This window comes from Podarcis tiliguerta (genome assembly GCF_965153285.1).
Source record: "Podarcis tiliguerta genome assembly, chromosome: 11".
NCBI lineage: Eukaryota > Metazoa > Chordata > Lepidosauria > Squamata > Lacertidae > Podarcis > Podarcis tiliguerta.
The window spans coordinates 27,284,380-27,356,468 of record NC_139544.1 but is presented as its reverse complement, the minus strand read 5'-3'; the positions used below and the strand labels follow the sequence as shown (position 1 = coordinate 27,356,468).

The window sequence follows — 72,089 nt, the reverse complement described above, 5'->3', positions numbered from 1 at the left end:
TTAATTTTTGTCATTATAGAACAAATACAAATTCTCTAAGGAGAAAGAGAAGAAAGTCTTAAAATGACCTTTTAATGTACCGGTAAGTAGAACCAGACCTCAAGGAACAGAAGAAAACTGCGGCGACTGCCTTAGGATAATCAGAAAACGCAGGAAGCTTAAATCACTTTTGAACCTTTTTATTTTTATTTTTTATATTAACATCTTGGTTTCTTTTTCATGCAGAGAAAAGAGAAAGGCGAGGCATTTGTAAAGTAAATGAGAACTCTGGCCAGTGTTTATATTCGCGTTACGAATCTAACTGAAGCAAAAACCACTTTAAGCATCATGCGTGACAAAATAGTTTTGTAAGCCATTGGCAAAAGTTTGTCTTAAGTGGCCCAGTGATGAGAGTTTGTGCAACATTTGGCAATTTGTATTGCAATAGTGCGTCGGCACTTTAGCGACCCTAAAAATTAAACATGCACAGGTGCCCTGTCACATCTAGTTGCATCCTCAGTATGGAGCAGGGGAGGGGCTGGGGTGTTTTTTGGGTGTGTGTGTGTGTGTGTGTGTGCGAGCAACACTACCCTAAGCACATCGCACCAGCAGCAAAATATCAGTCACATCTGCACTGCACACTTAAAGCACTCCCATTCCACTTTAAGAGTCGTGGCTGCCTTTCCCAAAGAATCCTGGGAATCCTAGTTAATTAATTTCACGAAAGTTAGTTAGAAAACCCCTAACCAACCACAGCTCCTGGGATTTGGAGCAAGGGGAGCCAGGACTCTTAAAGAAGAATAAAAGTGCTTTAAATGCATAGTGGCTTCAAAATGGCCACAACTTTATTAGTAAAGATTTTGGTCATATGCACAGTATTAGCGCTAAGTGTTATTCAGAGGTTAGTGAAATGGCTACAACCTCATATAACTGGGAGGAAACCCTATTGAATATATCAAAGGCCTTACATAGGAATGGACTGCAATGTGATGTGTTGCTGTGCTTTCTCTTCCTTTTATTTGGATTTTAATGACTCTGTGAAGTCACAGCACAAAATGACAGGAAAAGGTAACCAAGCTGGGTTTATTTTTTAAATTCCGAGATAGTTTCAACTCTCCTTTTCGGTTTAGGAGCTTCCTGTTATCTGAGCAGTGTTCCTCATGTCACTTGCAGATGACTGCCTTGGTCTGTGTCTGTTTCAGTTGCTCTGTACCACACCCAGCTGCAACCATCAGATAGATGCTACCAGGAGCTTTAAGAAAAAAAGAGATTTCAGACTTTTTAAAATACCAAGTATTTCATTTAAAAAAAACAAGCAAGTAAACCTCAAAAGGCAGGTACGGTGAGCAAAACAGGAACCACTTCATTATCTGAAACTTTGCTCTTTCCAGAAATTCACCGTGTCACACTTGACCTATGTCACTGAAAAAATGTCATGTCATGTTTGAGTTTGCTGTTTTGCTTCACTGATCTTCAAAAGACAAGTATATTTCAGTATATATTACGGTAAGCAGGAACTGTAATGAACCATTATTGAAATGTATGCAAAGGAAGATACTTGTAGCCTTAACACTGCTTGGGAATTCTTACTTCTCAGTGTATTTAAAGATGGCATGCTGCTCTTATGGCTCCATATCATTCAGGGTGGCAGAAAGGTTTGGAGGAAACCTTTAATGGTATATTTAGAGGAGAGTACCTACTTTTGTCTTATTTTAAGCTGATGTGCCATTTAATCTGATTTAAGATACCAAACGAGGCACTTTAGCAGACACTGCTTTCCATGGCATAAATGCTTGTGGTTGAGTCAAGGCTTTCATTTACAACGTAACCTTGCTTTTAAGACTTTCTCTTTTTTTACTGAAATACCCAACAGCTTTAATTATATCAGTGCGGGAGTAGGGATGTTCTTCATGCTCCTTTTTGAGACAACCAACCCATTTCTGATAGCAAAGACCTGTTGTGACAAGGCAGTGTTTAACAGATTGGGATTTCAACCTAGTCATAGAAATGAAAGGGGATTTATGGCAGAACGGAAGAAGAAGTGTCCTATAATTACAAGCATGGATAGAAAAACTGTGGGCCTCCAGATGTTGCTGGGCTCCAACTCCCATCATCACATGCCATTTGCCATGCTGGCAGGGGCTGATGGGAGTTGGAGTCCAGCAATATCTGGAGGGTGTCAGGTTCCCCACTGCTGATTAAGGGGCAACACATGAATTTTTATGGAAACACCCAGGTGCAAAACGTTAATGGCTGTTTAACAGCAGCCATTTTGAATTGAGAAGTGCTGTTGTGTTTATGGATAATTATTTTCCTGCTGGTCTTCTTTCTACTCCAACCTCCCACCCGATCATCTCCCCCACTACATGCCAGATTCAATACATGTGTTTACTTATATATGCTTGCAAAATCATGTCTAGAACCCTACATGTAAGGAGAAGGGGTCAAGCTTGGAGTGGGGGTCAGTTTGGAACAAAAAATGGTTGGTGCGCCATTTTAAAAATAGAGATGTGAGACTGGGGCAGAGGTGGGTAGGGAATAATACAACAACAACAACAACAACAACAACAACAACAACAACACATATGCTACCCGTCTGACTGGGTTTCTCCAGCTACTGTGGGCATCTTCCAGCAAATTATAAAGCCACAGTAAAACATTGTACATTAAAAACTTCCCTATTCAGGGCTGCCTTCAGATGTCTTCTATAAGTCAGATAGTTGTTTATTTCCTTGACATCTGATGGGAGGATGTTCCACAGGGCGGGCGCCACTACCGAGAATGCCCTCTGCCTGGTTCCCTGTAACCTCACAGTGAGGAAACTGTGAGAAGGCCCCCAATAGGTGTATCTCAGTGTCCAGGCTGAACGATGGAGATGGAGACACTCCTTCAGGTAAGCACAGTTAGTTGACAAAAGGTAGGATGTAAATCCAGGTCTTCATAATTGAAGCCCTATTGACTATGCATGGGCCCATTTTGATGCCCCTAGTATTGCCTCTGGAGCTCACCTTATCATCTGACAATTGTAAATCAATATACTTCTAAATCTTCTGCAAAAAAAGAATTGTAGTTTGAAAATGAAATTCCACATGGGAGTTGAGCCCGTTGCGATTCAGTGGGACTCGTTTTCCATGTAACGTAGGGCTGCACTTGCCTGCTGCTGCTTTCCTTCTTAGTCAGGGATGGGAACGCCTTTCAGCCTACGGGGCCACATTCCCTTGTGAGGAACCTCCCAGGGGCCACTTCACAGCAGTGGGCAGGGTCAGAGTCAAAAGTGGTCTGAGCAAGAGATGTGACACTCACCTTTGGGCAGTTGACTAGCCACACAAGTCAGAGGTTTCTACATCCTCCCCTCTTATTTTCCCAACGCTCATTCAGGAAACAAGAGGCATCAATCCTGTTCAAGAGCAGCTTCCAGCCAACCAAAAGCATTCAAGGATGGTGCGGAGCGGAGCAGGGCAAGTAAAGGATATGATCTGGGGAGAAAGGGCCTGGCTGGAGAGACAGAGGGCCAGCTAGAAAGCCTTGGAGGTCCACATTTAACCCACAGCTCTGATATTCCCTATCACTCTTCCAAGACATTCTTTAGCTTCCACTTTGATACATATTAATCTAAAAGAATGGATTTCTGCTATATGTCAGAGAGTACCATGGTTAATACCAGACCCAGTTAATACTGGGAACTACAGGGGAGCCATTAAAATGAGAGGGGTGGCCATGCGAGCTTTAAAGTGCCTTAGTAGGTTCCTAGATAAGGGAATGCAAAGAAAACTAGAGCAGGATTATAACGGCTGGCAAATGCGACAGAATATATTTGCTGGGAGTGGGATAGGGAATGTGCCTAGTGCTCTGTTTTTTTGTTTTTGTTTTGAAGAGGATTCTGTTGAGACAACCCAGGCAGAGGCTGGAAATAACAATGCTTTTGCATGCAGAACAATTCAAGGCACAGGCTTGTCATCACTTTGCAACGTCCTGCTGGCATCTGCTCAAAAACACACTGGAAATTCCTGAAAGGTGATCCGCGAAGCTGGTGGTGAGAAAGAGCCAAACATGGCCGAGTGCCTTTTAAAAACACACCACTAAGAAACATAATAATTAGGAGTGTTGTCTAAAGTTTTTTGAGCTGAGGAAATGTGTCTGCTTTATCCAATCCGTCAATTAATCCTTTAAAAACTCACTTAATTGTTGTATCTATCTTCCAACGGTCTTATAAATACTTGAATCTCCAGGCACCAGAGAGCTTGCTGCGGTTGTGGAGCTAGAAACTTTCCCTCTAATGTGCTCATGCTTTGCACACGTAGGAAAATTCAAGAAAGGGAGTCATTCAGTCATGCAATTCTCCACATGCATTTTGGAAGTTACCAGAGTCTCATTCAGGACTACACCACATGTACTACTGAATTCTGGGTAACCCCTTGGGTCTGGACCCAACAACAAAAAATGTAAACCTCATTGGCAAACTTTGAAATCTCACAAAACTCACTCGTTCTCTTTTCCTCATCCTGGAGCAGAGATGGAGAACCTGTGACCATCCAGATATGGTTGGAATCCAACTTCCATCTGTTCCAGCCAGTATGGTCAGTGATGAGGGTGATGGCAGCCATAGTCCAACAAAATATGGAGCGCCACATCTTCCTCATCGTCATCACAGAGCCAACTGGCAGCATGTAGAGCCAGAAAATTAGATAAGCCTAATTCATGGGTAAGAAATAGACACTTAGGTCTTAGGGTCCTTCCGCATGGGGGCTTAATATTGCAAATGAGTCACTGTGAAATTGCAAGTGTGTTGTTGGCACATTATAATTTTCGGAACATCAGATTTCAATGGAAAGAGTAAATCCAGATTAAATGAGGAAAAAATATAGGTTGGCATTTTGATCACCATGTTATCTTGTGGATGCTGTGAAAAAAGAGTTACCGGTACATGAATGAGATGCACTATCCCACAAGAAGCACCAGTCTGGAAGCACCCCTAGAATTCAAGGAATGGCAGAGAGACCTGACAGGTGACACTGGTCATGCCATTTCAATGATCCAGCAAGGGATTTTTCCCCCCAGCCCAAGGTCCAGATGGAGAATCAGCTCACACCTCCACGGGCCATTTTTTATAGGTGAGCTGAGCCATGCACCTGTCCATCACCAGAAATCGTTCTTCAAAGGGGCTCGATGATGGTGAGCTGGTTTTGCCTGTTTGCAGGCTCAGTGTGGATTCAAAGGTAGGCAAAACTGTTTGCAAGGGAAAACATGCCTCTTTGAATTCAAACCACACCTGAAAGTGGACTGCTTCAAAGGGGCTTGCTATCAGTGCCCACCAGCCAATCAGTGCTGTCAGCAAAACTTACTTGCCAAGGAGTCACTGGGAGTGGACTTCAAGCACCTGATTGTTCTTTTGCAGCTGAGTCTTTATCTGCCCTACATTTGATGTCACTTATGAGGTCTGCTTTGGAAAAAATGGCCTTGCAGACCCCTGGCAGGCCTAATTAGGCTGGAGATTCCTCACCTCTGACATCTAGGTTTGGAGTTACATCATGTAGTGAAAAAGATCAGGGAACATTCAGATTGGAGGAATGCCAAGTAGCACTGTGATGAATATATCTGAGCTGAAGCTGGAGGCTGTGCAGCAAACAGATACAAGCAGTTCGGAGAGAAGCACAAACTGGATCCATTGATGCAACCTGCAATTTTAATCTGTTGCACAGAGAATAGAGCTCAGCATGATCATGATGCTTCAAGCACAGAAAAGCAGCCCAGTTATGTTTCCTGGAGTTAAGGAACAACTGTAGATGTTCTTGGGGCTGATAAGTTGTTACCCGGCCCAGTGAGTCCTCAGAATAATTCTGTAAGTGGTTTTTCACCATGACTAACTGTCAAAGAGTGCTTAAGAAGTGTGGAAACATTTTGTCTCTATCTTCTTACCTCCACATGCTGCATCTGAACCACTCCTGAAGATCCTTGAAGTTTCAGAAGTCTACTGGGTGTTGTGTAGACCTGCTTTCAAGAAGAGGTTTTCAGAAGTTCTTGCTTCTGTGTAGGGTTTATCATGCTCCTCTTTGGATCATGGACCTTGTCATCATGCCTGCACTTACGATGATTCAAAAGCAGTGAAAATGCACAGGGGTAATCTTCCTCCCAGGATTTTACTGCTCCAGACTTCAAACAGGAACATAGGAAGCTGTCGCTGCCCCCAACAAAAATCCTGGCTAACACTCATGGTTGGAGGGTATGGAATAGGATGTCCCTATTTTCATCAGAGAAATGTTGGAGGATGTGGGATTTTCTTTGAAAATGAAAGCATCTAAACATGGGATTCCCAAAAATCAATGCAAGGTAATACAGTCATAGGCAGGTTATACTGTAAGGGTTTTGTGGCCAGAATCAGCAGAACTCGTGATCAAAACAAGGACATCTACCCAGCACGTTTAGTTTGAGGTACCAGTAGAACATCAAGAAAGAAATGTTTGTGGTATAGGATAAATGTGGAAAATCAGATTTGGGAGTCAGCAAGGAAAGATAGTAAATGAAGCCATGAAAAGAGGAGAATTTGTCTCTATTATACATTCCTTCTAGGGAACATTCCGTTTTCAGCATAATCGTATTATATGGATTTAGAAAAGCATTGTAGTAACTTGTATATTGTGAATGATGTCAGCTAGCAGGTATGCGCCTTAATGTGAGGACATTCTCATTTTAGTTGTTAGCTCCTTTGTACATGTTAAAAATGTTCGGCTCGTTTGTTATATATGTGTGCTCCTTTCCCTGTTCTTCTGGAGCCATCCCTCCCCCCCCCCCTTTTTTAAGGCCTCAAAAGAAAAGCCCTGGGATGTCATGAGAAATGGAGAGTGTCAGTGAGCACGAGACGGACAATGGTGACGTACATTTTCCTCTGCCCAAACATTTCCTCGTCTTTCCAAAGCCACGTCCGACATCCTCTGTTTGCTTGCTGTGACCTGGCTGAGATGCTTTGTGCCCAATACTTTGGCAGCAGCGACGATGCACATTGCGCTGTGAGGATGAGGAGGAGATGATGACTAGCTTCTGAAGTCTGTCAACAAACAGCTGATGGCTAGAACAGATGCTGCTGCTGCCCAGAAAATGTTCTGATCCTTGATATATTTTTTTATATTGAAACTGAATTATTCAGCTTACTGGGAATTTGGCAAGAGATAATTCACAGGATAATGGAAGCAACTGATGACAGCACCGAGATCATTAAGCCCCTTTCATTTGCAACACCACCAGCAAGGTTTTGGCTCCTTTTCAGATGTGTAAAGCCTGCTCCTTGACACACTGAGTCATTAATTGCCTCCAAAGTTTCATTAAAAGCAGATGCATTGCTAAAGAGCAAGTATTAGTCACACGCCGTTCAGAGTACAAGTAGATTTTCTGAGCATGGACAGATTGCCTGTCTAACAATACGAAAAGCAGTCACTAATGAAGTGACTGTATTCTTCATTGTACACACCTAATTAATACGAGCAAAACTGAAAAGCCTGTTGGGAACATGTTATAGTGATTGGATAAAAGGAGACTAGGGGAAAAGACGACGACTTTGTAATAAGATAAAATGCCATGTCTGAGCATGAATCCTGAGCAGAGTGCATTTGCGTTTCTTTCCCTCTTTTTAAGAAGTAATGGTGACCATGATCATGTAGCAGTGAATGTTTACGCTCATGGCAGATGGACGTACTATAAACATTTGATTGATAACTTAAAGCCAATCCATTTTGTTGTTGCTGTTTAGTCGTTTAGTCGTGTCCGACTCTTCGTGACCCCATGGACCCGAACACGCCAGGCACTTCTGTCTTCCACTGCCTCCCGCAGTTTGGTCAGACTCATGCTGGTAGCTTCGAGAACACTGTCCAACCATCTGGTCCTCTGTCGTCCCCTTCTCCTTGTGCCCTCCATCTTTCCCAACATCAGGGTCTTTTCCAGGGAGTCTTCTCTTCTCATGAGGTGGCCAAAGTATTGGAGCCTCAGCTTCAGGATCTGTCCTCCCAGTGAGCACTCAGGGCTGATATTACATGGACAAATTGGGAACTCCTGGCCATCTTTTGCCTAGTCTGTTGTCTCATCTGGCTCCCTTCATGTCTATCTAGCACTCTGCTTACCAAATGAGCCACTTCTAATGTCACTATGATTAAGTGACACCCTTCCTGAAATCCCTACACTGATTTCCTGCCTGCTCCTGGATTCAGCATAATTTCTTTGTCCTTACCTTCAAAGTCCTTCATGGCTTTTCCTGCCCTCCAGCCTGTTATCTCTTTGCTCCTTTATCTCTCTGCCCATGTTCTTTGACCTTCCAGTTCCATCACCTTCAGCTGTCCAAAGGTGTTTTGCTTCCTCAAAAGATGGCACCCCTTCTCCCTTATTACACCATTTGCTTTGATCTGCTTCTTAGAGCATCTCTGTGAACCTTTCCCTCTTAGGAGCCACCCACGCTATACATTTAGAACAGTATCATACCACTTTAAGCAGTCATTGGTTCCCCCAGAGAATTCTGGGAACTGCGACCAGTTCAGGGTGCTGAGAGCTGTTCGGAGACCCCCTTTCCCCCCTCACAGAGCTACAATTCCCTGGGAACAAATTCCACAGTTTAAGAAGAAATGCCACGGCGTACCTGTAGCAGCACAACCAGACGGCTCCATCTGCCCCAGCTGCAACAAAACATGCCTCTTCCATATCAGTCCCCACAGCCAAAGCAGGTGCTGTAACCTTCCAACAGTTTGACTTCACCCCAAGAGGCACTTCTCCATTGTTTCCCAAGACAGTCAGATGCCAATAGCTTCCGTGAGAAGCAGTCTTTCTTTTTGTCTAGACTGAATCGCTAAGCAATATAACTTAAACAAACACAGCATCCTTCCCTTTTCTACCCTTGCCTTCATCTTTCTACCCATCTACTTGTTTCTGTTTGTTTGCTTGCTTGCTTGCTTTGTGTCTATTTTCAGATTGCATGCTTCTCAGGGCAGAGATTTGTCCTATAATGTGTAAAATGCTATGCACACCAGTGACATTACAACTACTACTATAATAATGATAACAAAGGAACAAAGAAGCAAAACAGCAGAATAAGAAGGAATGGCAATTTGAGTAGAAATGTGTACGTTGATATCCTAGTTGATACGGCATCTTATAGAATGAAGCCACGTTAGTATTTCCTTTTCTTCTGAATTTCTTCTATTTGTTTCTGGTCCACTTTTCAGTGATGCTACTGATTCGTATCTGGTGAGCCGAACATGAAAGCAGATCAGTCATAAAAGTTAACAAGTGCATAGCAGGTTCAGCTGGTTAGATGCCCCAAACTGGTTTTCAGAAATATATGCAACGTAGTGAAGTATATATTCTTTCTCTTACTTTTTAAATAGCTGCTCCTTTAGCTGAGTTGGCCCCATCTGTTGGTCCTAGGGAAATGGATTGTGGATGTGGCCATTATTTATCATCTCCTTTAGCAGAAGCCACAGACTGTTGGCCTGTAGAGATCCATCATCACTGCATTAATCTAAGACAAATTGTGCAGTTATAGCACCACTTGACCTGAAGCATCGAGCTGGGCACTACTTGTGCAAGTGCTTACTGGCGAATTTGAGATGCATAGATTTATCACTGGGATTGACATGTGACAAGCTGGTGTGCAGTTGTAAATAATAGTCTGTTTTGTGAGTTTATGGGGGGGGGAGGAGTTGAGAGCGTGTGGCGCAAAAGCAGTTACAAAGACTAGAATATTATCAGTCTCCTGCCACAGAAAGTTGAGAAATTATGGTTACATGAGAAAAAAAATGCTTAAAATGTCTAGGTTTGATATTTTCTTGTGCCCTAAGGCCCCAGTGTTGCTTCCTGCCACACTTCCTCTCCCTCCCTCCCCCCCCTCTCTTCTTCTCTGACTGTGCAGTCAGAATTGAGTTTGGTTCATGTGGCGGTGAGGTTAGAACACTGCATGTGTACAAGCAGAAGTGCTGGGTTGGCTCTGGCAGTGTACCAGGGCTGCCCCAACCTCACCACCTTCCTGTCTTTCCCCATCCTGATAAGCAACAACAGGGCCGGTCCACACATGAGGCAAGGTGAGGCAATTGCCTCGGACAGCGGGATGCACAGGGGCAGCAAATCCCAAGGTAGATCTTTTTCCCGCCTTGTTCCCAATCTACTTCCTGCTTTATCCCAACCCTTCCTATGGCTATCTTAAGAGCAGAAAAAAGGAGCTAGTGCTTTTGTAACCCAACAATACAAAACATTTATCTCTACCAAAAGAATAATAAAATAATAATAAAAATGTTTAAGTTCATGCTATTATAGTAATTTTCTTTTTAAAAAATAATAATGGAATGATACCATACAGGAGCATAGATAACAATCCTTAATAAATGACTCCGTCTGTTAACAAATTAAATTTGTAAGCATGGAAAGAAGATTGACATTATATTACCGTATTTTTCGTCCCATAGGACGCTCCGTCCCATAGGACGCACCTACTTTTTTGGGGGGGAAATAAAGGAAAAAATTTTTTCCCTTTATTTCCCCCCCAAAACCAGGTCAGGGAGGAGCGGGATGGCGGCGCTGCGCCTCCCCGCTGTCCCCCGAGCTTGTGGGGCTGGCCGATGTCTGCCCGGCGCGAGGGCGCTCTGCTTCAGGGCGCCCCATGCGCCGGGCGGCAGGCTGCCGCCCGCAAGCCTTGCGCGCAGGGGGGAGTTCTCCCCCGGCGCGCAAGGCTTGCTGACACTTGCGCGGAGCACGGGGCGTCCTCCGAAGGGCGCCCCGTGTTCCGCGCTGCAGGCTGCCGCCCGCAAGCCTTGCGCGCGGGGGGGAGTTCTCCCCCGGCGCGCAAGGCTTGCTGACGCTTGCGCGGAGCACGGGGCGTCCTCCGAAGGGCGCCCCGTGTTCCGCGCTGCAGGCTGCCGCCCGCAAGCCTTGCGCGCGGGGGGGAGTTCTCCCCCGGCGCGCAAGGCTTGCTGACGCTTGCGCGGAGCACGGGGCGTCCTCCGAAGGGCGCCCCGTGTTCCGCGCTGCAGGCTGCCGCCGGCAAGCCTTGCGCGCGGGGGGGAGTTCTCCCCCGGCGCGCAAGGCTTGCTGACGCTTGCGCGGAGCACGGGGCGTCCTCCGAAGGGCGCCCCGTGTTCCGCGCTGCAGGCTGCCGCCGGCAAGCCTTGCGCGCGGGGGGGAGTTCTCCCCCGGTGCGCAAGGCTTGCTGACACTTGCGCGGAGCACGGGGCGTCCTCCGAAGGGCGCCCCGTGTTCCGTGCTGCAGGCTGCCGCCGGCAAGCCTTGCGCGCGGGGGGGAGTTCTCCCCCGGCGCGCAAGGCTTGCTGACGCTTGCGCGGAGCACGGGGCGTCCTCCGAAGGGCGCCCCGTGTTCCGCGCTGCAGGCTGCCGCCGGCAAGCCTTGCGTGCGGGGGGGAGTTCTCCCCCGGCGCGCAAGGCTTGCTGACGCTTGCGCGGAGCACGGGGCGTCCTCCGAAGGGCGCCCCGTGTTCCGCGCTGCAGGCTGCCGCCCGCAAGCCTTGCGCGCGGGGGGGAGTTCTCCCCCGGCGCGCAAGGCTTGCTGACGCTTGCGCGGAGCACGGGGCGTCCTCCGAAGGGCGCCCCGTGTTCCGCGCTGCAGGCTGCCGCCGGCAAGCCTTGCGCGCCGGGGGGAGTTCTCCCCCGGCGCGCAAGGCTTGCTGATGCTTGCGCGGAGCACGGGGCGTCCTCCGAAGGGCGCCCCGTGTTCCGCGCTGCAGGCTACCGCCCGCAAGCCTTGCGCGCGGGGGGGGGGAGTTCTCCCCCGGCGCGCAAGGCTTGCTGACGCTTGCGCGGAGCACGGGGCGTCCTCCGAAGGGCGCCCCGTGTTCCGCGCTGCAGGCTGCCGCCGGCAAGCCTTGCGCGCCGGGGGGAGTTCTCCCCCGGCGCGCAAGGCTTGCTGACACTTGCGCGGAGCACGGGGCGTCCTCCGAAGGGCGCCCCGTGTTCCGCGCTGTAGGCTGCCGCCGGCAAGCCTTGCGCGCGGGGGGAGTTCTCCCCCGGCGCGCAAGGCTTGCTGACGCTTGCGCGGAGCACGGGGCGTCCTCCGAAGGGCGCCCCGTGTTCCGCGCTGCAGGCTACCGCCCGCAAGCCTTGCGCGCGGGGGGGGAGTTCTCCCCCGGTGCGCAAGGCTTGCTGACGCTTGCGCGGAGCACGGGGCGTCCTCCGAAGGGCGCCCCGTGCTCCGCGCTGCAGGCTGCCGCCCGCAAGCCTTGCGCGCCCAGGGGAACTCCCCCCAGGTGCGCAAGGCTTGCGGATAGCTTCCTGGAGCCTGGAGAGCAAGAGGTGTCGGTGCGCACCGACGCCTCTCACTCTCCAGGCTTCCGCGAAAACCTGCATTCGCCCCATAGGACGCACACACATTTCCCCTTCATTTTTGGAGGGGAAAAAGTGCGTCTTATAGGGCGAAAAATACGGTACCTAATCTGCTTCTCCACCGAGAGACTGTAATACTATTTTTGTTTCATCAGGAATATGAATGCTGCTTGTGAAAATAATAATAATGATAATAATGATGATGATGATACCCCGCCCACCTGACTGGGTGGCCCTCATCACTCTGGGCAGCTTCCAGCATATATAAAAACATAATAAAACATTAAACATTAAAACTTCCCTATACAAGGCTGCCTTCAGATATCTTCTAAAAGTCAGATGGTTGTTTATTTCCTTGACATCTGATGGGAGGGTGTTCCACAGGGCAGGTATGACTACCAAGAAGGCTCTTTGCCTGGTTCCCTGTAACTTTGGGGCCCTCAGGGTGGAGATGCTCCTTCAGGTATACAGGGTCCAAGGCTATTTAGGGCTTTAAAGGTCAGCACCAATGCTTCAAATTGTGCTTGGAAATGTACTGGGAGCTAATGTAGGTCTTTCAGGATATGGTCCCAGCGGCAGCTCCCAGTCACCAGTTTAGCTGCTGCATTCTGGATTAGTCACTTTCAAAGGCAGCCCCCGGCAGAGTGCATTGCAGTAGTCCAAGTGGGAGATAACTAGAGCATGCACCACTCTGGTGAGACAGTGTGCAGGCAGGTAGGGTATCAGCCAATATATCAGATGGAGCTGGTGGACAGCTGCCCTGGACACAGAATTAACCTGTGCCTCCATGGACAGCTGTGAGTCCAAAATGACCCCAAGGCTGCGCACTGTGTGAGGTTTAAGGTGTCTGGTACAAGAAGGCCACAAAGTGTTTAATCAATGCATATACCTCATTAGACACTGTCTAAAAGCCAGTTTTGTTTTCTGGGTTTCATCTTAACTAAAGGTGTAATTAAATAAGAGATTGTTTTTACAGGCACAGGCACATATTTTAACCTAAACCTTTAATCATTATCCATATTGGAAATAATTTTGATTCCAGGTGGGAATTGCTTATTGCAGAAAAAACCCTTTTGATAGAGCCTCACAAGAAATAGCCTTGCACTCAACATGATGAAGCATCTCTGCTTGGGAATACAGATGCTTAGTAATGTTCCATAAAGGCTTCCAGCCTGTAACAATAAAGGCTTCCAATAAATGAGACAGCATTGCCTGATTTCCTATGAACTTAAAAAACATCTATAAGGGATTAGTAGTCTGTAAAGCACTTACAATTAACTTGTCCAAGGAACAAAACAAAAATAGAAAAGTGAGAGTCTTCTAGCTGAATCCTAAGAGATCAGAGCTATGCAGCATGCTATAAGCAGCTCGGTGGTATGACTGCTTACTTATGCCTTGCTGCCTCAGTTTCCCTTATTGAGTAATGCAAACTTCTGAAATGATGACGGGGAATACTTTTGGGGCATTGTAGTCTGCTTTTGCAATGTCTAATGCGAAGTAGATTACTAGATCATTTGGTCAATTATTGAGTAACAGATTGAAATGCCTTGGGGAAAACAAAGAGGGTTTTCCTCTTGGATAAACGTAAAGGTAAAGGGACCCCTGACCATTAGGTCCAGTCGTGGCCGACTCTGGGGTTGCGGCACTCATCTCGCTTTATTGGCCGAGGGAGCCAGCATACAGCTTCCGGGTCATGTGGCCAGCATGACTAAGCTGCTTCTGGCGAACCAGAGCAGTGCACAGAAACACCATTTACCTTCCCGCTGGAGCAGTACATATTTATCTATTTGCACTTTGACGTGCTTTCGAACTGCTAGGTTGGCAGGAGCAAGGACCGAACAACGGGAGCTCACCCCGTCGTGGGGATTCGAACCGCCGACCTTCTGATCAGCAAGTCCTATGCTCTGTGGTTTAACCCACAGTGCCACCCGCATCCCTCTTGGATAGAACTGGCTACAGTCAACTGAAGACTGGTGAGGGACCACTGTAAGAGCCCATTGTGCTATCCTGGAATAACTATGAAGATATGCCCATAGAAGAGCAGTTGTCAGCCCTCTGTGGTGAATTGTGGAGATCGCTAAACTGAGGGCGTGCTCAGACAGGAGCTTCCCATATTCATGACAGGGTTTAGTTCAGGGGTCAGCAAAGTTTTTGAGGTTTGGGTCAGTTTATTGTCCCGCAGATGCTGGGGTGGGCCGGAGTGCGTTTGTGCGTACATGCGCACACATGTGCAAATGCTATTTCTGGCACTCCTTCTGGCGCGCAGGAAGCGTGCGCAGCTTCCCATTGACTGCAGGAACTTGAAGCTGCTTCCACCAATGCCCTTCCTGTGTTCTCTCAGCTTGAATCTCCTGTTCCTGCGCTAGTCTGACAAATGAAATTGTTACACAATACCTGTATACCTCACAGTTTTGTTGCACAAAGTTGGGCAATTCATATCAATAGGCACAATGGAAAGTGTATGGAATGGTTAAGCGGTGAGGCCCATAAATGAGAAAAGAGCTATCCTATGTAGCAGAATGGATTGTGCACTGATAGTCCTTCTTGAAAACCATGCTAGAAATAGAAACAGCTAATTTGTTAACCCTCAAAAAATGTGAAGTAGCTGGATTTCATCTTATAGAACGTACATTGTTTCCTTCCTCTGCTTTATATAGGGAAATGTGTCCAACAATAGAATAATTGTGCTTGATACACGCCCCCTGCCCCGGACTGAAGTGCTTGTTAACGGAGGGGTTACAATAGTACATGGTTTTAATTATTATTCATTCATTATTATTCATTCAGCTGCATAGTCCAGCCCTGCCATCTCAAAGGAAAGCAACAATCAAACAACTACAAATAAGATAGCCAGTTAGCTTTAGGGAAACAAGAAAAATAAAACTTCAGTCTTTATTAAAAGCCAACCGAAACAGAATGATTTCACCTTGTTTTTAAAACTCCAGGTTTTGTGAGACTCCAGATGAAGGAAATGTAACAGTTGCTGAGCTGCTACAGAGGATACTTTTGTGTTTCACCTGGAAGTGCACACAAAAGAGATGCACAAATGATTTGTACAGCTCCTAAATTTGCTTCTAGGTTGTGTGTGAAGCAGGAAATAACAGGTGTTCCTTGTTGCAGACTTGCATGTTCCTCCAGAAGCACTGTGTGTGTGTCCCCCTTTTGCAGGACATGTAGGGAAGTGTGTTTAATTAAGTGTACAGCACCTGAAGATTTCTGCATTCTTTGAGGGGCTTGGGCAAAACCATAATATTTTTCATGGTTGGACTAGCTCATCATGAAGGAGAAGAGGTGGCACAGGATGGCTGCATTTTTATTTATTTTTATTTTGCGGGGGGCGGGGAAATGTCACCACTTTAAGCAGTGACAGAGCTGCAATAGCAACCCAGCGGTGTTTCTCGCTGAATCACAAACAGAATGGCCAAATGGGAGGGATACTATTCTGAGGAAAGCACCTATGAGAATACTTGGGAGGAGGGGGAAGTCTGTGCAGGTGCCTGCCTGGATCAGGGCTCAGCTGAGAGCCAGGAAGTGGAGGACCTCTGCCTCCCATTTAGCCTCTTGTCCTGAGTCAGATCATCACTGGAGCAACAGCTCCCTTGGGACTCTAAGCTCCTGTTTATTGCCGGCCAGCTGCCTGTCTCTCCAGAACCGGGCAAATGCATACTGACTAGGTCATTCCATGCTCTGAGCCCCTAAGCAGCAAGGGCCTTTCATCCCTGCTAAATGAATGTCTGTCAGCATGCGGGCCGCAGGAAAGATAACCTCTAGGAGCACAAAAATGCGATTTATTAGGCCCAACACATTTCGGTCAAGTTCTTCAACCTTGACACTATAAAATATATTAAAAAAATACATTGCCATTTGAATAGTTTTATTGATAAAACGTAGGTAAAATACTGCCAAGTATTACAAAGACAATGGTTGTCAATGGGATTTACCTCTTAAGATTCTGCAGCAAGATGGAATCTAGGATTTCCTGATTTCCTCATGAATTGCACATAACTTGAGCTGTGACTGATACTTCTATAACTGCAAGGCTTTAATCTTCGCATGGTTCTCCAACTTGCCAACATTCATTTTGTGCAGAGTTAGTGTTGCTCGCCTCCCGAAATGCTCCAGATGTCAGTGTGGAAAATTAGTTTCAGGGTCTCTTTGTTTTCTTGCTACAGGACCCATTGATCCTGCTCTCTAGTTGAGATGGACTTCGCTTCTTACAAAGCGAACACAACCACTTCACCACACCCCAGATTCTGTGAGACAACACGTAACAATCTGAGCCTAAACAACAATGCAACAGAGTACTGAGAAACAAAAATAATTATTTTTGAATCCAGTTGAACTGTGTGTTGAATTGGTTTGGGTGTTAATTAAATTCAAAAAACACCCAAAGGCATCATAACTAATTTACATTAAAGGCTCTTTTATATCAATGGAGTAAACACAGGCAGCTTGGTCTACACACCCAGAGGTGCATTTTAAAACAAATGTTCTTTAATCACTTCAGACGCCTCCAAGGACTCACTTGGTGCTTAAAACTGGCTCATTCAGGTCAAAACTTTAAACCAGCAATGCTTTGCAAGTATCACTGCTCTAATGCACACCTGGAGCTCCTCTGGTACATTTATTTATATCTCTGTGTATTTATCTAATTAAGGTCTATACCATTGTTTGTAATAAATAATTTCAAGGCAGTTTACGCATGTAATGTTGTTAAAATTAAAACTATTATAAAATTATTAAATATAATAAAAAGGTGAACCATCTACCGACAGCACTTCAATTCCTCCCCCCCTAGATTCAGTCTTAGGTTTATTGCCCATGAACTTGCACACCTTCTTTTTTGAGCTTCTGAGCAACAGCTGAAGCTCCCCATAGTTATTGTTCTTTCTGCATATTGAAATTTGCGTGTGCAGAAAAGTGAAAATGGTTTTAGGGCCTCCCGGTTTATGGCATCATGATTTTCCAGCATAAATGCCGTTGAAGGTCTGGTTCAATGAGGCCAGCAAGCAACCTTAAAATATTCTTAGTGCAAAACCATTAGAGAGTCTCTTCTGCTCTGCCTGCACAGTCAGATGCACAATGCAAAAGGTTTTCCAGCATGTGTGCATTAGTATTCTTCATGCTCATACGCAGCATGATATTCCGCACTCGGTCTGCTGTTCTGTGAAAGCACATTTCAAGTCACACAGACCGCACTACGGATCCAAAAACTAACTGCCAGGAACATATGAGCTTACAACTTTAGGTGGTCAAATCTGTCCATTTTAATGCTAATTTTAGGCACAATCCACACCCCCTTGGAATACCCCTTTCTCCTCAGTCCCTATCACTATCTGTCTCACAGTTGGTAACAAGTATAGCTGAGCAAAAAACCTCCCACACCTCCCATACAGAGATCATTAGCTGACAGTGTGGTCAGGCTCACCTTACATCTCTCTGGTTGCATTTGTTGCATATTGAGATGGACAGGGGGCGGTAAGAGGAGGTGATGAGGTTGATACAGTGCAAATGCACCAGCAGAGCCAATACAGCGCACCTGCTGGCATGTTTGTACCTCACCACCCTCACCACCCCCTCCCACTCTCCATCCTGGTATGCAGCAGCGACTTAGCCCAAAGGAGGTCAGGTAAGCAGTGTGGCTCCACCACACCACCCACTACTGACATGCAGATTCAGTGGTTTGACTGTTCTCCAGGACTATGCATGCAGGCTACTGTACTTAACGGTGTGAGCGTGTCTAGGTTGTATGAATGGCCCCAGGAAGGAGCAAGATAGTAGAATCTGCATATGGGTGGTGTGCATGGTCCTTCCTGTCCCAGGAAATGGTCAGGTGCATTGCAATGTGTATGGCAGGAAGTGATGTCAACAAAGGAGGAAGAGTTAGAGCCACATGAGGATCCTGTGCATTTTGCTGCATGAGCTGCTTACATGAGAGAATCTGGATTGTGGCCTTTCTCTGGGGATAATTTCGTTTTAGTCCCTGTGGAGAAGTCATATTTTAAAATGTGTCTAATGAGAAAGGGTATGCGTTATATACGCAATGTCTAGGAGTTCACTATGTGTGTGTAGTTATGTGACGGATTAAGTTTAAAATACAAAGGATCCACTGGTGGCTGGCAGTTAGTTGGTACTGAGTTATATTCTTTCTTTCTTTGGCGATCACTCATAGCTGAGTAAGATTGTCTTCCATGAACACAGTCTTAACAGTGAGTCGTAAGTGACTGTGGAGGCCAATTCTTGATCTACACTTCCTTCCACAGTGGGGACATAGGTTTCCAGGCAGGAGTTAATCACAGTGAGGGTTTGCCAAAAGTGCCTTCCTCTTAGCTCATTTCTCCTTTTCACCGTAAGTTCGTGCCTCTTCATAGTCCATGACACCTTTGGAAAAGGCTGTTCTCCAGTTGGAGCACTTGAAGGCCAGTGTTTCCCAGTTATCAGTGCTTATGTTACTTTTTATTTTTATTTTATTTGCCTTGAGACCGTCTTTAAATCTCTTTTGTTATCCATTGCTATTTCGCTTTACATTCTTGAGTTGGGAATAGAGTAGTTGCTTTGGAAGATGATAATCAGGCATCTGAACAACATGACCAGTCCAACGAAGTTGATGTTGAAGAATCATTGCTTTGACACTGGTGATCTTTGCTTCTTCCTGTACATTAGCATTGGTTCACCTGTCTTCCCAAGTGATGTATATTTTTTTCCGGAGACACCATTGATGGAATCTTTTGAGGAGTTGGAGATGGCATTTATAAGTGGTCCGTGTTTCACAAGCATACAGTAAAGTTGGTAGGACGATAGCTTTGTAAACGAGCATTTTGGTTGCAAATCTTTACTGAGTTATATAAGACTGGTCTGGGAACAGCAAGGCTCTTTTTATATTGAGTTAGAGAATGGTAAAATTGCACTTCTGATTGGCTCGCTGGATTGAAATTCTTGGTCACTCATAGGACAGGATTCTCTGCCACTGAGATCTGATTGGTCGAAGGGTAGGCTGGCTGGAATATAAATAGGCTAGTTCTCCCACAGCTCAGGGAAGGAGTATGACAGATTGAGACTGCTGACAAAAAGTGGAAGCAGAGGAAGAACCTGGAAGAGATGGCTGAAGGCAGGAATCTTACATCTGCTGCTGGAGCTGAAAGAAGACAGGCAAGAGGCTATTGAGATTAGGAAAAGCCTGGTAATATTGCCTGTCCCCCCAGATGCTAAATCATTGACTTAAGCCAAATATTGGCAGAGAGGCCATCTAAGGGCGGTGAGCAGTGAGGAAGAATTTTGCAAGGACCTTCTGGAGCAGACCAGAGAAAAGAACTGCCTGCAAGACTGAATTATAAGACAACCAGCAGAAATCCTTAGTACTAAGAGGGACTAAGGGTAATTGGCATATACATTAACTTTGGGCTAAGAACGGAGCTTTGCAAATCCGTCTCATGTAGGTGTCTGTATTTGAAAGCAGCTATCATTTAAAATATCAACCTCCTTTTAAAAGCCAGTATAAGCCTTAAAGAGACAGCAACCAATTAAGTATAGTATTTACATTATCTTATAGCTAATAATAAAGAAAGAACATCTCTTTTTTAAAAAACTTATGAAGTGTGTCTGACTGGTTTTGCACCATATCTAAAGTACCACAGCTACTGGGTTATACATTAAATGCACAGTATAACTATTTGATGGCAGTGCTTTGAAGATGAATCAGCAGCAGTAAATAAAAGCTGATTCTCCACACATTAAAGAAAGCTAAATTTCTACAGTCCCAAGGTGCATATTACAATCCATGTGTGCCTAACTCTAGGGATGGGTGGATCTGTCAGTTTTGGTTTCTCTCAGCTTCTCATTTCCTTTACGTTCAGTTCTCCACGATTCTGCATCACTTTGCTATTTTTGTTGTTGATGCATTTGCTCTTCAGGTAGAGCTACAACATACATTTAAACCATATGAGTCTTGGAAAGAATAATGGAATAATGGGAACTATAGTTGCTGCCTCATGGAGCTACAATTCCCAGCATCCTTAAACTACAGGTCCCAAAATTCCTTGAGAAATCATATGCTTTGGATGTGCTTTCTGTTGTGTAAGTGGTCTCCTCCTCCTCCTCCTCCTTCACAATCCATAAGCAACCACTTTAAAGACTTCTCTTGAAATTCAAATAGTTCCAGAGAGGTGTGGCTAGTTTGGCCCATGTAGCCACTGCAACTCAAAAAGAAAGCAATTATAAAATATGTTTTTATTATCATTTCCACCATCGGCCCCCACCTGCAGCTACTGTGCCCAGTCATTTCTGCCTTTCATCACTTGCATTGTTGATGCCTATAGGATCTCGATGCCAAACACCAAGTAAGTCTCTATATATTCGAAGTTAACTTTGCTCTATATTTAGAGAGAAGCTTATGTTTCACTCACACCACAACTCCTAAGAAAGGATACTGTCTGGATTGGACCCAAATGGAACATAGCATGCCCTCAGTCAGGTATCTCATTGTCTCCTAAAATAAAGTTGACTACCCCTTCAACTTGATATCGTTCTCCGCTAAGGTGAGTCACAAACTGGGATATCTGGAATAAAAATGAAGCCTCCCTGAAACAGATATTTATATACTGTTCTATACTTCCTAAATTTTGGGAGAAAGTGCTGGATTGTATAACTATGACTGTTCAGAAAAAAATTTAAAATTTTCAGCAGAGAATATTCTTCTGAACCATATACCTACTATATGGAAGTTAACGACGGGACAAAAAAAATTGGATTTTATGTGCTCTAATGGTAGCCAAGAGGTTGTTATTGATGAACTGGAAGAATTAAGACATGATCTCCTTCAATCAGTGGATTGATAATATGAAAACACTTGCAACCTACAAACAGACTGCTTACAGACATAGACTCTGCTTGGATAAATACGACAATATTTGGAATGAATTTATGCATAATGTAGTAGGCTATGAATATTTATATTAGTTTAGGAGAATAATACCAACTTTATAAAATAATGTATGGGTTAGGGTATTTTTATATATATTCATATAATTTTCCCCCTTTACACGGTTGTATGTTTTGTTCTTTTGTTCTTTTTTCCTTTTTGTATTGCTTTATTGCTTTATTATTGAAAAATATTCAATAAAGTATCATTTTTTTAAAAAAAAAAGATGGATCCGGGAAACAAACAAACAAACAAAAAATCCACAATCCAGCTGTTTCGTGTTTTTAATATTCAGTCACCCCTAAAACAAATGCCAAGTTCTCCGGAGTTGAGTCAGGCCGCTGAAATTAGAACTAAGCAAAAGTTATGCTTACATAATCAGGCAATGTGCAAAGAATATGACCTAGCATGCTGAGAATCTGTAGCATTCAAAGCTGCCAATGAGATGAAGCTCAGGGGAAACACAGCATTTGGGGACACCGTCTATTTTTACTGGTTGTGTTTTGAGAATAAAAGGGAGTTTTTAGCCACGGGAATGTATGCCTTTAAGAAGATTGTCCCAGAACTGAAGGCAGGAGTTTGCATCCTTTCACATCCCCCTAATACTTTTTATCCCCATTCCCAACACAGTAGCTAATCTTACAGCCTCTTTAGAGAGGCCTTTCCTAGTAAACTCCCTGTTCTCATCCCTCAGTGTCCCAAACCACGGAAATAGGATTATTCTATCTTCTAGACATGCCAACTCTGGGAGGAAGTGGAGAGTGGGTGAATTAAAAACAGCCTTTGATGTCGCTGCCAGTGCAAAATGTAGTAGCCCATCTTTCAACAGGAGCAGAGAGTATAAAACTCCGGTCTTGGCACGACTTCGCTGCCTGCCTGTTATGGGCACAGCTCAAAAGTGCTGCTTTTTGACAGCTTCAAGGGCTCTAAGCAGCCAGGGACCTGCATGCTGGCTCCCATATGTTCTTCCCTGACCTTCAGTGAGGATGCCTGTGTAAAATAACCTTTCTTAAATCAGCTTACTTTGGCCAGAACATGGTGTCCCAGGACAGAAGCCAGACATAGTTGTTTGCTGAATTTGGCAACTAGTAATCATCATGATCTTGCAAGAAGGGAAGAATGGGTGTGTGGTTAAGGCATAGGACAGGGTATCTGGGTTTGCATCTTCGCTCTCCAGCAGATTGTATGTCTGGTTTCAGGCCTCGGTTGCCCCACATGCAATTATTATGATTAACAAACAGACAGATCACTTGATCATATCAAGATCCAATATATTCATATTAGGTTGCATAGCAGATAGTCATAAAATGTAAAATAGTAGTAGCGCATGAAAACTTTTGCAGAAGCAACTTTCCCCTGCATCGAGACTAAACTGCCTTCTAACTGCTCCAATTAAAAAGGATATATGCCGATTTCCTGAACTTCTGTTTCAGAAAACTCTTGAGCAAATGAAAACATGACTAGTGCCATCTAGTGTATCTGATGTTAGACACAATTCCAGCCTTTATTGTTAAAGTGAACGTCTGTAATTTGAGGAATGTCACTGTCATCTTATTGTTGTTAGCATTAGTTAGTCACTTGATCAAAATAAAAAGTCTCAAAGTGAGGGGGCAACAAGATAAAATACAAACAGATAAAGAAAACAATGTGCACATAAAGCACAACAATGCAAGGGGTGTAAGTCCTACATCTCCCCACTAAAAAATGAGTGCCATGGTAGAATTTAGCTTAGCCACCAAAAGTCTAAGTAAAAAAGAATGTCTGAGGCTGGTGTCTAAATAATGACAATGACAAGGCCAAGCACATTTTCCTGAGGAGAGCAGAAACAGGGAGGACACCACTGAGAAAGTTTGTTCAATGTGCTTATTGTGAGCATTGGCACCAGCTTGTGCCCACGATTGTGGAGGCCGACATCCCTCATGTGACGTCCTGCAGCGTGATGTCGTGCAATGTTGCCTGATGTTGTGCTGTTTCCGCTGGATATTGAGGGGGTTCAGACTCTCCTTAAAAACCTGAGAGGGAGGGGGGGGGTGCCTTCCTGCCAGGAGCTGGCGCCCCTGATTGTGAAAACAGTATTTTGAGAGAAAGACAAAAACCTCTCTCTGCCCTTTTTCTTTACACCGATATTGGATTTATAACTTACATTTTCCACAGGTGGCAAATCGTGGTTTTATGTGACCTGCTTCTGTAAACAGAATGTAATACCTGTATGAACTAGATAGTGTATTTGAGTTACAGTGGTACCTCGGGTTAAGAACTTAATTCGATCTGGAGGTCTGTTCTTAACCTGAAACTGTTCTTAACCTGAGGTACCACTTTAGCTAATGGGGCATCCCACTGCCACCGCGCTGCTGCTGTGGCACGATTTCTGTTCTCATCCTGAAGCAAAGTTCTTAATCTGAGGTACTATTTCTGGGTTAGTGGAGTCTGTAATATGAAGCATCTGTAACCTGAAGCATCTGTAACCCAAGGTACCACTGCAATACATCTCAGGTTCTGTTCTACATTGAATGGATGCATTCAAATTGAGGAAGACATTTTGGCACTTTTAAAATACAGATTAGGCTTATTAAATGTATTGTTGTGAGGTTGGGGTTTTTGGGGGGTGGGTGGGGAGTAGGTTGTATGCCTGAGTCCCTTCTAATTCCTGGATCCACCAATGATTCAATTGTTGGAATAGCCCGGCCAGCTTCTTGGTAATGCGCCCCCCCCCCCAAGTATGGGTTGTTAAGGTGACAAAGGAAGTGGCTCTGTGCCAGAGGAAAAATGGGTGGGCCCCTTTCCTTAAATGGCTGGGCGTTAGATGGACAAAAGTCAGAGTATTGTGGGAGAGCTGGGCGAGAAGCAGGCTGCAGGCAGAAGTCTGAGAGGGAGAGACATGCATGAATCCAAGGCTGTGGCTCTGGGAGAAGCAAGAGCTTCTTAGTGTGTTAATACTGTGAGCCCCTCCACCATAGGTTCAGATTGTATATGTGTGTAAATAAACCATATATCATAAAGACACCACAGTCTCCACTGTCCCTCATTCCAAGGTAACCTGAAACCTTGCACCACTCGGATGTTGGGGTGGCATGCAACTGTATGAATTGCTTCCAACTAAAAGAAGTCCTGAAGCAATTTACTAGCTTGTTAAAGAAAAAACCCAACAATAATAAAATAACATAAACATATTAAACATAGATTCAACAATATAATATCGCTGATGCCAAACCATTGACAAGGTTGGTGCAAGGCAGGCCTTTCTGAGGAGAGAATCTCATAAATCCCATGGGTAGTGTATAAATAAATTACGACTACTACAAAAATAAAATAAAATACCCATTGTCTTGTGGCCACCCTTGGACTCGGCATGCAGAGCAGGGCCTTAGGGGATGATTTCAGGAATTTCAAACTATAAAAAGGGCCTTCTTGATGGTGGCATCCGCCCTGTGGAATGCCCTCCCATCAGATGTCAAGGAAATAAACAACTACCCGACTTTTAGAAGACATCTGAAGGCAGCCCTGTTTAGGGAAGTTTTTAATGTTTGATGTTTTATTGTGTTTTTAATATTCTGTTGGGAGCCACCTAGAGTGGCTGGGGAAACCCAGCCAGATGGGTAGGGTATAAATAATGAATTATTCTTAAATTTTTTAATTATTATTATAAAGTGTTAAAACTAGCCCTTTGAACTGGGCCTGTACTGCCTGTGTAGTCAAGGCAGAACCGGTGTTATGTGTTCATGTTTTTTCTTGTTCCAGTTGACAATCGGCATTCTGCACTTTCTGTAGTTTCTGAACCATCTTCAAAGGCAACCCCACATAAAACACATTGTAGTTGTCCGACCTGGACTTTACCAGAGTACAGCCAAGACAACATAGGCTATACGCAGGCTAAAGTAGAAGAAAATGTTCATTTCTGTTTTGATGTAATTTTTGTTGTAAAAACGTTGTAAGATGAAAAATTGGAAAAATAAAATATTAATATATATATAAAAAGACAACACAGGCCATCTCTAGATAGACAGTCACAAAGATATTCCGTCACCCTACTTGTAGCCAATGCCCCATCTCTGAACCTGCTTTCATGCATCTGCTCACACAAGCAGGTTTAAGTCAGAGCAGAAAACTCATGTGAGATTGTGACTTCTCTCCTGTGTATAGGGGGGAGGGGATGCAATTTGCTTAGTGTGAGCTGTAGACAGGCATTTAGGTAATATAAAACACTGATGTGTTGGTTTTTCTAAAATACAGTAATTATTATTATTATTATTATTATTAATAGTAATAGTAATAATAATAAATCTAAGCATACAGTGCCCTCTAGAGTTGATTTTTGGAGAACACTGTTATTTCACCACAGTTAAAATTTAATTATTGCTATCCGTACTTTTCTGCATTGCATTTCACTGATGATAATTCCCACCCCCAAATGTGTACATGTTCCTGGAACTCAGGATATCACTTCATGCATCTGCTGAAGTGGTCTGAGCTTATGGCATAATACATTTCTTAGTCTCTAAGGCTCTTTGCTCTTTTTACTGCAATGGACTACACAGCTACCAGCCTGCCCCCAAATTGCTAAAAAACATATTACTGCTTCCCAATCAATATAAATTGTTTGAAACGCTTTATCACACGATCATCTTATTCATCCCCTCAGTTCCTGCTTCCTCCATCCTTTTCTCAGCTGTTGTCCTTTCACTTTCAGCACTTTGTAATATTTATGAAATGAACTTTATAATCCCTGTTAATGTATGTGTTGCCTATGATAGTGTAGACGGAAACCTTTGCGCCCATTCATCAGGTGAATTTTTGCCTTATATCCTGTTCTCAAGTCCCCCTAGAGATACATGGATGTGGAGGATGCCTTCTATGAACCAGAATCAGTTCTGGCATTTGACTTGCCATTTTGGTGAATGGATGTGACAACATATTTTATGGCATCTTTTCCTACTGATGTCCAAAGCCAGCAGGAAGCAGTGGATACAAAGACTGTTTAGATCGCATCACATCACACTTCTAAGGACAGATGAATGCAACTGATCATTTGGGTGTTTAATTAATTAATTAATTAATTAATATTTTATTAAGTCCGCTCACCTCTCTTGGTGAGGCGGCATTGCTGGACGGAAGGGGCTTCACTGGGGCCCCGACAGTGGAATTCAAATGGCAGTGCCCTTCCTGATAGGCGGCAGGGGCATATGCCCTTCCCTTCCCTTCCATTTACCTGCACCCTGCATTGGCGAATAGGGATGCAGGCTGGGACATGGGCTGTCTGTGCCAGGGGGCAGAGCCAATGGAGCTGACAGTGGGCTTCCCTCGGATCCGCCTCCTGCCCATTTAAGCAGCCCATACCTGGGGCATGGCCTGTTTGTGCCTGCACTGGGTTTCCCACCCACCAACAGTTTACACTGATAGACAATGACTTTGCTGTGGCTACGGTGGTCACCTTTCTTTATGGGGGATGCAGATGGGAATTTGCCCACCGGGCTAATTGGCACTGACGGGGTGGTTTTGCCTACCTCATAGCAATTTGTCACAACTGGTTGAGCATTGGGGCAATCTCAAGTGATAATCTCTGCTGGAAACTGTACATTCATAAATAAGAGTTTTTATCCCATAGGTTTTTGAATAAATGCTTAGGTTTTCCATTCAGTAGGACTACCAAAGATGAATTTTGTCACAAAGCAGAGTGGTATTTCTCATGCTGCATTTTTACATTCATAAAGATACATGCCATTAATATCCTCAAATACTTCTCAAAGTTATAGAATTTTAATGCTGTCCTAATGTAACTAAAAATAATAATCATACAATGTGATAGGAATATAAAAATGTGATTTGAATATAAAAAATGGCAAGACTGAATGTCCTGTGTTGGATTCTAAGTAAACTAACATAGGACCAGATTGTAAAATGCATACTAATTTGTATGTAAATTTAGAGCTGGGTCTTTATTTCAATATCTTTGTCATGAGGGCATAGAATTTTGAGGATCTGCAGTTGTTTAGCAAATTTGCTTTTTCTTGCATTGGAACACAAACAGCTGACAACAGCTTCCAGGGAAAACCAAAGGCTGAAACTGTTCTAAAGTAATATTATATGGTGCTGTGCCATTTTTCCCCTTCAAAATGTGAACTGCGAAACTTTCCAATATCTTTCTTGTGTGTTTCCCAAGCATTTTGATAAATGGAAGACTGTCTGCCTGAATTACACAGTAAAATCAATATTCTACAACATTAATGATGGTTCAACCAACTTTGACATAATAATTTCACTCAGGCTGTTTATTTAAGGAATATGTTTATTGTAAGTAGGTAATGGTAAGTCTGGGACATTAACGGTTCATAGACACATTTTTGGCTTTGTCTATATATTGGTAAAGTGTTATATAGGTTTAAGGTTGGTTCTGTGAATATTACTGTTTTCTTGTTCATTTCTTTAAAGCCCCACATAGAAATGACACACAGCCTAGAATGGAAGACAGCCAGGGGAGGATTAGAGTATGCATTTGAAATACTTATGTAGTACTAATACTATTAACAACCACTAGATGAATAATATTGATAATAACCGCTAGATGGAGCTCCACACTCTAAACTTGCTAATAGAAATCCCTGCTTGCTATTACAGTAAGTCTCCGTGTCCTGTAGCATATCAGTTTGGCATGATAAACATATTATTTAAATAATGCTCCCATTGGCCCAGAGATCTTATCTACACGATATAGAGAAGTAGCCATGATACTTACCGTAGTTTCTTGCAGCAAAACCAATGCAGAGTTTTGTGACACATTAAAGGACTACTGTAATCCTAGCCATGTCTAAAGGTAAAGGGACCCCTGACCATTAGGTCCAGTCGTGGCCGACTCTGGGGTTGCGGCACTCATCTCGCTTTATTGGCCGAGGGAGCCAGCGTACAGCTTCCGGGTCATGTGGCCAGCATGACTAAGCTGCTTCTGGCGAACCCGTTTACCTTCCCGACAGAGCAGTACCTATCTTATCTACTTGCATTTTGATGTGCTTTCGAACTGCTAGGTTGGCAGGAGCAGGGACCGAGCAACGGGAGCTCACCTCATCGCGGGGATTCGAACCGCCGACCTTCTGATCGGCAAGTCCTAGGCTCTGTGGTTTAACCCACAGCGCCACCCTTAGGTCCAATTGAATTTCATGAGGATTACTCCATGTGAGTGGCGTTAGGATTACAGCCTAATACATGTAGCTTAAGTCCATTGATTTCAGCAGCCTACTCTGAGTCAGGCTAACATTGGCTATCACCATTGACTTTCATGGGCTAGAATACACTTCATCAGATGGGTAAATGTCAACAGGGGATTTATACAGAGTCATGAAATGCAAAAAGTGTGCTCTGTGACCATTCCATGCAAAATAAGCAGAGTGGCCATTCACAACAGGCTGTAATTGGTGATAACATGATCACCGTCGATTTGGGATATCAATAGAATCTAGGATAACGGATTCAATTCCAGGATGTTTGCGTTTTCAGTACTGATTTGTGAAGAATCTGCAATAACTTTACGTTTAAGCTTTAATTTAATGGTCCGTACATTTTGCATTATTTTCCTCTCTAATCTCACAATCTTCCCACCTGCATGCATCTATCTATCTATCTATCTATCTATCTATCTATCTATCTATCTATCTATCATCTATCTATCTACAGTGGTACCTCGGGAGGTCCGTTCTTAACCTGAAACTGTTCTTAACCTGAAGACCACTTTAGCTAATGGGGCATCCTGCTGCCGCCGCGCCACTGGAGCACGATTTCTGTTCTCATCCTGAAACAAAGTTCTTGACCCGAGGTAATATTTCTGGGTTAGCGGAGTCTGTAACCTGAAGTGTATGTAACCTGAAGCGTATGTAACCCGAGGTATCACTGTATCTATCTAGGTAAAAAAGGTAAAGGACCCCTGGATGGTTAAATCCAGTCAAAGGCGACTAAGGGGTTGTGGCATTCATCTTGCTTTGAGGCCGAGGGAACTGGTGTTTTTCCACAGACAGCTTTCTGGGTCCTGTGGCCAGCATAACTAAACCGCTTAACTAAACCAGAGCGCATGGAAATGCTGTTTACTTTCCTGCTGCAGTGGTACCTACTTATCTACTTGCACTGGTGTGCTTTCGAACTGCTAGGTTAGCAGGAGCTGGGACAGACCAACTGGAGCTCACCCCATCTACCTACCTACCTACCTACCTACCTACCTGCCAACTTCAGATAACGCTTCATGCATCACTGAAGTGGATTGTTATCCATGAAAGTTTATGCCGCAATAAATGTGTTCAGTTTTAAGGTGCTACAAGCGTCTTTGTTGTTTTTGCTGTGATAGATGAAAGGCAGCAACCTTTCTGGAAACGATTATGTTAAGAAGACAATCAATAGGAAGTGAAATTGACAAATGCAAGAACAGCAGATGGTGCTCTGAGTAACAGAAATCTGATATTTGTCTGGAGATGACTAATCTTTCCATGGTTAGAGAGTTAACAAAAGTTAATCTTGGCTGTGACGCATTATTTGCTCACTCAATGAAGAGTTGGCACAACTCTTTCTGCTATTGGTCTCAGCCAGTCTGGTAAAAAGGCAAGAGAAGCGGCAACTGTGATGGGATGAAAGCTGCTCTGAGTCCCTGGAGTGCTGCTGCCAGACAACACTGGGTTAAATGGGCAAATAGTTTAACCTGATAAAAAGAAGCATTTTTTTGCTCAAGTTTTGCTTTTTTGCTCAAGTTAGAATCAAGGGGTGGAATTCAGTGTTGCACCATTAGTCCATCTGTGCAACATCCAAACCAGGGAAGAGAGGGAACTTTTCACTTTGTTGTTCAAAGTACCAGACAGAGAATCCAGGACCATGTCATAACTTTATGGAGGAAGACTATTGGCCCCTTTACTCACCTGACTCCTGTTCAGATGTTAGCTGCAATACCCATGTCTGGTGCTACTGCTTCCTCTGATAGAAAGCTACCATGGAGGAGCAATGAGCAAGGTGTCAAGACCCCATTGCTAAAGTCTCTGGGTTAAGTCAGCTCTCCCATCTTAGACTAGAAGAAACAGATAGTTGGTCTTCTTCATTGTCATAAATGGTTGGTAGGGTGAGATGGTCTAGTACAGCCTCCTCCATCCTGGAGACCTCCAGACTTTTGGGACTACAACTCCCATCATCCTTTACCATTGACCATACTGGCTGGGGCCGATGGGTTTTGGAGTCCACAACATCTGGCTAACACCAGGTTGAGAAAGGCTGGTCTGGTGAGACTGATATCACTATTCTGTTGCACAGAATAAGAATTTAAATGCACATAAGCTACATGGATAACTCAAGAGTGTGGGTGACATTGGCCTTTGTTTTGAAGCATTGTTAAAACACAGGGGATCCCTAACAACAGCTCATTTTTCCTAAATGGGAAAACTCTCATAGTAGTCCTTTTTGTGTGTCTTTGTTTTCCAGAGTTAGAGGCATATTCTAGCCAGAGCAACAGACCACCCTTAATTTTAGCACCAAAATATGTTGGTGCCCTTTTATCATGATTCATTTCTTTCCAGTGGTTTCACTGACAACAGTACCAGCCATGTGAAAAGCAATTAGGAATAGTAGATCAGCTCCTTGGGTGACCTAGAAAATAGTAGGCGGCAAAGGCAAATGGAACGGACCCAATAACAGCCTCTGTGTGTGCAACATGAAATGCCATAATTAACTACTTTTCTCGGAGCCTGAACATCACACCCTCCCACACACTGCAGAGGTAAGTAAACAGGAAAGATCTTTGGCTCTGCAGGCTACATTTCAGTTCTGTTTCAGGTGAAATTATACGTGCCAACATTGCACTCTGTGGCAAAAAATAATGACGGGCCGTAGTTCAGTGGTTTAGCTTCTGCTTTGCAGAGCGAAAAGAGGGGAGGAAAGCACCATTGAGCAAGCAGAAGTCTTGCACAAGGCTGATGGACATTTGAGTTGAATCCTGAGAGATTGAGAATGCTGTGTTTGTCCTGCATCCTAGGAGTGGCAGGAAGTTTTTTTCCAGCAAAGCAAAAGTGGTGATTGGCTAAGCACCCCTTGTATTTCCTCCTATTATCTTGCATCTCTTTTATATAAATTTGTCGCTGAGCCACGCACTATTTGACTTGGCTTTTGGAATACAGATGATGGAACATTCCCTTCTTTCTTAGCAAGAATATTTGCCATGCTATGCGTTAAGAGACTTCATGATCCTCAAAGGAAAGGATTCTGCCCTGGCTCACTGCCTTTAATGGGACTGACATATGGCATTGACTTTATAACTAGCCAAGCTTTTATTGCTTTATTCCACAGAGGAACTCTGGACTTCATTAATAAACCTGCAAATCTTTCATTCTAAGTGCACTTCCTTATCAGGCTGTACAGGCCCGCATTACTGCATGTTTTAGCATTCAGAACATTTTACTGATAAGAAGTATTGTTAAACAAAACATTAGTAGATAAAACAAGAGCAAACCCATTTATTCTTGGCTACCGATATCACAGCAAGGGAAAAGAAATCACTCTCTGCTGCGTATTCTTAGATATCTAAATAGCTGAAGTAGCTTCACCATTAAGAGCTATTTCCCCGATAATCGTTTGGCTACAGAGCCCTTGTTCTTGTCTAGTATCGTAAGAGGAAGATAACACTTGTCTCCATCAAAAGGCAATTTGCCTGGCTGCATCTTATGGAGAGATGAGAGGCCCACCTCCTGGGCCTGGCTGGGACCAGGTGGCATCTTGCTCCTCCTTTCTCCACCCCCCCCCCCGCCAGAACTGTCTCCCCTCTTGGCCATTCCACCATTATAACATTATGTAATCATTGGTACATGAATTTATTGGGCCTCCTCTTTCCTTCCTAGCTTCCCCCCTCCACCACTTTTGTCATTGAATCTATTACATCACACATCCTTGTTTTAAAATTTAAAAATGCCTCAAGTGAATGATCAGAAAGGCAATGTTTTAACTGCAGAAAGTAAGTAATAAAATAAATAGCTTGATAAGAGTAACAAGCATATTATTTACAGAAACATCAGCAAAACTACTGTGACATGAGCATACAGACTGTCTTTCAAACACATATAGAACAGTGCTTTTTTGCTGGGGGTACGCATACCTCTAAACATTTTGTGAATCTTTGTACTTTTATCCATTTACTGTATTTATTTTCCCTGATTTGAACTATAAAATGGTGATTTTTCTTGAGTCAAAATGAGAGTACCCGTAAACATATATATATATATATATATTTAAAAAGAGCACTGGGTTTGAAACAGACAAACTGTGCAATCCCTAAACAGCCCCCCTGAACACTGCAATCTGAGGCATGTCTCTTCATTGAGTTCAATGGGGCTTATGCCCAGATAAACCTATGTAGGATTGCAACCCAAGTCCCTGTCTTGTTACACACACGCACATGCTTACATACACACATAAACACAGGTCAGTTGCCATGAACGTTTGGGAGGAAGGGTAAGATAAAAACATGATAATTAATCAGGAAGGGAGCAGAGCTGGCCCGCATGAGGGTGAGGCAACTGCCTCAGGAAGCACCCTGCCAATGGGTGGCACACTTGTTCTACCACCCAGCTCTATTGCCTGTTTCTCTGCCCTCTAGGGGCAGAGAGTGGCTGAATCTACACATACATTAAAAAACGCTTTGAAAATGCTTTTTAAAAAAACATTTTTAAAAATATATGGAATTTGCCATTGGTTCAGCAGCGCCATCTAGTGTCAGATTTGTAGAATGCACTTAAAATGCCCTTAAAGCGTCATATTTGCAGCTCTATAGCCGAGTCCAGTGACTGTTGGCAACCTCTGTGGAACACCTCACCTCTCGCTGAGTCAGTGAGAGGGGAGGTGTTCCACCATGCAGCTTTGCTGCTGCTGCTGCTGTGTGTGTGTGTGTGTGTGTGTGTGTGTGTAGATTTCCCCCCACCCCCAGCCTGGTGGTATGGCAGGGCTTTGCATCGACTACAACTCCCATCATCCCTAGCTAGCAGGACCGGTGGTAAGGGGTGGTGGGAATTGTAGTCCAAAAACAACTGTAGACAATTTGCATCGGCAAATGTGTGTTTAGGTTGTCTAGTACACCTGACTGCCATCACAGTAGTTCTTGGATAATGCTGGTATCCCATGTTGTCTCTGAATGTCATCTTGTCCCAACTGCTTAAGTTGGTGCTGTTGCACTGGAATAGCCACCACTGTCAAATTCATTACAACAGCTATCCGTTTAGCAGTAGTGCTGTTAGGTGATTTTAGACTCAAGACTCAATGGTTTCAACACCCCAGGATCTAATAGTCTTAGATGTCTTCATATTGCATAGGTAAAAAGGTAAAGGTAAAGGACCCCTGAATGGTTAAGTCCAGTCAAAGGCGACTATGGGGTGTGGCGCTGATCTTGCTTTCAGGCCAAGGGAGCGGGTGTTTGTCCACAGACAGCTTTCCGGATCAAGTGGCCAGCATGACCAAAGTCACTAAACCACATCTGGTGCAATGGAACACTGTGACGGAAACCAGAGCACATGGAAATGCCATTTACCTTCCCGTCACCTATTTATTTACTTGCACTGGTGTGCTTTCAAACTGCTAGGTTAGCAGGAACTGGGACAGAGCAACGGGAGCTCACCCCGTCACGGGGATTCAAACCTCCAACCTTCTGATCAGCAAGCCCAAGAGGCTCAGTGGTTTAGAGTCTTTAGACCACAGTGCCACCCGCTCCCCTATCCTGCATGACTAACCTGTGACCCTCCGGATATTGAGAATATGGAAGTTGTAGTCTAGCAACACCTGTAAGGCCAGAGGTTCAGCACCCCTCCTTTAGATGGCAATTTGCACGACTTCACTTTCTTCAAGATGTCACTGCTTACATTGAAGGGACTTCTTTCTCATTCTGCTGTGTGGGGCCCTATACCTCTGCCCCCAAAGTCCTGCTTTGAGAGCGCCATGACACTTTGAGGCAGTCCTTCTGTGCTTTTCTTCAGATTCAACCCTTCATGGCACTGCCTCGTATTTGCAAGCAAATGTATTTCACGTGACGTCTCTGTGTTGTGCTTCTTTACAAATGTTAAGACCACACACTCTGGGCTCTGCTATCACATTACGTTGTATTATGCTATGATTAAACAAATGTAAATTTTAACATCACATCACATCATATACATATGGCTGTTGTCAACCCAACAAGCCATCAAAAATACTTTATTGGACGAAGTTGTTTTGCTCAAATAAAAAAAAATGGTTTGCTGTCATTTATTATTTTTAAAGTTTGTAATAATTTATTGTTTTCAAATTGTGTCTGATAAAAGCTTTAATATGTTATAAATAGCTGTAAAGAAAATATAATTCCCCCTTGAGATAAGACATTCTTTATCTTTCATTTTACTTTTTCACAAAACACAGACTGGCACCAAGAAAAGACTAACAAAAATAATTTAACGTCTATATAATGCACTCTAGGTTGGAAGCATTCAAGCAACAGAATTTGTATCAGAGGACTTTAAGTATAGGTCTCATGTAATTTTAGTTACAGTATGGGTTACTGATCTTAAATGAACAAAGCTAAACAAAACCAGGTATTCAGAAAGGGTTACAATCATGTATTGGCCATCACTGATGTTAATTAAGGTGTGCAGTGGTAATTTTCACATAATGAATAATTACTTGTTCTGCTGCTCCCTAAAGGAAGCAGCCAGTAACTATCACAATCTAAGCTAGATGCTAATGAGGGCTAGAAGCACTGCATTATGTACAATGTGGCTCCCAGGTTCTGATAACTTAGCAGAGGGAGGAAGTTAGCATTGGTTTTCCAATTTCCCATTAATTATCCCACCTTTACTTCAACTTTTACTTTCTATTAGGTTATTATATCATTGAACTTTCTGTTCCCTACCAGGGTTTCCCAAAGCTGGGTCTCCAGCTGTTTTTGGACTACAGTTCCCATCATCCATGACCACTGGTTCTGCTAGCTAGGGTTGATGGGGGTTGTAGTCCAAAAGAAGCTGGAGACCCAAGTTTGGGAAACATTGATCTAAATGTTATTTGAGCTAGGGAACTTTATAGAAAACTCGCATCAAATCTGCCAGTAGTTTTCAGTGTAAAGTTCATGGCATATGTTGAGGGGCAAGTAGAAGGAGAAGAGGAAGGTTGAGAAGGAACTAAACTCATGAAAGGTGAAGCCCCTAACAGCCAATTTTTCACCTCATGCAGAAACTGATTGCTACTAGAGGGATGTTCTCAAAAGGCAAGTGAGCATGCCTCCTGGTGACAACCAATGTGATTAGCACCAAGGAGGGGGGAAAAGATAAATACTTGATGTAATCAAGACCACATTTTTGCATGCTTTGAAGTTCAATGGGTGCGAACCAACGTCATCATGCACAGCTGGTTGGCACTACAGTTTGATTTGAAATTAGTATTACACAGGTAGCTGCCTCATATTGAGTCAACTCCTTGGTCCACCTGAGCTCACTGAGCCAGTTCATTGGTCAGTATCGTCTACAGCAGGCATAGGCAAACTCCGGTCCTCCAGATGTCTGGGACTACAATTCCCATCATCCCTGACCACTGGTCCTGTTAGTCTGGTCTGCAGTGACTGACAACAACTCTCCAGAATTCCAGGCAGGACTTTTGCCCAGTCCTATCTGGAGGTGCTGTGGCTTGAAGTTGGGACCTTCTCCGTGCAAGGAAGATGGTCTGCCAGTGAGCTATGGCCCTTCCCCATGACTGTATTGTACAGAAGAAAGAGAGGGGTAGAGTGGGGAGATGTTGATCATCACTATTTATTCACCTAGCTATTCACCTTACATTAGTTTCATCTTAATGTGCTCGTTTACATTTTCTAAACTGTTGATTCAACAGTGTATTTTCTCCTTTGGGATGCATCTTCAACATAATAGATTATGGCCTTATTCTACACAAAAAAGTGTGCACATGGGGAAAAGGTACCATTCCGCTTAACACCCTGCAATTTATACTTTCTTTTGAACCTTACCTGGTGATTTAGCATTTCCCCTGGCAGTCACCATACCTGTAGCTAGATGCTGTGCGAGTGATGCTTTCTGCCACAGCCCTTTCCCACATTTTCTCTCCTGTCCTCTTGATTTCCTTTTCACTGCTCTTGCGGCCTCTGTGCCCACATTTTGTTTCACTAGTTACTTCCTTGATGTCCTCTTTTTCTTTTTCTTTATTTCTTTCTTTCTTACCTCTTTCAGCCTTGACCAGGGTTCAGGCGAAGGTGCCCCCCTACAGACACTGCCTAATAAAGCAGCCAAGCCAGTCTAGGTATCTTTCATTGAAATGTTTCTTCTGCATTCAGTTTCCATTTGTTCTTAAAAGCCCTTGTGCCTCTCTTCCCCGGTTTTTCATTTCTGACAAAATAGCCTCTCTGCTAGATGTTGACAAATGTGTCATACAGCAAGAAAATCAACACAATAATGCCAGATCTGGTTAGATTCAGCATTTGCTATTTATATTTAGTACTCTCTGGTTATATTAGGGCTTTCCCCCAGGAAGCCTGTCTCTTGAAATGTATGGACTTAGTTTTGATATATATTTTTTTTGGGGGGGGGGGGTAGTAAAATTAGCACATTCAGAGCCTAATAGGGCTATAGAGTTTTAACACCAGCAAATGGGCCTAACTGGACTCATTTGATCCTGATGCCCAGGTTTTGGCATGGTGCTATTCACATTTGCATTTCTTCCTGTGCCTTATTAAAGAAAACTGGTGCTGGTAGTATCCTATTTACATTTCCCAGGATCTATATAATCCATGTAGATCCAAGCATGGTATAGGTGTCGTATAGGATTCTCCTAATAAGTGGATCAGGGCTAAGAGGTTCTTCATACAAAGTAGATAGTCAGCTGATTGTCAGTGCTTGGGCCCAGCTACATTTTTTACCTATAGAGGCATGTGGGTGTGGCTTGTTCCAAATGGTCTGTCAGGCATATTTAGGCATGTGGACCAGAGATGCCTCACTGCTGTTCTTGAACCACAGCGGTAGAAACTGATTGGCTGTACGGAAGAATTTTTTTTGAAGGAGCGTTTTTACATGTGAATCCAAACTAGGGCAGGGTGGGGGGTTGGGTCCACAGACAACCTTCAGTATTTGGGGTTGAAAGGAGTTGGCTGGATTTTGTGACAATACTGCCTTATTCCTTCTGAAAGGAAATCTTCTCTATGGGTTGAAGAACTCACTTAAATTAAGGAGACGTTAGATAATCACTGGCTTTTCTGCTTGAAACAATATCCTTAACTGCGATTGGTTACATAATTTTTGGGACAGGGCCTGCTGAATTCAATCTCTAGCGTTTTCTCAAGTTGGTGAATTTGTCTCATTCCTGAAGGAAACTGCCTGTTCTCAGGATTACTGAAAGCTTTTCATAAAGTTGTGATTTCCTCACATCTAACAAGCAGCCCAATCTCTTTCTCCTAAAGAAGATAGTTGGCATGCAGAAAGCCGTAAAAGCGATGATGATGCAGATTGAATAAGTGGGAGCCAGTCTGGAATGATGAGTATTAAGAAGATGGGGTGGCTGTGAATGTTTCCAACCTAGTGCCTTATTCTATATATGTATATCTTAATCTTTTTCTTTCATAATGTCAACCAAGGCTTGGAGTAGTCTGTCATCCCGATGCTTGTATGGTTTGGCAGTGTAAAAAAGGTCAACATAGTCACTATACAGAGACTCCTCTGAGTCTTTCAGCTGAGAGGCTTGGTTTAGTTTCTCAAGAGCTTGATAGTAATGTTCATAAGGAATATTTGAGTTTTCACTTAGCACCTTTTTTGGTACTTGATTCCCACCCATCTGGTCACGAAAGGCATTTTGCAGTAGCCGGAGTATTGCATCTGATGAGGCCACTTCTTGTAATTTATCTTTGCCAGTGGTACTTTCTGTCACCTTCCTTTTTCCACTCAGGTTCTCCAGTGTGGTGTGATCCTGAAATACATATATATATATATATGTATGAGTGTGCCAAATGTCAGGAGCCATTGAATATTAGCAAAAGGAAGAAGAACTCCACATGTTTAAAGCAAATGCTGAGCAGATTGGAAACCTCAAGTCAAAAGTTCAACGTTGCCTGTGGCGGTTGAACTCATACAACCAGCTGCTCATGGGCTGGGGGCCAGCACACTCAAACTTTCCTCACAGCTATTATTTGCAAAGGGGCTATAAAATAGAATGCTCCATGCAGTGTGATGTGAGCTATCAAAGTTCATTTGTGTTCAGGTCTGGTGCCAGTGGTCAGCCAGGTCAGGCATTGTCTAAGAGCCTGAAAAGGGTTCCTCATTGCTCTGACCCAGCAATGCTTCCATTAATGGTGACCACCTGTCATCTAAATGTACCCAAAATGCAAGGTCTATGCTTCTATAAAATGTACAGAACCCAGTCTATGGATCTATGGAATCTATATATTTCATATCTATATATTGTTGGGGCACTGTGTTTTGGCAGATGGCCACCATGGCTGGAAGCTGAGCTTCACTTCCATTCAAAAGAGGAACCACCAGGGACATCTAAAGGTCATCAGGTTGGCAAACGTTGCATTAAGCTATCATGACTAACAGTTGCTGTTGCATCCTTCATGAATTTATCTAGTCCCTTTTAAAGCCGTCTAAGCTACATAATAGCCATTGTCACATATTTTTGCCTGCCAATTCTGTACATTAATTAGATATACATAGACCTAATAATGGAGGAATTCCAGAAAGACAAAAACATTTTAAAAGGGGAAATTTCCTCCTGTTTGATTCTAATGCTACAAGGATGCTTGAAGGATGGGTATGATGAGAATAGATTGATACCTCTACAAAATCCGTCATCTTTTCCGCACCTCTCCTGTCATTTTGGACAGTATTGTATGATGTGTAGATGCGAGGTTTCTTCATGTGCTCAGGTCGAGTTGAAGTGCCATGCAAAATCAGCTTCCAGTTCACAATTCTTCCTTCATTTTGCAATCGTCTAGACTGAGGGGGTCATAGCAGAATAATTAGTCTTTTACATTGTACAGGTGGGTGACAGAGGAGAATAAACTGGCGGTGGCAGTGACTCCAAGTGCAACACAAATGGAGTGTAGGCCGGCTGAATAAACATTTTAACCATTCTACACACTGTTTGTGTTACTCTTTGAAATCTATACATTGTCCTGTTGCATTTATTTCTCAGTACCCCAATTTCTTCAAAATAAATACATGCCTGCTCTTTAAAGCAATCTCATGAATCATTGCTTCTGTCACAATGTGCAAAAATAAAGCATTGATCTTTTATTGGAAACCCTGATGTCTTCTTATCTCAGCTGAACTCCTGGACGATAATTTCCAACCAAACTAAAGTGATAGGTATTTGCGGCGCTGATTAGAAGAAGAAGAAGAAGAGTTTGGATTTGATATCCCGCCTTTCACTCCCTTTAAGGAGTCTCAAAGCGGCTAACAATCTCCTTTCCCTTCCTCCCCCACCACAAACACTCTGTAAGGTGAGAGGGGCTGAGAGACCTCAGAGAAGTGTGACTGGCCCAAGGTCACCCAGCAGCTGCATGTGGAGGAATGGAGACGCGAACCCGGTTCCCCAGATTACAAGACTACTGCTCTCAACCACTACACCACACTGGCTCTCATATTTCCTCGCTTCTGGCAGGAAGGGGCTTACACCCCTTGTATCATTTCACTCAAGTAGCTTCCCCTGCTTACCGTATCAACAACTTTTAAAGTCCATGTGCCTGTTGGATTCTCTCCCCAAGTGTGAACTGACATAAAATCCCAGTCTTTAAAGCCATTGGGTGACTTATCTCTTTGCCGTTCGGCTAGTAAGACTGTGGTGGTCCCTGTATTAGAGGAAAGGAATAAGAATCCCAGGATAAGGTCACACGAGGAAAACTGATGAGGCTTAGCAGACAGTGATAAATACAGTGTCAGCTCTGGAGACACAGAACGACCTTGAGTTTCACAGTCTGTACCACTTAGGTTCACTGAGGAATAAAGGAATAGCTTGTTGTCTCTCAAGAGCTATACTAATATGTGGATTTGGGAATACTGAGTTCCTGTAGATCATAATGCACTGCCAAAATGATTCAGCACATTGAACAAATAAAATCAATGACTGAATACATTGTATACTTTCCCGGAAGTTTAGAAATTAGGCATTGAGATCCGTCACTTACAAAATCCACAACTTCTGACTGAACAGCCCCCCGCACTGCTTGACAAGCTGCTCATAAAGTGGGATGTAAGGAGGGACCTCAGCTTGTTATGCAGATATCCTTGGGCCAGAAGACATAAATAGGGATTCTCCGGTGATTGTTTAGAAACAAATGTTTGCCCAAGGACTTCCATGGATCCCTGCCATTATCTGCACCTTCCCACATCATTGCAAAACTCATCAAAACAAGTTCAACATTAGCTCCCTGCATGTGTTGAAAGAGATACTTGGGCCACACTACCAGCACCATCCCTGACATTGGAAGTCTTCTCCTGCTCCACTACCAAAACCCACACATTGGACACAGACATCTCAGCAGTGGAAGCCAGGTCTAAGCAGTATGCAAAGAGGTTTCCACAGAAGCTGTAGTCTTGATCACCCAGGGTTCGAGCTCCTGTGAAATCCTATGCATGGAGAGTCAACATACACCGAATTCCATTGCTTAGATGTCCACGCCTAACAGTAGGGCCAGGTAGACGCACAAACTCAAGGATGGGGATAGTAGCATGTCTCTGCTTCTCCTTCAATATATAGTTGTTGTGCAAGATTGTAGGTTTTGCATATGTTGAATGGAATTAACAACATGTCCATTAATGTGTCGATATACTGCACAGGCAAAAGGAAAAAAGAAACTGCCATGAGCAGGGTAAATGGCCCTTAAAGACCTGAAAGTCTTGGCTTTGGCTTAGTTTTTCAGTAATTGGTTCAGATTTTATGATTGGGGAATAAGATTCAGAATATAGTATTGGTGGGAGTACATGGGCTATGATCAGTGCCTTTGTCATTGATTTTAATGAACATAATAACATGCCTTATACTAAGTCATACTAATGGTCCATCTAGCTTAGTGTACTGGTGGGTAGCAGCTCTAAATTGATTGACAGCAGGTTCAAAAATAGGTTTCCTCCAGTCCTCCTTGGGGATGCTAGGAATTGAAACGGGGGGTCTTCTGCATACAAACCATGTGCTCTATCATTGAGCTATGACCCTTCATATTTTCTCTTCTCTCAATTTGCTTTCTGCAACACATTTTTTTAGAGTAGTCCTGGCTGATGACAATTGACATGCTCTGGAGCAAGCAACTTAGAGATTACAACCTAAAGGAGTAGATAAGGGAGGTGGCATCCCTATTTTGCAAATTGACAGGTTTTGTGATCTCTCACACTATTATTTTCTTTATGGATGAAGCTCCAGAAAGCTCACTTCTAATTTTAATGAGAGCTTGAAGGGCCCTGAGGATTGGTCATGAGAAATAATAAGAATTTTTTAAAAATGCCTAGAAGCTATAAAATGGAAGCTATAAAATAGGAGAGCTCTGTTGTAGATGAGTTCTGTTGCTAAGACAACAATGGCTGGTTGCAGATAGATTAAACTCCACATGCCCTCAATAAGGGAGAGTTATATTTCAATTTTAACACTGCTGGACCTCTCTACTTTACATTATTGGCCTTAGCAGGGATTTACGCACACAATCTAACTAAGGTGGAGCCAAGGAAGTATCCCCGCATCTTAGTGAAAGTGGTGAAGGACCTTTTCAGAGACTTTCTGCAACAAGAAGCAACATCTCAGGAGGTGCTACTCTTTGAGAAAGCCCCAAAGGGGACAGTGCTAGACCATGATGTGCAGCCTCATTCCCAGGGTACTCTGGGTTTTAAAAAGGAGATGGTTGCCTCCATTGGCTTCCTCCACTTTTTCTGTACCCCTTTTTCTTAATCCCCTTAAATCACTGAAAAAGTGTTCCACATATACCTACTTTCAGCAAGGTGATGCTACCAAGAGCCCAGGAACAACAATGGCCTTTAGCCGTTGTTTTTCCCTTGCCTAATTTGCTAGAGGGAACATGAATCATGGCCATCTCCAAGAAAACCATGGAGTAAATGAATTTTCCAGGAAGTGAGAGCTGGAGGCAGGTACACAGTATATAGATTGGGGAAGATGTTTCATTTCCTTTTTAATTTCCTTTGTGCTTTCATTTCTTTTTCCATTGTTTTGGGTTTTCCCCTTGAAACATGTGCCAGGAGCATGGTGGTGGCTGGCTCACCCCTCGCCAAACCCATGAAAATCTCTGGATCAAATACCTGCTCAGTTCTGGTAGGTTTGTTAGAAGATATGCATGTTGACATGCAGTTGTGCTTGCTACTGGCAAACAATGCTTTGCCATGCAAAAGCGCCCTCATTGATACACGTTTTTAGTTTGACATTTCAGGGTTTTTGGGTGTGCTGATACTAGCATCCCACTTCCCAAAGGGATGCTTAATCCTGACAGCTCCCAAAACATTGCAAAACAGCAAAAAGAGAAACTGGTTGTGTCTAAGGTACAATTACTAGACATAGCAGTACTAGGTAGTTTGTCTCCTATACCTGATGGAGAAGTCAGGGTCACATGAAGATCACCTCTGCGGGAATATTCAATCGTTGCTTCAAATTGTACATGTTCCAGGGATTTAATGGCATTTTCTTGACCTTCACAAGCTGTTGTGGGAATTTCAATGGTAACTTCACCACTAGCTCTTAATAACCTGGCAATGTTACAAGGAAATTATCAAGTTATTTCCCCCCCAATGTCAATTTATTCTCTTCATTTATTCAGTGAGGTTCTGTTGCCTTTTTACACTACTTGTGATATTAATAGTCTCATGGTAAGATATGGACATTTTGTTTCGTTTACTGTTCCTGTAAAGCTCCTTTGAAATAAATTCTGGGTGAACGAGCAGGAACGTGTATAATGGTTTTTTCATCCCACTGTATGGGGGACCCCTAGTATTTCACAGGTCCAGCAGCAGCACCTGAACTGACAACCTAAGCCAGGTTCAAGGATCCACTGCTCTTTGATGCTTGCTCTGTACCAGGCAGCTATGGGCTAAATTTCCCACAATGCCCAAGATTACAATGCTACATACACCTGTGAGAACCATGGGAAAGTTTTCAAAGCAGCCTGGTATTGGGGTGGTGGCGGCACAGAGCAGATATCTTTTTTGTCTTCTCTGGCAGCAGTAATCCAGGGCCAATCCATTGCCCTGAAAGACTTTTGACTGGATTGAACCTGGAACCATTTACATGCCAAGCCAGATGCTCTGCTACCAATGAATAGTGGTCCCTTTCCAATTCTTCACCTTCTTCTTGTTCTAATGCACATGAAAGGGAAGCAGTAGACCAGGAACACTGTCTTTTTTAACTTAAGTGAGATGCTGACTGGACCAGACCCTCTATGCTAGCTTCCCAGCAGCTGGCTCATTGCTTCTTACATGGAGGGAGCAGGAGGAGGTGGCAGGGAGGTAATCACAATGCAAATCCACTGACAGAGCCAATTAGAAGCACCTGCCATTGCGTTTGCACCACCCTGACCACCCTGCTGCCTCTCTCCTCTCTCCTGGTAAGCAACATAAAATATTTCCGGTAGACATAGGCTATTAACTAACAATGGAATTCTTACCTTGGTTCAAAGCTGCTGTCCTTAACAATGCACTCTTTCTTTTCGGGTACTTCTTTCCAGGTTTTAGGGTCAGCCAAATCTACCAGTGCTTTGGCATTGAGCAATCCAAATCCAAATCTGCTGTTCACCATCAGTCCAGCTCCATTCTTCTTCCATCCCGGATTGTTGGCCAACGGATCGAATTCAGATGTCCAGACTACCAAATGTTGCATATCTCTCCAGGTTAGATTAGGACTATCACAAACAAAATTCTAGTCAATTCCTAAATATCTCACCCAATGGTATTTGGCCACAATCCACTGGAATTTTCTTCCACACACTTAGTACATTCTTTCCAGTGGGTGGGGCTATGCTCATGAATTTTGGCACTCTTAGCAAAATATCCTGGGGCTTTCATGCTGTCCACTGTTCTTCACATAGTTCCATCAGTCAGCAGATCCCTACTAGGTTCCCCAGCCATGTTTTTGCAGGGGTTTTATAGAGAAAGAGATTATGTTGTGTTGGCTGGAATAGTAGGTTAGAAGATCAATGCTACTTCATTATATAACATTTGTTAAGTCGATTTACTATTGTGGCATAATACTACTCCCCATTATATATATCTGCAGCCTTCACTGTAAACATTTATGAAGGCAGTTTTAGGGTTGAACAAGGAAGATCATAATGATTTATGGATGAAAGCATTGTCCTTTCTCTCCCACCCTTCTTTCATTCAGCCTCTGAGAAAGATCACCACCTTGAAACTTGCAGGGTGTCTAATTCCTAGGATCTAAATCAATAATTGTCAATGCCAGTGGCTTTTATATTTATCGTGGGTTGGATCCATATTTAGTCATGCCTGGAACCAGGGGGATGTAAGTTACAGAACAGTTATAACCATGTCTACTCAGAAGTAAAGTCCTGTTTAATTCTGTGGGGTTTACTCACAGGTAAGAGGGGTTAGGATTGCAGACTACCTGTATGTCCCATTGATCTACTCTAAACATGATTACCGTAAGTCTGGAGACAAGCCTATATGTTAAACAGTGTGAAGAACAGTGAGAACCGATTAAAAACAATCCAGCTAACTTTAAGGACCTGAACTGCTGGAGGGTTTTTCCCATTATTTTTACAGTGATGATAACAAGAAAGAAAGAGATGGTGTACTAAAAGGGAGTTTAAGAAGACTTACTTGGCCTCCAGTGCAAGAGCAAAGATCCCTGCAGCTAAAGGAGCAGAAGCAGATGTCCCAGTGTGTGTGGAAGTGCATTCGTTATGAAGGTCAGCACTTATCTGAAGGAGATAAACATCATAAATTACAGAATTTGAGTTCACTGTCTCCATGCACTAAAACACTATTGTCTATGGGTGGGATCCAGAATGAGTTACGCTTAAAACAAACCCAATAATCATGTCTGATTGTTGAGCCTGGATCTAGTTCCCATTTTTGTAATGAGTCCAACCTGAAGGCACATTTGACTCTTTCTAATAAAATAACGTTGATGAGATTGGAAGACTCTTCTTTGCTGCATGCATTTTAATTCTAATTTTTGTATCCAAAAAAAAATTCACACTGAAGGAAAATATGTCCAAGTCAAGCAACTTGCCTTATTCTGAGATCTCAAGGAGCATACAAGATAGCTTTCCATGTTTACCAGTGAATCATAAAGCACATTGGAATTGGGCTTAGGAATTTTTAAAGAGCTTTCTGGCTTTAAAATCACAGAGTTTGAGACTGAATGCTGTTCTTCCCCTCCAACAGAAGCAGAACACGGTCATTCAGAAAATGAAGTGGATGAATTATTAGAAAATGAAGTTTCCCACTTAGATAAAGTACCTAACATGTCAGCAAGGAAAGGTACAAGGTGTGGAAGTGAAGAACTAACGACAGGGCATATTCCTATTTGCACTTATGGGAAGCTTTATAAGTCAACCCCAAACTGGAAGTATTTCTGACCAATCACACTTCAGTTATTTTAACCCCCATCTCTGTTTCACAATCAGACCAGGGTCCCCCCCCCCCCATGCTATAGGAGCAATATGATTGCTACTTCCATCTGGTTTTCTGATAGGGTTGCAGTGGGTTTGCATACTACCTCCTGTTTTAGACACATGACAAGAAGGGTGTTCTGTTCACTGCAAGATTAAATCTATCAGTTGGTCTATGAGCAGCAGTGGCGTAGTGTGGGGGGTGCAGGGGGGGCCGGCCGCACCCGACGCAACATCTGGGGGTTAGGGTTAGGGGGCGCAAATCCACGGGTTAGGGGGCGCTAATCCACGGGTTAGGGGGTGCAAATTACTTGCCTTGCCCCGGGTGCTGACAAGCCACGCTACGCCACTGATGAGCAGAGATGTTTTCTGCCATGAAAGGGACAGGAAACCCACAAATTTTCTATTCAAACACTGAAAGCAAATTCAAACCAATTCCCTGTCCAAGAAGCACAAAGTCTTGGTGCTGACCTTTAAAGCCCTAAATGGCCTCAGTCCTGTATACCTGAGGGAGCGTCTCCACCCCCATCGTTCAGCCCGGACACTGAGATCCAGTGCCGAGGGCCTTCTGGCAGTTCCCTCATTGCAAGAAGTGAGGTTACAGGGAACCAGACAGAGGGCCTTCTCGGTAGTGGCGCTCGTCCTGTGGAACACCCTCCCTTCAGATGTGAAGGAAATAAGCAGCTATCCTATCTTTAAAAGACATCTGAAGGCAGCCCGGTTTAGGGAAGTTTTTAATATTTAATGCTGTATTGTTTTTAACACTCAATTGGCAGCTGCCCAGAGTGGCTGGGGAAACTCATCCAGATGGGCGGAGTATAAATAATAAATTATTATTATTATTATTATTATTATTATTATTATTATTATATAAGTGATACAGAGGCAGTTTGGTCCTTCAGGGTGACAGGTTTGAGAGAGCCTCCTTTCACCCATAAGTGACATTCTTTTTTTCAGCAATCAACACTATGAAGACAAAACTATAGATTACTTTTTGCTCTTAAGTGAAAGGTTGTTTTGTCTTATCATTAGGGAAATGCAGTATCTTACATCCCACTACAGAAGGACTTGGCATATTAGAACATAAAACATGGATCAGGCGATTTCCTCCCCTCCCCTCAAAAATGAAAGCTTGTTAAATCTGGTAAAAACAACCTACAATTTTCTGGTCAGTATAATCCCCACTGCTGTATGCTGTGGCCATTGTTGAAGAGCACTTCTCTGCATACCAGGGAGAATGGCCTTGCTGAGAAGCACTGCTGATGGAGATCGTGTAGATGCTATCTGTGTAGCCATCGCAGTCACAGTTGTCTCCTTGGCGGCCGCCATTCCCAGAAGCCCAGACGAAAATAGAACCTTTCCCCTTTCGCCCCTATAGGAAATGAAAGGAACAGCATGGTTATCACAAGGGTAGAAGCCCCAATGCTGTAAGGTAAAGGGACCCCTGACCATTAGGTCCAGTTGCGGACGACTCTGGGGTTGTGGCGCTCATCTCACATTACTGGCTGAGGGAGCTGGCGTACAGCTTCCGGATCATGTGGCCAGCATGACTAAGCCGCTTCTGGTGAACCAGAGCAGTGCACGGAAACGCCGTTTATCTTCCCGCCGGAGCGGTACCTATTTATCTACTTGCACTTTGGCATGCTTTCAAACTGCTAGGTTGGCAGGAGCAGGGACCGAGCAACGGGAGCTCACCCCGTCGCAGGGATTCGAACTGCCGACCTTCTGATAGGCAAGTCCTAGGCTGAGTGGTTTAACCCAAAGCGCCACCCGCGTCCCCCCAATGCTGTTGGGGGGCAAAAAATGCAAAAAATCATTGTTGCAGCCATTTCATAGGCTGAACTGAACACATCAGCAATAAGTGAGCTATATAAATCGATTGAGAAAAGGTTATTCCCTTTTTTTGGAATAATACAATATAACAACATATAACAATTTGCAATTGGTGCAAGAGTACAGCACTTCATTCACTGCATGGCTATAAGGTTTCTGGAGAGTTGCAGCCATACAGAGTAGACAATACTAAGTAGATGAACATTCACTGAGTAGCTATAAGAACAGTCTGAAGTGGGAAGGGTCAGTCATGGAAGGTTGAAAATGAATGCAGTTTCTCTCTTGTAAATGAAAGCATAACTTGATTAGGGAAACCCTCACATGTGGTCTAGTGCAGTGTGGTGGATTGGAGACACAGGGGTTTTCAAAGGCTTGACCCCTTAAGGCTAAGGGGAATGAGTAAGGAGGAATATGCGGTGAAAACTTCACATTGGGGGACAAAGTGGTTTTTAGTGATGGAGAGGTATGAGGGGTGCTTGGTTGAATAGCATGGCTGTGTGAGTGATGAATGGCTGAGGCTCCATACTAAAGAATGTGGTTTGCACGTAAAAGGCTCCAGTTTCAGGTCCTGAAATCTCTAGTTAAAAAGATCAAATAGCAGGTGATGAGGAAGCTCTCTGCTTGATATTCTGGAGAGTTGCAGCCGTTCAGAGAAGACAATGCTGAGTATATGAACATTTCTTTTTTAAAAAAAGAAACATTCAGAATTATCCTTAGATACATAGAACAACAACTTCTAAAGCTTTAGCAGTATCTAACACCACTTTTTACAATAGGGGTGGTGGTAGCAATTGCATGTGAATTTCTTGTGATTTGCTCAACTGAACAATATACAGTCAATATACACAGAAAAACAAAACGTAACCAACAGAAATAATTGCTCTGAGGGAACACCACCGATTCCAGGTATATATATTTAAAACAACACTTAAATAGATGCTAAGAATTCATTTCATTTCCATGAATTCCACGTATAATATTGCTGATTTATTACCCATGTGACTAGTGCATGATTCACACAAGTGCATTGGCATTTTAAGTGTTCTATGTTTGGCGTGTACTTTCATGGCAGTGGAATAGCAAAAATATATAATCTGTGCCTTCCTGTTGTTTCAAAATCCATGACTCTCCATTAGTTAAAGTCAGGGACCAATCGCCCCCGTTGCCTTTTGAGTCTTGGGTGATGAGTGAGAGGCAGCTATAAAAATGCAAACACTCAGAGCTAGAGCAGCATGAAAAAATATATTGGCTAGATCTTGTAGGAGCTTGCTGGTGACCTTTCAGCCGATAGTTTATGTTGAGTCTTTTTTTAAAAAAAATGAATTAATGAACTTACACTCACTATAAAGAACAGCGTGGTCCACTATTAATCTGCTTGGGTGAATTTCCAAAGAGGACAAAGAGTGTTCAAGAAAGAAATGATTGCTGGTAATGTCTGTAAGGAATGCATTTGATTAACTGGAGTGGGGGTGGGCAACTTCAGGTCCAGGGGCAAATTTGGCCATCCAGGACTCTTTATCTGACCCATAGGATTCTCCCCCAGTCCTGCTCCATGCTCTTCCCAACTGCCTTTGCTTGGCAAGAATTTGTCATTGGACTGTGACAACGCCTCTTTGCTTGCCTGGATGAAAAAGTGTCTGTGTCAAAAGTATCTGTCAAAAGTCAGAAACCTTTGATTTTCCATGGGTGGGATAAATGGATGTGGCTAACTTATGTCCATTAATTTCAATGGGTTTACTCTACATATAACTTAGATAAAGGTAAAGGTAAAGGTACCCCTGCCCGTACGGGCCAGTCTTGACAGACTCTAGGGTTGTACGCCCATCTCACTCAAGAGGCCGGGGGCCAGCGCTGTCCGAAGACACTTCCGGGTCACGTGGCCAGCATGACATTGTTGCTCTGGCGAGCCAGAGCCGCACACGGAAACGCCGTTTACCTTCCCGCTAGTAAGCGGTCCCTATTTATCTACTTGCACCCAAGAGTGCTTTCAAACTGCTAGGTTGGCAGGCACTGGGACCGAACAGCGGGAGCGCACCCCGCCGCGGGGATTCAAACCGCCAACCTTTCGATCGGCAAGCCCTAGGCGCTGAGGCTTTAACCCACAGCGCCACCCGCGTTCCTATAACTTAGATAGATATAACTAAAAGCTCACAATCTGTTCCATCACCCACTGCTGCCTTTGGACCCATCCACCACTTGAATGGGGGCCCCAGAAGGTTGTCCCCAGGCCCTCAGGCTGAAGAAGGCTCCCCATGCCTGAGTCGGAGCAACAAGCAAACATGTGACGAATTAAATGCAATATTGTGTTGGGTCTCCAGCTACAAAGATGAATCCAAGAGCACCCCTAGACTATGTACCTGCTCTTTCAGGGGGAATTCAACCCCACCCAAAGCAGGCCATTGATCATTTATCCTGACTCAGGAGCCAACCACTCACAATGCCTCCATCTTGTCAGGATTCAGAATCAGTTTACTCACCCTCATATAGGCCACAACAGAGGCCATGCAGTAGTCCAGGGCTGACATGGCACAATTACTTAAGAAGGATAAGGCAGGGAGGAAAACTTCTCCTTATCCACTTTTTCACCTTCTAAGCAAAAGCAAAAATAAAACAACCCCACCAATTCAAAAGGGAGTAGCTCCAACTTCTTGGTCACTTTGGTTGCCCGTTTTGGAACATTTCCCAGTACTAAAGATAACCTTCTTGAGGTGAGAACTATGAAAAATATAAGTAAAGCACTAGAAAGGCTGCTGGTCTTCTAAATTGCCTTGCAGCCAAGTTGCTTTCTGTACATTTGTTGATGGATCGCTTTCATAACTATGTCTATGCAAGTTGTTTCTGCCAGCTAAAATGGGGCTCCCTGTTGTGTGATCTATGCGGGCCAACAGGCAAACTACAAAAATGGAGCAATATATTAAAAGCAAATACAATTAACTTCCAATGGATTTATGCACAAGCCCTTATTCAAACTCAGGCCTTTTTGTTTTTCAGCTGGAAGTCGCTGGAACTCAGTTCCGACATCTCTCAGGTGGGCACCATTGCCATTATAAGAGAACAAGGGAGGCACCTCTTTTTATAGAAAAGCACCTCTTTTTCCAGAATAGCACTGCTCAAATCTAATCCCAGACAGCTGATTTATTGCAAGTGCTACTAGGACGTGGCTGAGTATTCCCATTGACATCCAAAGATGCATCCTATTTGTTCAACTGGGCCCAGATGGGCACCATTATGTGGGTATAATGCATAGGTGTCAAATCTATGGGGCTCAGGCCTCCCAATCTTGAGGGGCCAGGCGCTGCCAGGCCTCCCCACAATGGTGGGGGGGCCCCCCTGGACCTACCCTCGGTGGCGAAGGGCCTCATTGGGCCTCGTGGCCTCCTCCCAATGAGCATGATGTCACATGTGTGTGTTGCATGTGTGACATCACGTGCACACGATGACCCGCCCCCCCCATGTCATGTGGAACTCAGCACCTTTGGTACAATGCAAACAGATCTTCCTTCCTGGATCAGGCAAACAGCATCATTACCTACAGAATCTACAGCATTTTCCTTTATTACATATACAGCTAATGACCAATCCCATCCAACAGCATATTAAATTGATATTGTTAATTTGACTCAGCAACACCCCCCTCCCCAACACACACACACAAACAAAACACACTGCAACCAAGCATGCCCTGGGCCCTCTGATCTCCCAGCACTGGCGTGGTACACGTGTATTTCATAGGTAGGCATGAATAAAAAGATGCCAATAAAGGTGTGCATGATTTTTAGCTAGACTAAAGAGCTAGCGTGGTGGAATTCCCCCCCCCTAACGTGCATTCTCACCATCTTAATTATAATTGGATTGAGTTACTCCATGGGCTTACAAAACAATGCATAAAATCTTGGCATGTTAAAGAGAGACAAATGCAATATTCATGAAGCAGAAAGTTTCCATCAATATTTTATAGCACCTCTTTGCACACACAAGACCCCCATTAGTATTGGAAGCAAAACAGGCAGTCAAGGAAACGAGCTGAAAGGCAACGTGGGCTGCTGCTATCTAGATCTTGAGCTGAGCCCTAGAGTCTAAAAGCATACCCCCCCCCAAGTGCCCTGATTTTCCAGGGACATCCTGGCTTCTGATTTGATCCTGGAATGTCCCTATTTTCCTCCCCACTGCTGCCACCGCTTGGAGAGGTGTTTGTCCTGAGTGGCAGCAGCGGCAGAGGCTGTGGCGGCTGCAGCGGTGGCTCTGAGGGAGCATCCTGTTGCCTCTCCATGGCCACTGTCACTGGCCTCCTTCCTTGGGCAGCTCATAGCAGGTGCTGGAGAGCAAGCCAGGATGAGGCTACTACCACTAAGGTCCAGCCCCACATGCCGCCGTGGCTCTGAGGGGCAGGCAACGGGCAGGGCTGCCCTGGGTGGGAAGAAAGAAGGAGCGGAGCAAAGTGCAAGGAGTCTTGATTTATTTTTTTAAAAATGTTTTGTGTGTCTAGTCTTGTGCCTCTCTAAAATTTATTTATTGGTGTGTGTTTTTCTTTTTGTAAATCTACGAAAGAAAATGATAAAATAGAATCAGGATTAAGAGGTTTTCTCAAGATGGTGGAGGGCATGTGTGTTGTGTCCCATTGGTTTAGCAGTGGTGACACTCACCCTTTTTCAGATAGGAAATGCTGGGGGGCTGGGTGGACAAAAAAAATAGGGAGTTGAGGTGGGTCATTTGGGGGGGGGGAGGGTGAGAAATGTCCCTATTTACATATGAGGAAAGTTGGAGGATATGTAAAAGCATTCAGCCACTCTCTAGAATAGTTCCAGTTTTTCTAAAACAGCATCTCTAAAACAGCAGAACGAGGGAACAAATCACATAAATACTGCTCCTTGGAACAAAGCAAGTTACCAGGCCCTATACCCTGACATGTATGAACTGCTTAAAAATACTGCCACTTTCTCGGTTAAGAGGCCTCACCTTTTTGATGCCGTATTCAAAAGCCTTCTGTGCCAGCCGGCCAGGTCCCTCAACAGTTTTCCCATCGTCATTTGGGCCCCAGCTGGCACTATAAATATCCACATGCTCTGGGCTGAAACCGATTGAACTTGCTTCTATGGCGTCTGTGACTATTCCGTCCAGCATTCTTATGCCTTAATGTGAGAAAGCAGAGAGACGGACAGAGACAAACTAGTGGTTATTTCATGCTTTCTCAACGTTAGTATTATAAAACATTTTTTGTCGCTATAAAATAGAAATATATTATTATCCAATATAAGCTGCCAGGGCTTTAAAATACAATTGACAGCGAAGAATTGGAAGAAACAAGATTTACCAACTATTGAAGAATGCCAAATGAAGATGATGGACTATATGGTACTTGCCAAACTGACTGGGAGACTCCGAGGCCAGAGAGAAAAGATGGTGGAAGAAGATTGGAAGAAGTTCAAAGAATATTTGAAAAAATATGTTAATATTTAAATCCTAGAATAGCTTTGGAAGTGGATATAGGCTGCAGGGTTAGAAGTAGAAGACAGTGTATTTTAAAATATTATTATCTGTAGGTGATAAAATGTGAAGATTTTTATGGTAAAAGTAAGTGTGATTAAAAAAATGGTTAAAAATTATGATATATGTAAACTGCTAAAGATGAGGTAAAATGAAAATCAGATAGGGGGGACTTGGGGAAGCTCACCTAACAATGTTTAGAAAAAATAAGGATAAGACAAGGATTTGTTTGTATTGTCTGTTTTTCTGCTTGTGTTGTTTAGCTGTGTTATAAAATGAATAAAAAATTTTTGGGGAAAAACAAACTAAAATACAATTGACATGGGCTAATGGGAGTTGTGGTCCAAAACTTCCAGGGGGCACCAGGTTGCGGAAGACTGATCCAGGACTTTATTTGACGCAGGAGATTCAATTCCATACTCTCCAACATTTCTTCATTGAAAATAGGGGCACCCTATTCCTACCATTTTCATCAGCAGCCTCACATTCTGATGACTGGGCCAGTTCTGTCTTGAGAGGCAGTTGCTTCATTTAGGACGTTAGAAAGGTGTGAAGCAGGTTGACGAAGTCAGACTGGAATGTAGCATGATTGATAGCTTGCAAGCCAGGAGAGGAGAAGGCTGTTAACTCAGAGGAATTCAAATGTGACAGCAGCCAGCACAGTTGTCTGCTCCACTTACAGCTGTCCCATTTTCATTTTTTATATATATGTGTAAAAAGAGCAATGTTTCTGTCCCCTTTAGTACTGCTTCAGAATCCTCTGTTAACCGAGATTTCTAAAATTCGTGTGGGTGGGGGCTGTACAATATTAGCATAGAATTTGAGTATAAGACAAGCAGATGACCTGGACACCACCAAGGTAATTGGGAAATTTGATTGATGACACTGTGAGAAAAGCTGTGTAGAAAAAAAATAAATCTTTCACTTTGCAGGCTACATTACTTTTGACAAGGCATTTGAACTACATGCCTGTCATTCTCAGATTTAAAAAGCAAAACATAAACAAGCTCCTATTTATTTCCATATTACTCTTTCACTCAGACATGAACAGATGACACTTAGGAGTTTTGGAAAACATACCTAGATTTGTTTGTTTGTTTGTTTTGCATTTTTATATTTATTTAACATTACTAGACTGACTACAGTGGTACCTCGGGTTAAGTACTTAATTCGTTCTGGATGTCCATTCTTAACCTGAAACTGTTCTTAACCTGAAGCACCACTTTAGCTAATGGGGCCTCTCGCTACCGCCACACCGCCGGAGCACGATTTCTGTTCTCATCCTGAAGCAAAGTTCTTAACCCAAGGTATTATTTCTGGGTTAGCGGAGTCTGTAACCTGAAGCATATGTAACCTGAGGTACCACTGTACTATTTATTTATTTTTTTGTATCTTTTAAACATCCACAACTGGTTGTTGTTTTTTAAAAAAATAGTATTTCCACCAATTTTCCCATTAGTAAGCCACTTTCAGAATCATTAGACAAGCATTTTCCATTAGAAAACCTATTATTTTCCATTAGAGGGGGGAATGAGATCTTTTTCTTTCAAGTTGTGCCTGGTACTGGGAGTCCTAACTGTGACCTTTCCTCTTTGGTATACGAGCCGATGCAGAGAAGCATTTACATGGCCCCTTCCACATTTGTGAAAGTGCATTGTATAGCCCCACAACTGAATTCTAGCCCATTTTAAAAGGAGATAGGAAGAAGCCCATATTAGCAGCCTAATTCCTGCACAGGTGCACAGGCAGAAAAAACATGAGGGTTAAGTGAATATATTATTTTCTGTTAAAATAAAATAAAGCAATGACCCTGGGGAGAGGTTATAAGTCTTCTATAGGTAAAGGTAAAGGGACCCCTGACCATTAGATCCAGTCGTGACCGACTCTGGGGTTGCGGCGCTCATCTCGCTTTACTGGCCGTGGGAGCCGGCGTACAACTTCTGGGTCATGTGGCCAGCATGACAAAGCTGCTTCTGGTGAACCAGAGCAGTGCATGGAAACGCCATTTACCTTCCCGCCTGGAGCGGTACCTATTTATCTACTTGCACTTTGACATGCTTTCGAACTGCTAGGTTGGCAGGAGCAGGGACCGAGCAACGGGAGCTCACCCTGTCACGGGGATTCAAACCGCCGACCTTCTGATCAGCAAGTCCTAGGCTCTGTGGTTTAACCCACAGCGCCACCCGCATTCCAAGTCTTCTACAGCATGCAACTTTTGTAGCAATACTTTCCAGCCCTTCTGCATGACCATTGCATATAACAGAAATGGAAGACTTCTTCTAATAATACATTCTCGCCAATGCATGTTGCTCCATTTACTATTCCTTTGCTCAGACCTTGAGCATGTCAGGGGTGGAAAACTCTATTAAAATTGAATTGCTATGTTGGATTCTTACCCCCAACTTTGGAATTGTATGCAACTCCTACTCCACATTTCAGGTTGTTGGCTTGCATGGCGATCTCTCCTGCACACCGTGTTCCATGTCTGCAACAAAACCCACAAGTCCATACCGATCATTTACAACTATTATTATGAATGATTATTCATTTGAATGTATACTGCCATTGCCATTCATTTGAATGATAAGTCAATTTTAATGAATTAATTCCAAGGGCAAACCTAATTTCTCAAGTGAAAAAATGGAAATACTATAAAGCAAAGCCTGCCTTGTTTCCAGTACACAAGATACCAAGGCATCTAGGAGGAAGAAAACAGAATTTATATGTATGGCTTGTCCTTGTTGCCAGTCCCAGGGTAAATGGTAACATGTTTTCTGTGATGTGTTCTATATGATTGCTCACCTTCCGTAGATGAAAAGCTGCCTTATTTAGTAGTGCAGCTTTGTATGCAGTTGAGCTGTTGAACGCTGCCAGTCTGAATTCCATTTACATATTAATAAAGAGCTGATGTTATGCAGAAATGGTAGATTTTAGAGATAATGCCATTTGAATTGGAGGATAATGGTCTCCCATTGCCGATAACTGCTGCAGAGAAGCCGAGTGATGGATTTTCAAAAGGCTTGAAACATTAATCCGTTGAAAACCTTCTACTCCGGTGATATTATTTCTGTTATAAGAGCATCCATGTAGTAAATGAAATATCATTTTTGCCTGATAGAGGCTGGCGAACCGTTGTGTAAGTTCCTTATTGTGTCACTACAAAGTGGCCTTCTAATTGGCTTGGAACAACTACTTGAGCTGGACTCCATGTTTGAAATGAGCCAATTCTCCCTGCCCTGGACTTCTCAAACCATCGTTCAAGGCCCAGCCTGCCGAAAAACCATATTGTACTATTTGATTGGCTAGAACAGAGGTGGGGAACCTGTGGCCCACGACTGGATGATGTTAGACTACATTTCTCATCAGCCCCAGATAGCAGGGCCAATAGCCAGGGATTATGGGTATTGTAGTCCAGCAACAAACAAAAACTATAACTCCTCCCCCTGAGGGTTTAAAGGCTATAGATTGCTTAATTAGCCAAAGGCCTGGGGCAAATAAAATGGTTTTGCCTGGCGCCTAAAGATATGTAATGAAGGTACCAGGTGAACCTTCCTGGGAGAGCATTCCACAAATGGGGAGCCATCACAGAAAAGGCCCATTCTTGTGTTGCCACCTTCCAGACCTCTCATGGAGGAGGCATATGAAGGAGGGCCTTGGATGATGATTGCAGGTTCCGGGTTGGTTCATATGGAGAAAAAGGGAGAACAAGGGGTGTAGCCACCCACTTTTGGATCCGCTCACACTCACTTTTGGCTCAATCCCTGCTGACAGCCATCATGCAGTCCTCAGCAGAAAAATGGTTTCCCACCCCTGAGATAGTTCATTTAAATAGCACCGTACATATTATGAAAGTGGTCAAAGTTCACCAAGGGTCAACTGTCAAGATTTGTTTTGCAGAGATTATCAGCAGCATATATTAAAGAGAGAAACAGCAAGTCATTACTCACTTGTTTTCATTTGTTGGGTCATATCTAGGAAATGGATCGTGATCGTTGTCATTGAAATCATAACTTGCCTCAGGATCCTAAGTTGAAAAATGAAACAAAGGAAGAGGATGGATAAAGAGCACTTCTGAAATTGCTGAGGCAGCAGAGATAAATTAATTCTAACTTTTTGAAAACACCCCCCTTTATTTATTTATTTTGCAATTGTAGCAGCATGATAATATACAGGGCTTTTCTTCAGCTGGAACTTGCTGGAACTCAGTTATGGCACCTGTCAGGTAGATGCCATTGCTATTCTAAGAGAACAAGGGAGGTATTCATGGTGAGTTCCGGCACCTCTTTTTCTAGAAAAATAGCACTGATATTATATTTTATTGACTACTCCTGTTAGTTTTTTCTAACAGTTTTTTATATTTACATACACACACACACACACACAAGCTCACGAGAGACACTTCAACTATTGCTCATTATTAATTTGTTTAGCTTTATTTGTCATCTTTGTAATCTCCTAGCCTTTATTGAAGGATTCCATTTTTATCCTCACAATACCTACATGAGGCAGTGTTCAGGCAGACAGAGAGTGACTTGAAGGTCACCCAGTGAGCCTCATTGCTGAGCAGGGAGATAAAACTCATTTTCCACATCCAAGCCCCAAGAGTCTAGCCACTCCATTGGTAAATAATAACTGATTGATTGCTGAAGTATAAAACTCACATAGTTAATATAAATGTCGGTGTGGTTCCACTCCAAGCCATCATCAAGCACTGTTACGACAACACCTTTCCCAGTAATCCCTTTTTGCCACACAGGAATAACATGGAGATCCAATTTTGGCAGAGACGGAGTCATTCTTGTGTCTTGCTAGGAAAAATAAAGGATAATACATTTATATATCCATGTAGTTTGCGCCAGTGTTTCAGATAACAGTCTCTCTCCCCCCCCCCCACCCCAGTCCTTCCTGGAGAAGGTGGGGGTTAAACCTGTGAAGCATGTGCTCTCCTGCTCTCCAGTCAGATCAGCAGGGTTTAACTTTGGATTATGCCCAATAATTCTTGCAATGTACTTCCCAATCTTAAGCAAAAACAAGTCATATCATACTTAATGGGATTTGACTCCCAGTAAGCGTGCTGTAATGGGGACGTGGGTGGCGCTGTGGGTTAAAGCCTCAGCGCCTAGGGCTTGCCGATCGAAAGGTTGGCGGTTTGAATCCCTGCGGCGGGGTGCGCTCCCGCTGTTTGGTCCCAGCGCCTGCCAACCTAGCAGTTCGAAAGCACTCCCGGGTGCAAGTAGATAAATAGGGACCGCTTACTAGCGGGAAGGTAAACGGCGTTTCCGTGTGCGGCTCTGGCTCGCCAGAGCAGCGATGCCACACTGGCCACGTGGCCCGGAAGTGTCTTCGGACAGCGCTGGCCCCCGGCCTCTTTGAGTGAGATGGGCGCACAACCCTAGAGTCTGTCAAGACTGGCCCGTACGGGCAGGGGTACCTTTACCTTTACCCTTTAAGCGTGCTGTAAATTATAGCCTGGTAGCCTGATCTTCTTTCCTCATAAGTAAAGTCGGAACCATGCTCACTTGTGGGATGGGATTTCCCATTCTCTGTGTCACAGTAGCAAACACAGAGTGTGGGGTATGGCACAATGGGCTGCTGATAGAGGGAAGCGTTGGCAGAAATTGCGGCCTCCAATGCATGAGTGGAAGCGCCTTCCTGCTTGCTTAGTTTGCTTCTGATTGCAACTTCAATGCATTTTATTCTAACAATTGCAGTTGAGAGATTATTCCAATCCACCAGTCCGTTCTTTGATAGCTGTTGAATTTTCCATTTTCAGAACCTGAATGTCTGTGCGGGGGGGGAGGGGGATGGTTGGTAGCCAGTGGCAATAAGAGACTTATTAGAGAAAAGAAAAATCCATCTCAAAAGGTGAAAACATTTTGCAAAAGTTATTGTGCACTATGCTCTTAATTTTATAATTTGGAAGCTGAGAGTAGAAGGAGTAGAAAATTGCTTGTCAAGAGTTGAATACCTTGCATGCCTCATACAGTGCAATCCTATGGATCGTTACTCAAAAGTAAGTCCCACTCGGTTCAGTGCAATGGCACTTGCTCCCTACGAAGGATGTTTAGGATTGCAGCCTAAATGGTTGCACTGCAGCTCATAGATGACTTTTGACTTTTCTTAAGACATGTAGAGTCTACATATAAATGCAAGCTCTTACCAGATACCATTGTTGATTCCACATGGGGTCATTGAAAAGATTTCCTGCTGAGTCCCGCAATACCGAACGCTTACTTCTCTTCTTTTCATACTGTTGTTCTGCCCAAGACACCTGGAATATATTTGCCAATAGCAACATATATAAAGAACCTGGAGTTGTTGTTGTTGTTGTTGTTGTTATACCAAAGTATTATTGCATTTCTATCCCACCCCTTTTCTAAGAATCTCAGAAGCACATTTTAGTCTCACAACGTTTATTTCTATTTTAATTGTAGAGAAATCAGTGTGGATTTTTTTTTTTTTTTAAGGTAAAAGGAAGAAATTCCCTTAAAAACAACATCAACAAGCTCACTGATCTCCACAGCCTCTCCAGCTTCCCACACTTTCACAGGGGAAGAAAGCTTTTTTTTTTTTTAGAAACAGGCATACAGGTTTTTGGCACACCAGTAACAGAAAATTATCTCTCTCCTTTTTTTAAGCAACAAGACTCACTCATATGTATAAAAAAACCTTATCCATGAGCTACAGTTTAACATTTAAAAACAATTATAGCAGTGAATGTGGGAGATATACTCTCTTGTTATACCAGTATCAAACTTGTTTATTCACAGTCCATATGCTCTTCCACCTGGCCCCGTAACTACATCTCTTTGCAAATCTCCATATTAAGAAAACTGTTACTATTAGATCACATCTAATAATGATATAATGAATATCTAATAATGAATAAGAGCATTAATGACAGAGGACTACACCCTATTTAATTTAGCATGTCTGTCTATGGAAGCATTAAGAGCATCCTACTTACTGGAAGATAAGTTTAATTATTTTTATTTTTTTTAGGCTGCTGGGTTGTTGTTGTTTAGTCTTGGCATATGGTGATTTATTACTTTAGGAAATTATATTAAATGATTCTAACTCAACATACTGTATTTTCTTTCTAAAAGGTAATTCAAGCCTGCTCTACCAACTGAACTATCCCAGCAAAGGGTATTTGCATTAAATAGCAAGACAGGCATGCTCTATTTCATGTTGTAATATATCTTTGCAGATTAGGCATAACCCTGTTTGCAAAAGGTTGTAGCAAGAGCCAGGAAGCTGGCCTTCTTCAGCAGCTGCTGCTAGTGCAAATGTAATTAATATTGCGCTGCACACATGTCAGAGTTGACCTCTAATACTGAAAACAAATTCTGCAACCAAGCCTTTGATTTACAAAGCCTGGAGGACCACATTCTGATAAGTGCTCAATTTCAACAGATAGTAGTTTGAGGGGCAGAGGGCAGGTTACTTAACTGACACCCAGTCCCATTATGCAAAGTGGATCTCCCTGCTGATTATTTCATGTGTAGCACCAAATTTCACATGGAAAACATTGATGCCACTGAACTTTGCAATGATCCAGTTTGGAAGGCAAATCTGCCATGCTTGTAAAGCGCACTAGAATATACTGAACTGAACCAACCACCCAGCCCCATAGTTCTTTGGCGGCTCAGGTTACAATCCAAGCTGAAAAAGAACTTCTCTTCCTACCTATATACCTGGCTGTGGCTGCAGTGATGGCAGCAAGGACAGTCTTACTCCCTTTCGTTTCCTTTCACCTTTGTACTTGAAATGCTAGCATGGGGATGTCACAAAACCTGCATTTCCCGGCATTCCCAGGGCCTGCAATTTGCCATAGCGGTTTTTCAAGAACCAAAGAGGAAGGAGTGGGTAGGAGAGAAAGAGGGGAGAGAGGAGGCAGAGATCTCATTCCATCTCTGCCACTGACTCAGCAAACAGAAACAGCAGACTTCTGCATTAGTCAGGCAATTAGGTTTGTGTCTCACAATGCAAGGAGGGGATTCAGACCCCGCTGTGCTGCTGGCGATGTAATTGGGAGCACAGTTGGGCTCAAAGTGGGCACAGGATAGAGTCCAGAATACACAAAGCTTCTCCCCCTCGCCTCAACATGAGAGAACTCAGTTGGCTGAATCCAGTTCTGAATTGAACTGGGAAGGGGGAAATGCCCAGTGAGAATGCACAAAGGATGTGAGCGATTGCCATAATGTCTGATGACGAGATCACCAAGACATCTGGTGTGTTGTGAACACTCTCCACTTTGTAGGCTGTTGCAGGTTAACACCCCCGGTGTGGAGAGACACAACAGAGAAGCTGCTGTGGTGTGAACAAAATAACATACACCTAATTGATTTCCTAGTGGCTATACCAAGAACTAAGATATCAACAATCAGCTGATCTATGTTGCCCTTTGTTATCTGACACACATCTGCTTTTTGTCTTGTTTCCTAAGTGCATAATTCCAGTGGCCAGTTGTCAAACCGCTGGCCAAGATTATACATCAAGATCTGGACCTTCTCATTTGCTAACATTTTGCTTCTTAGAATTTGCACTGCCATCACAACTTCCCTCTTCCCTCTTCCTTCACCTTTTGTTTTCTTTAAAAAGCAAGGAATCTGTTGCATTTTAAGTAGGGTTGCCATATTTCAAAAATGACAACCCAGACACAAAAGCTGTTGTTTTTTGGCAAGTTGTTGAGCGTTGCCAATTTCCATAGACTCCCCTTGGGCTAGTTCCTCAATGAACCCCAAAATTTCTGATGATTACTGGTATATTTTTCACCCTTTTGTGGGGCAAATCTTGACATTGACACCATAAGGCAACAATAGCCCTACTATGCAAATGTTATCTACTTGCCATAAATTTCAGCAGTCTGCTTCACTCTCCTACATTCAGGGCTGGCCCTACCATTAGGCAGCAGATACCAGGAGGAAGCAGCTCCCCTGAGCCACCTGGTCACTTCCACCTGACGGAAATCAGAGGTGTATGTGCCACACAGCCTGCTGCCCTCAAGTGCTGTGGAGGATAACATCCCATTGCCAGAGCTGAAATAAGGCCCCGTCTGCAACATTTAAAGGAATTTCATGTCACTTTAAACACTCATGGCTTCCTCCATAGAATCCTAGGAACTGTAGTTTTTTTAAGAGTTCTGCGATTTGTTAGACTTATATTCCCACCCCAGAGCTGCACTTTCTAGAGTAGTTCAACAAGCAATCACTCTTCCCAGGTAACTCTGGGAACTGAAGCTATATGAGTGGAATAGAGGTCTCCTAAGAACTCTCAGGACACATAACAAACTACAATTCCTGGGGTTCTTTGGGAGAAACCGTGACTGTTTAAAGTAGTATCATGGTAAACTTGGGGCCTAAGATTCAACTGCCGGTTCAGTCAGCTTCTGTACCTTAAACTGAGGGTGGGTGGCCATTTGACACCAACAGAGCAAACATGTGACAGTTGTGGACCTCCCCATGTAACTTTGAGCCTGGCAGTGTTTCTCAGCCTAACTTACCTCACAAGATTGTTGTAGGGATAAAAATGGTTGAAGAGAACTATGGGCAATCCCTTAATCTCCTTGAGGAAAGGGGAGATATGAATTTAATAAATAAATTAAAGGCTAGAGGAGACTGCAAGCCTATGTATGTTTCCTCAGAAGTAAGCCCATCTGGGTTCATGGGGGCTTATTCCCTTGTAAGGGTATTCAGTATTGCAGTCTATGGGAAACTGAAAATGCAATACTTACGCGTTGATCATCCAAGAGTCTTTTTGTGATGTGAGTAGCACTCCTTCGCAACCTTCTAGGATGGCTCTTATGTCTAAATAGATAATGATTTTCAAGTGATCCAATCTGCAATACACAGGATGATTTCTGAGATATTTTCCCACAGGGAGCAAACAGTCAATAGCAACGGATAAATGGAATTTCCCAGAAATGCTTCGAATATAAGAACATTAAATTTTGGTGGATAAAATATTTATTCAAAAGCAGAAGTGCAAAGACTGTGGGAACAGAACTGTGTCTCCACCAATATTTTCCAAGCAATTAAACACGTGAATAATTGTCAACATACACTGTTTTTAAACTAATAGTAATGTGTCTTGAATAGAGCAATGTGTTGAAAATATGCACAGGGGACAGGATTTTTCTTAGAATTAAAAGGAACAAATAGGTTCCAACACTATTACCCATCTATGTGTACAGATGATTAACTGTTAGGTGCTTTTTGTTTAGAGCATAGGACTTCTCCAGCCTTATCCTCAACCAGAACAAAGGCTGAGGACATGTAAATGCATTTGCCTACCTTCATTTGCCCAGGCTTTTCCTCATAAGACCCTGTTCAAATCCTTTCAGTTCCAGATAGACAGATAGACAGATAGATAGATAGGTAGATAGGTAGGTAGATAGATAGATAGATAGATAGATGATAGATGATAGATATAGATGATAGATAGATAGATAGATAGATAGATAGATAGATAGATAGATAGATAGATAGACAGATGATAGATAGATGATGATAGATAGATAGATAGATAGATGATAGATAGATAGATGACAGATATGGAACTGAAAGGATTCAAACACAAAGGAGTCCCAGGTGTCAAAAAGCTTATTTATGTATGCTACTACTGCAGCCTGTGTTTTGCTAGCCCCCAAATGGAAAACAAGCAGGGTCCTAACCAAAGAAGAATGGCAGCTTAGCTGATAGAATACGTGCAGCTTGCAGATTTAACATATAGAATAAGAGAACAAGAAGAACATACGTTTAAAGAAGACTGGAAAATGTTTACTGAATAATATGTGGGTGAAAATTGTGTTCATTTAAAACCACTGGTAGCATTAAGATAAATTCAGCAGTGTAGATAAGTTTTGGTGGATGTAGCAATGGATTACTGAATGGTTTAGTTCATGCAAAATATGCAGGGGTGTATGGTATGCATAAAACAGGATGCAGGCCCCTCCAGCCCAGCATCCTGTTCCCACCATGGCTCCTAGATGCCTGTGGGAAACCCAGAAGCAGGACATGAATAAAAGAACACCCTCCCCTTCTGTGATTTGCAGCTGCTGGTAAAGGTAAAGGGACCCCTGACCATTAGGTCCAGTCACAGACGACTCTGGGGTTGCAACGCTCATCTCGCTTTATTGGCCGAGGGAGCCGGCGTACAGCTTCTGGGTCATGTGGCCAGCATGACTAAGCCGCTTCTGGCGAACCAGAGCAGCGCACAGAAACGCCGTTTACCTTCCTGCTGGAGTGGTACCTATTTATCTACTTGCACTTTGACGTGCTTTTGAACTGCTAGGTTGGCAGGAGCAGGGACCGAGCAACGGGAGCTCACCCCACCGCGGAGATTCGAACTGCCAACCTTCCGATCGGCAAGCCCTAGGCTTAGTGGTTTAGACCACAGCACCACCTGCGTCCCTTTCACAGCAGCTGGTACTCAGAAGCATTGCTGACTCCAACTGTGGAGGCAGAGCACAGCCACCTCATGATGTATTCCACTCTGTCTTCCTCGCTTTTCTCTTATCCAATGGCCTTGCTCTGGATTTCATTAGACAGCACTTCTTGGATTCCCCACAGCTCATTTCATCATTTCCCATTCTTTCTCTGTAACATTGATTTCCCCCAGTATATAGTCGTCTTGCTCATCTCTGGGATATTAGAGCGAATGATATATGGAATCGCTGTCGGCCTGAGTGCAACATGTTCAGCGCCCTCCACTTCTAATTACCAAGTGATCATCACCGAAATGATAATTGGTAGAAATGTCTACAGTAGTTTTGTTTGCATTGCTATGCTGAAATAGCCTGCTTCTGCAATGCCACAGTGATTTTGTGCAGCAGCCTTGCTTAGAATCCTCATTTTTCCTACTTTGTGTTCTGGCAGTTGGAACTCATGTTACATGGTATGCAGAATCTTGAGAGGACATTTACTTGGCCAGAAAAGCAGGTCTAAATCTTGGAGCTTATTCAAATATGGTCTTTCAGCAGTCAGGACAGGGAGTGAGTTTTATTGGATGGAGATCTAATTCCTTTTGCTAAGGTGGCACCAGAAACATAACTCCTATTTGTTGGGTTGTAATGGCCTGGCATGCGTGGTTCTGTTTTAAAATTCCTGGCACGTTGGCTGCAACAGTAGCAGGTCGTAGACTCCAGCCATTTAATTGCAATTATGAGCAAATGTTAGGAATCATGTGGAAATCTAAATGGAGGTGATCAATGCATGCCTAGAAACTACCCAGCTAGTGGCATAATACAGGAAGTGTTAAAACAGAGATAAGAGCTTGAGTGATTCTGCCTTCTGTTAAGCACTAAATGAGCCTAGTTTCAGTTCTGCTCAGCAACAATTCTTACCGGGTTTTTAATTGGGACAGGAAATGTGAGCTTCTAGAGCTACAACTGTTGCCTGATTCAGGCAGTATGAACACAGGTTGGTTGCCACTGAAATCACTTCTGGGGCTCCAGGTAGCCACTGTAATGTTCTACTCAGCTCCCGCATATAAGCCTGCCAGTGGTTAGTAAATAGCCATGCCAGGGCCATTGCCCCCAGTGGATCTGGCAAACATTTGCCAGAGCCAGTTATAGGTTTTGCGGCTGTGTCGTGGAGCTCCTACCATGTGGAAGTGGTTTACTGCTGATGGCAGCCAGCACCACATTTACAGCGCTAGAACCCGGGCCATATAACATGTCACCCCTGTTAGCTTCATCTCAGAGCAAAATTACCGCCTCCCATTTAATGCAGCAGCAATCTAAGTGCTACACATCTTCATCAGAGTGCTTGCAAATGTCCGCCACTACTTGAATTCCAAATGCATTACAAACAGCAACTCCCATAGATTATCCATGATTAGATCTTTGGGAAATTTAGCAAGGTGGAAATATTTAAAATAAACAAATCAAAATTTCTAAAACAAGAGGTGCCAAAGCTGTTCTCGACAGGCTTGGAGCAACACCCTCCGAACTAGAAAGCCTGCCTTCCAAATCAAGATATATACGTGGCAAAAGAAAGGCAGACTTTTCTTTATTATTACTTGACAAGCTCCAGGGATGAGCTATGGCTATGGAATCAGAGACACTTGCTGACTCAAATTAAGTTCTGACAGGAGGGGAGTATCAAAGTGCCTATGAATCAGTTGATCTTGTATATAGGAAACCTGGCCATGAGATGTGCATATCTACAAAAATTCGCAGTTGCTTATTCTCAGGTAGAGAGAACCCTCTGCAAAACAAGGGCGGGCATTTAACTCTGCCACGCTCCCTATCAGTTGCAATCTCTTTGGAACAGCTCACTGCACTAGATTGTGCCAAAGTAGCTTACTCAGTTAGGTAAAAAAGCTCATCACATGGTCTCTGGACCTGGACTCAGGGGCAAAGCTAGGCTTTATTTCACCCAGATCAAAGACCCAGTTTGGCACCCCATACACACACACATTTGTGTATACACACACACACACACACACAGAGAGAGAGAGAGAGAGAGAGAGAGAGAGAGAGCCAGGCTGGGAGCCTCAATGGCGCTCCTCTGGAGGTTTCACCAGGGGCAAAAAAACCTGACTAGTCTCTCCCCCCCCCCCAGCTACAGCACTGTGCCTGGGCTACATTGCCCCTCATTGCTCATCTCTACATTACGCTGTATTCCTGGGTGCCTCTGTTCTGCTTCATTGGGTGGTCTGAGTCGTTGCCAATGCAATATTGTCAACACCCACTGCTGTGTAACAGGCTTGTGTCGCTGACACAAGGGCACAGGATACAGCAGTGAATCAGAACCTATGCACTTCTATTTGCCAGCACAGCAGTTCGTCAGCACTACTTTTATAGGGGCGCGGGGAGTTAAATTTGCTTCCCGCAGTGACAACGAAGCTTGTTTCAAGCATAAGAGGTAAGTGAGGATCATAAAAGAGAAAGCAGATGTTAGACTTTGATCTCCACCCTCTCCGTGCTCTGCATCACTGGACTAACACAGAGACATATTAGGCTGTTTCTTTAGAAACCAGATCAGAGGGGTTTGGTTTCTGCACTACTGGAGTCAACTGCTGGGGTACAGGATACAGGTAGGAAACTCTACAATTAGATAACGGGGCAAGGTTGCTATTACGTAAATGAAGTTACTCATCCCTGACAACAGTGACGTCATGGCATGACAGACGGGGGGAGGAGGTGGGCTGGAGGGAAGGGAGAGGAGAGGAGATTGTGGAAAACACCTGGCGCTGTTAACTTTTAGGATACAGTGTAGGATTGCTCTTGTTCAATCCACATGGCACCTTCACCAAACCACGGAGGCACAAATATGTCCCTAAGAGCAGAGGGTTTGCGGAAAGAAACGGCAAGTGGTTTCAATGCTCTGGGCTGGTAGAACTTTATCAAAGGAGGAGGGAGGGAAGAAAGAAAGACAGAGCTCATTCTTTGTCTGAAAGCTCGCTCCACGGAATGACGGCTTCCTCCTGCATAAACCCAGATGTCTGTGGTTACTCAGAAGGATGGGGGAAGTACTCTGCACACGCATTCTCCTTCTGCATACTGCTTCACCCATCCCTGGGGAATTATGAATTCTCTCGATTGTTGAATTCTCTCTCGTTTCAATCCTGGCAATTGAAACGGATCCTGAGGTTGGAACCCCAGCTAAAGGCATTCCACCTTCGCCTTGGGGAGCTGTAGGGGTTAATGCAAAGCAAGGAAGGTCTCCTTGCGGGGGTTTCCGAGGAGGAAGCATTTCTCGTTTCCCCTGAGTTGCAATTCCCAGCGCCTGCTGCCGATTCCACTCCGTTTGGTATTGTCCCCGAGAAAGCCACCTCTCGCAGAACGCAAAGGAGTGTGCTATCCCTAAAGTCATTTCCTCAACTCTATTTAAATTTATTATTATTATTATTATTATTATTATTATTATTATTATTATTATTCAGTGGTGTGCATAGAAAAGCAAAGAATCCTGTGGCAGGAGAGAAAGCTTGGGAACTCTGAGGACTTTCCCCGGAGACTGTGTTTGCCATATGGAGGGAGAACCCGCCATCCTGAGCTAGGAAACCCACCCACCTCTCCCTAATAATAATAATAATAATAATAATAGCATGAGAAGTCCTTGCTTAAGGGAGTCAGTCTCTAGAAAGGAGCACGTGACGTGTGTAGCTCTGTCTCAGCAACAGAGCCATTAGCGCACAGCCACTATCTCCAGCTGCTAGTCAATGGCATCGCTTGTCAATTACGCGCGCCGCCGGGTTCCTATTCGGGAAAGCGGGAGAAACAAACTTGCCTGCTTTGCGCAATGGGGTGGGAGAAGGGTGGAGTGGGGAGGGAAGCGGGGAGCCTTACCTGCCCCAGAAATTCATACTGCAGCTCGTCGGCGATGGCCTGGGCTGCCGCCGGACCTCCCGGGATCTCGGCTGCCCACTCGTTGACGAACTGCCTCTCCGCCCGGGCCAGCAGGACGGCTGCGCTCCAGGCAGCCAGCAAAGCCACGGCCGCGCTGCGCCCTGCCCAGCCTCGCCTCTCCATGGCAGCCGGCGAGGAAGAAGGAGGACCGGGCGCTTTGGAGAGAACGAGGAGAATCGATCAAGGAATCGAGTCAGGCACTGGAGAAGTCAGGATTCGTGCTTCAAAAAAAGGGAGGAAGAGTGGAAAACTCCTTCCCCACTCTGGTTGCTATGCGATCAGGAGAAAGGCTGGTGCGGCGGGGCGGGGGGTGGAGAAGGAGCTGGCTGTTCTCAAGAAAGTGCCTGGCTGCGATCACAGGTCGCCCGTTTCTGCCCGGCTCATGCTTGAGCAGGACTCCAACCCGCCACAGCCAGAATGGAAATGAGGGCTTGACACATCAAAACGACGAAAGCGATCCCTGACGTCAGATCTCCCGGGCTCGGATCGAGATGGTTGTTCCCAAGGGAGAGGAGGAGCTGGAGGCGTTTGCTAATATAGGGGATGGACTGCAGGATTTATTATTATTATTATTATTATTATTATTATTATTATTATTATTATTATTAGCACACACACGCAAGAGGAAGGGGAAATTCTCCAGCGTCTCTGTACCAGGAGCTGTCCATGGTACGAAGGCTCCGGCAATCTGTCTCACTGTCGGTCTCTTTCGCCTCTCTGAATGAATTGACAACCCACCGCCGGCTTCCCTACAGATAAGCAAAGCCCTTTCTGTAACATGAAGGTTGCTGCCCGCAAACGGATGGGCATTTCGATCAACATATTGTTCCTGTTGCTTTCCTGATGCGGTGCCTCCGGTCACTGTGTTTCTGAAGCTCTGAAGCTTTGAACACTGCCAAAAGAATCGATAAAGATCTTGGGGGGTAGGTGGGAGAGAGGTTTTAGCTGATGGGCTGCTTGCTTGTAAACAGATTTCAAAGAGGTGGCCGTAAGGAACATACGTGTGTGTGTGTGCAGTTGGGGATCATTTCCCTATCTAAAGTTGGGAGGAGGAGTCTGCCCTGTCAACCTAAGAACAGTTATTGTGACCCCACATGCAGGTCTTTTGGGGCAACTTCACAGCTCCTGATGAGAATCAGATTTATTAGGGTTTCATGCCTCGCCTACGCCAAAGCCTAGAGGCAATGTACAAAATGCACAAAATCACAAGCACAGCATTTCGAAACCACAAGATTTGTCAGGGAAGGGGGTTTCCAGTTCTATACAGGGTGAAATGCGATCTCCACAAAGTGAGAATGGAGGAGGTTATACATCCAGGCACATTGCATGCAGTGGGAAGAAGGAAGAGAATGTGGTAGAACAAACATGCATCTGTCCACATCTGCAGATTCTCCACCATTGCTACCCCAATATGGCACATCTTTTGAATCACAGAGGTTTTTTTCCAGGCAGGAAATGTATGAAAAAGCTGGCATTCCTCTCCAGTGTAGAGGAAGGTGGGTTTCTAAAACTTTATTTAGAAACTGATACCCTGCTGTTTGAAACAGGAAAAAAATATTCACAAAACCATTAGGAACCATATATACTGACAGTCTTTCATTCCAAGTCCAAAATGGCATTATCCATGCTGCTCTTCTTACCAGATAAGCCTTAGACTCCTGGGATTCACTTGGTTTCGACAACATTATTGTCACGGCATTATCAAGCCATTTCTAGCGACCCCTCCCATGTTCCTACCTGTTTCTCCAACCAAACTCCGGCATGAGTCAACGCCAACATATGCCTCTTAAGAGCTTAGAGCTTGCAAGTCAGGATGATGATTTTAATGTTTCCAATTCCCCATAGCATATGCCTTTCCTATGTGTCATATGGACCTTATAATCCCTTTAAGAATATAAGAAGAGTCTTGCTGGATCAGGCCCACTTGCCCATCTAGTCTAGCATCCTGATCCTAGAATGGCCAACCAGATGTCTGTGGGAAGCCCACAAGCAGGATCAGAGTGCAGCAGCAGTCTTGTGATTCCTAGCAATTGGCATTTAGAGACATGCGGCCTCCAACAATGGTTCCATGGGAGCCGTGATGCTGCCCAATTGTGTGAGATGGTGGTGGGAGCAAAGATGTCTACAAGTCATCAACATCTACAAAGATGGCTACAAGTCACTGGAGAGAGGAAGTGGGCAGCAGCATCTCCTGCAAACGCACTGACAGTGCAATCCTCTGCATGTCTGCTCCAAGGTAAGTCCTATTCAGGAGGAGCAGGTGGAGATGTGGTCTAAACCACTGAGTCTCTTCGGCTTGCCGATCAGAAGGTTGGCGGTTCGAATCCCCGCAACAGAGTGAGCTCCCATTGCTCCCAGCTCTTGCCAACCTAGCAGTTTGAAAGCACGCCAGTGCAAGTAGATAAATAGGTACCGCTGCGACAGGAAGGTAAACGGCGTATCCGTGCGCTCTGGTTTCCGTCACGGTGTCTCGTTGTGCCAGAAGTGGTTTAGTTCTGCTGGCCACATGACCTGGAAAGCTGTTTGTGGACAAACACCGGCTTCCTCAGCCTGACGCAAGATGAGTACCATAACCCCATAGTCGCCTTTGACTGGACTTAACCGTCCAGGGGTCCTTTACCTTTTTTAAAAAAACATTTTAAAGTCCTATTCAGTGGAGCTTACTCACACTTACTTATAACTGTGTCTAGTAGGAAGCAGTCACTTTTGACCTTCCAAATGTTGTTGTACTCAAAGTCCCAGCCACCATGGCCAATGGTGAAGGATGATGGAAGCTGCTGTCCAAGAACCCTAGGTAGACCACAGTTCCCCATCTCTGGTGTATAGGACTGCAGTCTGCATTTTGTTTAATGCGCAAAATTTATTGTGCAGTTCCTTTTGTTTCACCATTTTTGCTATCTTCTCCTTGGCTCCCACAGTTACCATTATCATGTTCCTTTGCACTGTCGCTCTTTCTCATAAGTCCCCAATGACCTTCCTTCCTGATTCTTTCTCAAACACCGACTTCACTTTTTGTAAGCACTGGTTAGTTGCCTGTCTTTATCCCCCCTCTGAACCCCCTCTTCTCTTGCAATCACTTTCCTTTATCTATCTTGTGAAAATTGCTTCTTTCCTTGACCTTGTTTGTTTGTTTCAGTTACAGGTAGGTAGCCGTGTTGGTCTGCCATAGTGGAAACAAAATAAAACAATTCCTTCCAGTAGCACCTTAGAGACCAATAAGTTTGTTGTTGGTATGAGCTTTCGTGTGCATGCAAGTGTATCTGAAGAAGTGTGCATGCACATGAAAGCTCATACCAACAACAAACTTAGCTGGTCTCTAAGGTGCTACCGGAAGGAATTGTTTTATCTTGTTTGTTTCAGTTATCACAGCCCCAGTTTACCTCCAACTTCTATATCCCTTCCTTAAATTTCAAGAGGAGATGGTGGTTGAAATCAGAGTTTGTTCCATCCTCATCACCCGCTTTGGGTGTTTGCTTATCAAGATGACTCGAGGTTTGCCTTAAGTAGTGGGACAATTGGGAATTCTTTTCTTTGTTTTGCTGTGCTATTGTTTTACATTGGCCTGCGAGGATTTCTTTCAGTTGTCCTCCACGATTCTGGAGATCAATAAAACAAATAAACCTAAACTTTAATTT

At 43.8% G+C, this 72,089-nt stretch overlaps 1 protein-coding gene across 2 annotated transcripts; it reads right to left on the bottom strand.

Moving 5' to 3' along the window:
• Positions 1 to 35,963: 35,963 nt before the first annotated feature.
• Positions 35,964 to 68,936, bottom strand: PCSK1 (proprotein convertase subtilisin/kexin type 1). Of its 2 annotated transcripts, none has more exons than XM_083403944.1 (14): positions 68,395 to 68,936; positions 62,833 to 62,937; positions 59,257 to 59,367; positions 57,758 to 57,904; positions 57,044 to 57,120; positions 55,493 to 55,581; positions 52,569 to 52,741; positions 46,939 to 47,151; positions 44,983 to 45,083; positions 43,812 to 44,045; positions 42,740 to 42,897; positions 39,871 to 40,004; positions 38,989 to 39,150; positions 35,964 to 38,122 (listed from the first exon to the last, which is right to left on the bottom strand). In XM_083403944.1, the coding sequence occupies exons 1-14, from the start codon at positions 68,575 to 68,577 to the stop codon at positions 37,763 to 37,765; spliced, it is 2,247 nt and encodes a 748-aa protein (XP_083260070.1). In that variant the 5' UTR covers positions 68,578 to 68,936; the 3' UTR covers positions 35,964 to 37,762. The 2 variants fall into 2 exon arrangements, with proteins under 2 accessions (XP_083260070.1, XP_083260071.1); XM_083403945.1 differs by having other exon boundaries at positions 62,833 to 62,905; positions 68,395 to 68,524.
• Between the last annotated feature and the right edge of the window lie 3,153 nt (positions 68,937 to 72,089).

Bases quoted from the DNA above. Each gene is read 5' to 3' on its own strand.
- PCSK1 (XM_083403944.1), bottom strand. From the start codon at position 68,577: ATGGAGAGGCGAGGCTGGGCAGGGCGCAGCGCGGCCGTGGCTTTGCTG. The intron at 57,905-59,256 runs GTAAGAGCTTGC...TATTTTTCCTAG, and splicing joins GGAATCAACAATGGTATCTG to CAAGACACAAGAATGACTCC. The intron at 42,898-43,811 runs GTAAGAATTCCA...TAACATTGCCAG, and splicing joins GACAGCAGCTTTGAACCAAG to GTTATTAAGAGCTAGTGGTG.